Below are 72089 nucleotides of genomic sequence, written 5' to 3' on the forward strand. Positions count from 1 at the left end.
ACTGTTGACCGATTAACTCATGACAAATACATGTAGTTACCAAAAAAAAAAAAAAAGATACTTCCAGGGCAATTTTCTGTTTTTTCCCTTCTGGATTTTAAAGTTAGGTTTTCAGGATAATAGAATACAGCTTATACTTTAATCCACACAGAGTTTTATTGTCTCCTTTTTGGTCTTTTCATTTTTTTGCTTCCTAAATGCTTCCACATTTCTCAGTCCTTAAAAACGTGGATTACTTTAATCATCTATGTATCTTCTTTCTTGAATTCAAAAACATGATCAAATTATTGTTGTTCTATGAGATCTCCTTACAATGTCTCATTCATTTTAGAGGAAAATGCATTCTTATTTTCAAAACTACTCATAGATATTATGCATAGATAAACACCAAAGTTACTTTATTTTATGCTTTTATTTGAATTTCTTTTGTTTTCTCTACCTCCTAGGGCTCCTCATGGTTTCTGCTTTTAACGTAATCATGGAAGACAGTAGGTCTTTTTTATCTATTGCTTAAAATAATCTCCCCTCTGTTTCATACTTATTGATTCTTATACTTTAAAAATGCCTTTTTTGAAATCAATGCTTTGACCTTGACATATTTTTGAGTATTAAAAATATCTTTTTTACTTCAGTTTCATTTTCTTTGTCTTGGTTTTAACTAACTGGCCTAAAATTTATGAAAAGAAGAAGTAAAACTTTTGCTGTGGCATACCTTTCTTAATGATTGTTCATTATTTTACTCAAATCATGGCATACAGATTACAAGAAAATCTGGGTTTTACGCTACATGATGTTGCATGTACTCCAGGTTAGAAGAACATCTAAATTTTCAAGTTCATTACACTATATTCCTTTTTGCCATTCTCCTCGACCATTGCCTGAACTCACCTTCCCAGTTACTTGTTCCTATCCCCGTATTATGACTCCCAGTCACTGAATTCTCCTTCTGACCATGTTAATATATCTTTGGGATGCTTTCTCCTCTTATTTTACAGTCTCTTTCATTTATACATTTTAAATACTGCTCCAAATGTATATTCCACTATTGAATTTGCATTATTAACTGTATCTATTTTTTCTAAGTTTTTATGTTGTACATAAATGTAATTTCTAATAGAGTAAGTTGAATGTATTCATGTTTCATTTGCTCTTATAATGTTATATGTGTTCTCCTCTCTTTTCTCATATATAAAATTGTTATTTCTCATAAGCTTTCCTATTTCCACTAAGCAAAATTAACTATTTGATCTTCAGTATCATAAAATGGCTAAATTGTATATGTCTTGTATAATGGAAGGCATTCTAAATAATGATTAACATTTTAATATCAAATACTTGTTTTTAAGTAAAGAATAAGTAGATATCTAAATAGCCATTGATATTAAAGCCTTTGATTTGCTATTCATCCTTCTTTTAATAAAAACCCCAAGATAAGAATGTTGTTGGAATTAAGTTATTCGCTTAAAACCTGAGCTGTAATCATCTTGAGATGTTTCATTATACTTTACTAACACTAGTAAAATATCCACCAGATAGTAGTGTTTGATAAATATTTGTTAAACTTATTTCAAATAAAATTGAAATAAAATTTGAATGTCATTGGTTTCCAAATACTGGTTACCGAAAATGTAATTTTAAGATTAGAAAAAATAAAAATATGTGGTAAACAGTTTCTAACAAAATTTAAAAAGTGAAATAGACAATTAGAATAATTTGTTTAAACAAAATAAAACATTTATCTGTCATGATATTATTTTCTGTTTGTTCCTTTTGATTTTTATTACACTGTTTTTCCTTTTCTGTTCCCCAGGGGGTTATTTGAAATATCTTTTAGTAAACATTTTGATTTATCTCTTTTTTATAGGTTTTTAGTGCATGCTCTGTAATCAATAAGTGTTTTCTGTAAAGGATCAGACAGTAAATAGCTCAAGCTTTATAGAACATACATTCTCTGTTGCACCTACTAAATTGTGCAAGCATAACAACAACAACAACAACAACAAAATAGCCACAGACAATAAATAAATAAATGGGTATGGATATGTAAAATTTAAACTTTACTTACAAAAACAGATGGAGGATAGATTTTAGTCCATGGGCGGTAATTTGCTAACCACTATCTTCTAGGGAGTAGAATCTACATATGCAATTTATTACAGAATGCTAGTGTCAATATGGACCACTTCAAATAGAAAGTACATATCTTATACCTATGTTATGATATTTTAGTCCTTTTATCTTCTTCACCTGTGATACAGTTGCATTAATTATTATGCTTACATTTTGAGAATATTACTCAATTTTTGCTTCAGCATTAAAGCATAAGTGAAGTGAAGCTATTGATTGCTAAGAGATTTTTAAACAAATAACATGGAACAAGGAGGAGACTATTTTAGACAATATGTAAAAATAAAAAATAAAAAGAAAGATCTACTCTCTTTAATGATTAAGTCAAATGCCAAGAGCTTGAGGAGCTATAACAGGTAAGGTGAAAAGGAAATTCAAATAAAAGCAATAAAGTGTCCTTTTTAACTGTCTTAAAAGTTTTTTTGAGGTACTCTTCATTACCCTTCTGTTTCTCAGACTTGAAAATAACTATTCATCTATTTTTAAGTAAACTGATTTTTTTTTTCTGTCTTATCCATTCTGCTATTGGCTCCATCCAGTGTGTTTTAAAATTTTGATTATTGTGTTTTTATCAGTTCTAAATTTTCATGATTCTTTTATCTCCTATTACTTTTTTGATGTTTCTTTTAACTTTTTTCAAGAGTGTTTGTAACTACTTGTTAGAACATTTTCATGATAGAAACTTTGAGATTTTGTCAAATAATCTCAACATCTGTGTCATCTCAGTATTGCCATCTGTTGATTGCCTTTTCTTTCCTTGAGAGTTGAGAGTTTCCTTACTTGCAATGATGAGTAATTTTGGACTGTATCCTGGATATTTTAAGTACTATAAGTGTCTGGTTACTATTTAAGTCTTCCTTTTATTTCAGGCATTCAATATGTTCTGGTTCAGAACAAACATCCTGGTCCACTTTGTGGTTAATGTCAACTAAATTTTCACAGCCTTTGCAATACTATTCTGGTCTGCCCCACTTGCATGCTACTCAGACACCAATCTGAAACCTGTATGGTTTTCCACATGAGAATTCAGTTATCAAATATTTTTTCTGTTTGTATATGGTTGGTTTAATACATAGACTGCTCTGAGGTCTTCTCAGCACTTCATAAACAGATTTAAAATATCCCTGTCTCTAATTCTATCCCCTCTGAATGGGAGATAGAACTCCTTCTATAATTTTGTTGTGAGAAAAAGGTGCATTGTTTTTTTTTTTTTTTTTTTTTGAGATGGAGTCTTGCTCTGTCACCCAGGCTAGAGTGCAACGACATGATCTCGGCTCACTGCAACCTCTGCCTCCCAGGTTCAAGCAATTCTCCTGCCTCAGCCTCCCAAGTAGCTGGGATTATAGGCACCCACCACTACACCTGGCTAATTTTGTATTTTTAGTAGCGATGGGTTTCACCATGTTGGTCTGCCTGGTCTTGAACTCTTGATCTTGTGAACTGCCCACTTCGGCCTCTCAAAGTGTTGGGATTACAGGCGTTAGTCACTGTGCCCGGCCTCAATTTTTTTTTTTTTTTTTTTTTAAGGAGAGAATGGTGGACAGAACTCTGATCACCATCTCCATGCTGCAAAGTCTACTGGAAAAGACAAGAATGCGATGTATATGGTGTGAACAGTGGAGTGATCTGTTTGCCTAGTCACCATGCTGTGAATTGTGATGCTGCCATCCTATTGCAGGGCATGGATGCAAATTTAGTCTCCATTTATAATCCTTGTGGTCAAAATAGAGAACATCACTTCACTGTTATAGTACAAAGATAGAAGAAGACAGCGCTCTGCTCGCAGTCTCTGCACTTGGTAAGAAAGGAGAGCAAACAGCTGGTTTTTGTTTGTTTGTTTTAATGTTCACGCAGAGCAAGATGGTCAAAATATTTTTGTCCTCATTTGTGTGTTTTGTCTGACCTTATTGATGTTTCTTAGTAGTAGACTTCCCCAGGAACCAAACTGGAATATTTATAAAGTAACAAAAAAAAAAAATCTTAGAATGTACTACTGGATCACTTATTAAGTCCTGTAGTTCTTAGCATCTCCACCCTCCTTCCTTCATCTTTCAAAGTCATTAGTCAATTGCTTATTGAATTTTCTCCAAGATTTTTTATTCAGTAGGAGGAATACAGTGAATCTACTTACTCTATAATTTCCAGAAATAAAACTAGGAGGTTATTTTTGATGTTCAAAGAATTATTTTAGTTCAGTTGTCAAGTTGGAAGCCAGACAAGAATAGGTTGACATGACAGAGGGAAATAAAGAAAGAATATAAATATAGACATATAATTTGACAAATTTGGCAGCCAAGAGAGGCAAAAAAAAAAACAAGGTAATAGTAGAGCAACACATAATTTCATGGAAGGGCTTTTTTTTTTTTTTTCCCCAGAGAAGTAATCAGCCTATTTAAATAATGATGATAATTAGTCTGTATAGGCACCATGGGCTAAGAAGCAGACCCTAGACAGGAGGTTTGTGGTTTGATTTGCATTTACCTGATGATTAGTGATGTTGAGTGACATTGCATGTACCTGTTGGCTATGTATATGTTTTCTTTGAAGAAATGCCCAATAGACATGATCTTATTTGTATGTTAAATCTAAATAGTCAAACTTATAGAAGCAGACAGTAGAACAGTGGTTGCTAGGGGTGGACAGTGGGGGAAATGGGTAGATATTGGTGAAAGATTACACAGTTTTAGTTATTCAAGTTAAGTAAGTTCTGGAGACCTAATATATAGCTATGTAACTATTGTTAACAATAATTTGATGTATATTGCAAAAATTTTAAGAAGGTATATCTTAAGTGTCAAATAAAAAAGGAGATTAAAAAGGAAATATGTAGATAATGGATGTCCTAGATGGCAGTGATCATTTCACAATACGTACATGCATATCAAAGCATAAAGCTATTTGCCTCAAATATATATAATTTTTATTCATCAATTATACCTCATTAAAGCTATTAAAAAAAAATAAAAAGCACAGTCTTGGAAGCCAGACTGCATGAGTTCAAATCCTGGCTACCCATGTTACTTTGAGCAAGTTAAATTACCTTTAAAATTTTCAGTTTATTCATCTATAAAATGAGGGTATATTAATGCTCATACTTGATTATTAAATATGTTAATGCATGAGTGTGCCTTGTTAATCTGTTGTCTCTCACCTTCAAAATCACTTATCTATGCTGTACAGCAGCAGTTGTTTTCAATAGTAGGTATTAATTTCGGTTTGCAGATTTCTTGGCACTACTGTAATCAACCTTTTATAATCACTCCTATAATCAACTTCATAGCACACTATTAGAGATTCCAGCACCAGCTGGTTGGAGCCTGTTAGAACTAGGACACTCATCTCTATATGATCATCTCCAAGATCCCGAGGCAACGCCTCCAGTTAGGCAGTATCCTCTCTGCAGATGTCTGGATTCTGCTTTTCTGAGTCCCTTCTCCAAGATCTAAATTTTAATAGTTTCAAAAGTTCTGCTTTGTTTCCCTAAACCTTGTTTTAGAAATGCATTGTTTGGTTGCACTTTATTTCCTTTTTGATCTTTTAATTTCTTCAACATTGGTTGAAAAATTACTTATATTCAACTACTTCTGTTGAAATAGTAGGGTAGTTGATGTTCTTCGGATTGTATGTTTATTGATATGACATAGAAAGTATTCAGAACATAAACTTCTTAAACATGTTAATTATTATTGTACTCTAATTACAGCAGAAAGATTTCAGAATCATGGGGAACCTAGGTGGTTGAGTTGAGGAATATAAAGCACAGATTATTGTGGGAATGCCTACAGGGAGAGAATATATGATAACGAGTGTTTATCACTTACATTGTCAATGCAAATAAGGATCAGAGAGGAGACGCACTGTCATTTGTCCTTAACTATTTAACCAATTAGTCTCTGAATAGACTTAACTTTATTTCTAGGCAATAGGGATGGTTCACAAAAAGGCTACAGTTTTCAGGGCCCTGACATCTTGGTGCTGAGGACAACTATAATTCTGGCCTAAAAAGCTAGTGGTTAGCTTTAGATCTCTGAGCTCAGTATTAATTAAAAATAAAAACAAATACTACACATAAAAATAACCAGGTATTGTTTTTCATATGTAAAATTAGGCCCCAAAATGGATTATACTCAGTGCCACCTAAGCTGTAGCAAAATAGTCACATCATTCAATGGAGACAAAAATGTACATTTGTACAATCTTTACAGAAAGTAGTTTTGGAAGTATGCATCAGTGATTTAGAAACGAACCTTTTATACTGAGTAATTCTAGAAATTATTAGTAGTAATGTATTATGAAGAAATAATCACAGTTGTAGTCAAACTTTTGCATAAAACCTGTTGAAATGTGAAGAATATCTGTAACAGAAAAATTTTAAAAAATCTACATTCTCCCACTAGGGGAATATCAAATCATGCCTTATAAATTATGGGACACCAATGTGATGGAATACTATTGAGTTATTGAAAATGATGGTTCAATTGATGCAAAAATTCTCAACAAAATACTGGCAAACCAAATCCAGCAGTGCATCAAAAAGCTTACTCACCACAATTAAACTTCATTTCCATGATGCAAGGATGGTTCAACATATGAAAATCAATAAATCTGACTCATCACATAAGGATAACTAAAGACACATGATTATCTCAATAGATGCAAAAAGGCCTTCAAAAATTCAACATCCTTTCATGTAAAAACTCAAAAAACTAGGTATTGAAGGAAACATATGTCAAAATAATAAGTGCCATATGTTACAAATGCACAGTCAATAACATATTGAATGGTCAAAAACTGGAAGCAATTGAAAACCTGCATGAGACGAGGTTACTTTCTCTCACCACTCCTATTCAACATAGTATTGGAAGTTCTGGCCAGGGCAATCAAGCAAGAGAAATAAATATAGGGTATTCAAATAGAAAGAAAGAAAGTCAAACTATCTTTGTTTGCAGATGATGTAACCCTATATTTTGAAAACCCCATCATCTCAGCCCAAAAGCTTCTTAATCTGATAAGCAGCTTCAGCAATGCTTCAGGATCCAAAATGAAAGTGCTAAATCACTAGCATTCGTATGCACCAAGAACAGGCAAGCCAAGAGCCAAATCATGAATTAACTGCCATTCACAATTGCCACAAAAAGAATAAAATACCCAGAGATACAGCTAACCAGGAAAGTAAAGGACCTCCTCAAGAAGAATTACAAACCACTGTTCAAAGACATCAGAGATGACACAAAGAAATGGAAAAACATTCTATGCTCATGGATAGGAAGAATCAATATCATGAAAATGGCCATGCTGCCCAAAGTAATTTATAGATTCAATATTATTCCCATTAAATTGACAGGGACAGGGAGCAGAGAATTTAAAGGCAGAGAAGGGCAAGTCCCTAGTGAAGCCCAACCTTCAAGCCAAAAGCCTGAAACTGTGGCCCAAAGTGAAAACTGATATCCCTGTTTCTTGCTTCAATGTTGCCTTTTCCTAAACCACCCATGGCCCCGCCCTGTCCCATCCTATGCCTATAAAAACCCCAGACTCAGCCAAGAGACAGGAATATGTCTGGATGTCAGAGAGAGGTGTCCTGACTTCAGAGGGAGAGCTTGATGGTGTGACTTCAGAGAAGAATCCAGCTGAAAGTGGACAGACTTCAGGGAAGACTATCTATCTGCCCCATTCCCTTTTAAGTTTCCCTTCCCACTGAGAGTCACTTTCACCAACAATAAAATACCCTGCATTTACCATATTTTGTGCTGCCTAATTTTTCCTGCATGCTGGACAAGAGTTCAGGAGCCACAAGTGCAGATACAAAAGGCTGTCACACTGCCCTTTGCCCTTGCTGATGGAGGGCAGCCACTCTATGTGACATGGCAAAGGGCCCACTGGGCTGTTAACACTCAAACTGTCCATGAATGGCAGAGCTAAAAGGGCACTTTTAGCTCCTTTTAGCTCCTTGTAACACTCCTTCTGGGACTTTGGGAGTCACCGGTACCCCCACCTGGCTGCAGCTGCAGGGCCTGCATGGAATTCATTCCTGTCAGTGCTAAGGCATGCAGCCAATTCCTGCACCCACTCACCTGCGTGTTCCCTCCTGTGAAGGGTAGAACACAGCAGGTCCAAGTGAGTGGAATTTGATCCTGTCGCACCGAAGTGGCCAGCCAGTTCCAGCCCTTGTTCACTCCAGTTCCCGTACTTGTTTGCTTGTGTGCTCCCTCACACGAGAAGTTGAGAGCAGCGAGCTGAGTAAATGAGGCACCCCTGTCATGAGTCTCTAGAATGAGTCAGGGAAATATTCTGCTTCAAAACTACCATTGACCTTCTTTACAATATTAGTAAAAAGCTATTTTAAAATTCACATGAAACAAAAAAGAGCCTGAATAGCCAAGATAAAACTAAGCAAAAAGAACAAAGCTGGAGACATCAGACTAACCAACTTCAAACTATACTACAGGACTACAATAACCAAAACAGCATGGTACTGGTACAAGAACAGGCATGTAGACCAGTGGAACAGAATAGAGAGCCCAGAAATAAGACCACACACCTTACAACCATCTGGTCTTCAATGAACCTGACATAAACAAGCAATGAGGAAAGGGTTTTCTACTTAAAATATGGCACTGGGAGAACTGGCTAGGCACATACAGAAAATTCAAACTGGAATTTTGAATTTTCTTACACCATATATAAAAATTAACTCAAGATGGATTAAAGACTTAAATGTAAAAACCAAAGCTATAAAAACTCTAGAAGAAAACTTAGGCAATGTTATTTAGGACATACACATGGGTGAAGATTTCTTGACAAAGATGCCAAAAGCAATTACAACAAAAACAAAAATTGACAAATAGAATCTAATTCAACTAAAGAGTTTCTGCATATCAGAGGAAACTATCAACAGGGCAAACAAAACCTACAGAATGGGAGAAGAGTTTTAAAATCTATCCATCTGACAAAGGTCTAATATCTAGCATCTATAAGGAAATTAAACAAATTTACAATAAATAAAAAAATTAAAAAGTGAGAAAAGGACAGAAACAGACACTTCTCAAAAGAAAGCATAATGCAGTCAATAAACATTTTTAAAAAGTTCAACATCACTGATCATTAGAGAAATGCAAATCAAAACCACAATGAGATACCAACTTATACCGGTCAGAATGGATATTACTAAAAAGTCAAAAAACAGATGCTGGTGAGGTTGTGGAGACAAAGGAATACCTTTACACTATTGATAGGGTAGTAAATTAGTTCAACAATTGTGAAAGACAGTGTGGTTATTCCTCAAAGTCCAAAAGGCAGAAATACTACTAGACCCAGCAATCCCATTACTGGGTATATGCCTAAAGGAATATAAATTGTTCTATTATAAAGCTTCAAGCACAAGTGTGTTCATTGCAGTACTATTCACAATAGCAAAGACATGGGATCAACCTAAATGCCCATCAATGATACACTAAATCAAGAAAACATTGTACATATATGCCATGAAATATTATTCAGCCATCAAAAAGAATGAGATTGTGTCCTTTGCAGAGACATAGATGGAGCTGGAGACCATTTTTCTTAGCAAACTAACACAGGATCAGAAAACTAAATGCCATATGTTCTCACTTAAAAGTGGGAGCTAAATGATGAGAACGTGTGGATATGTGTGGGGGAATAACACACACTGGGGCCTGTCAGAGGGTGGTGGATGGAAGGAAGGAGAGCAACAGGAAGAAGAGCTAATGGATACTGGGCTTAATATCTGCGTGATGGGATTATCTGTGCAGCAAACCACCATGGCACATGTTTACCTGTGTAACAAATCTGCACATCCTACACATGTACCCCTGAACTTAAAATAAAAGTTGGAAATTAAAAAAAAGAATAATTATGGTTTTGCAGATCAAATAATTTTATCATAAAGACATCTGGATCTATCGATCTATCACCTATCATCTATAAAACTAATCATAGCCATGCACACACAGAGTCTAATATGTAAAAGAAAAGATAACTTGAGTAAGGTAAGTTAAAAATGGTCATCTATAGTTTTTGGGTATCTGAAATTAAGAATTCTTTTTATTTCATTGTTTTTCCTGTTTTCTAAATGTCATGTATTGAACCAATATTACTTTTGTGAGAACAAAACAATGATAAATACAAATTAAATGTATGTATATGTAACTCACTTTTCTCAGGAAAAACAGCTGAGAATTTTTACTACAAAGGTCATAATATATAAAAATATTGCAAGCTTCTTACTGGTGGTACAAAGTACTATTTGCCAGTGCTAAATTTCTCAATTTCCTCTACTATATAGCAATGATAAAATAATTTAGAAAATGATATATATCATTTAGATGAATGGGTTAACGGGAGAAAGTAGGCTATTTAGTTTATTTTTAATCTTATTTATTATATAAATTTTTATATAAAATTTATAAGTAAAACCTAGCCAAAAGTATGACTAGTTATGATTATGGCAATTATAGAAAATGAATACAAATAAGGAAATGAACAAACGTATTGCAGTAGATGACAGGATATTCATCTATTAAAAATCCTCATCTGAATTAGGTAAACTGATAACCTAAGATTGTTGATTGTTATCTTCGTTTGCAAAGGGTGAGACTTCTGTAAAATGTCCTATCTATTTCTTCTTGGTAAAGCCTATTCAATATGTTTTTTCTTATGCCTGGATGAATTCTTATCTTTCATGAACAGAATACCATGATACGTATCTGAAGACGATTTCTCTATTGCAGAGCTATCAAATACAATTTTTGCATGTCTCATTTCTTGAAGGACTTGTTTTCTATTGTGTTACTTCTTTTTTTAATTTTGCTTTTCCCCAAATACCATACCAAAATCACTTTATCTCTTTGTATTTGTTTATGATGTCTTAGAATTTTTTTAAATTAAGAAATCAAATTTGGAGTTAGTCAAGATAAATACATTCTGGAGATCTATTACACAGCATAGTGCATATAAACTACGAATAGTGTATGCATTCTTAAAATTTGCTAAAGGGTAGACCTTACGTTGGGTGTTCTTAACATACACACAGACACATTCACAACTAATTATAAAGGTGGAAGAAGAAAACTTTGGGAGGTGACGGAAACATTTATGCCCTTTGTGGTAAATACGTGGCCATGGATATATACTTATCCTTAAACTCATCAATATATATAGTAAATATACACAGAATTTAAAGGTCAATCATGCCTAAATAAAGTAGTTTAAAAAATAAAAATACATTTCAAAATAAATCAAGTTTGGTCATTGTACAACAACTCTAAGGTAACGGTTCCTAAAAAAAAAAAATGAATTTTTTAAAACTGATGAAAAAATAAATAGAATAGTATAGATATATCTGTTTTTTATTTATACTTCTATCCTGTTTTTTCTCAGAAATGATTCCAGGGTAATTAAAAAGAAACCAATAATACACAGGAAGATGATTGGGATAAAAAACTATAACAAATATTGGTACACACGTAGTTATATTTGATCTATGTGAGTTCGGACTTTTGACTAAAATTCAGAAATATACATTATTTCAAAGAAGGAAAATTATGAAGGGTTGGCACAGGACTTTTATATGTGTGGATATGAATAATTGTGATGATAAGATATAATTTAAAGGGGTGGACAAACAACATTAGGGAGGGAATATTTTCACCATATTTGTACAGCAGATTGCAAAAATGTAGGGTCAAAGTTATTTTAGTAATAAGAGACCAGACTTAGCTGGAGATCTACTGTGTGGTTCATTCAACTAAAAAGTAGATTATATTAATTTGTTTCATATTTTATTGGCAGTTTCATTTTTGTGGTGATCAAAACAATGAGGAACTGAGCAACTATTCTTTAACTAGTTTGGACAAATAAAGAGATATTGGATTCTTTAGTGAAATAATGGGGATCTTGGAAAAAAGCAATTGTATCAGAGAACATTTACTAAGGCGGGATAAAAGTATGATTTCTACTTAGATGGCAGAAGTAGATTGCACAAAGATTAATTTCTATAAACTGAAGGTGAAAGATTATTTCACATGATCTGTATTTGTAAAACAGACAAATAGGCACTCTTACAAACTTACAAAATGAGTTGTAAATCTTATGGAACATCTAATGAGACTCCAATGATTAATTCAGTGTCCTCTAATTATTACAGATTTTGAAATACATTTATAAATATGAATGAATAGTAGGAACCTAATCAGAAACAATATGATAGAGTGACAGGGATATATATACAAGCATTATTCAGAAAAAAGCTAAGAAGCACATAAAGCTTGCAATTTTTCCAAAGACAACTCAAATTGCTTTAGAAAACATTTTGATAAAAATTATATACAACAAGAATTCTCTAGTAGCCTAAGATGTGTAGGAAAATGTCTTATTTATTTCTCATTGAGGGAAATGCCCTATATATTTCTCCTCTTCCTGTAAGGACATTAAAAACATGATATATTTCCATTCGTTAGAGGAGGTCTGCTGTGTCTTCCTGTGAAAGGCATTTACTTCCCCTCCTCTGTGATAACAGTAGGAGTGTGACACTTCTTTGGCCAGTGAACAAAATCACAAGTGAAGGTATGGTGACTCTGAGCAGAAACGCTAAGAGCCATCACTATGTTTTGACAGCTCTCTTGTTCTTTTACCTCTGCTATGGACTTTACTATATATGGAGGTTTTTCCTTCAGTTTGGATCCTGAAATGAGGACAAATAGAGGAGAGTCAAATGACCAGATTTACAGCTACCATGTAATTCATCAAAGGCACAATCCCTTATTTGCATAAGCCATTGTCATTGTTGAGTTGCTGTTACCCAGTAATTTTATATTATTTTATGATTATGTGTAATATATATGTGTTGTAAAAATACTAGAAAACAAAACTATCACACACAATATTGTTCCTGTCTCCTGACTATCAAGATGTCTAGATTAAGGTATGATAGAATATACATTAAAATGAGTGTGGTCTGTTGGTAAGTGAGGGGCTAGTTATTTTGAAGTTCATTGGTGAAAGAGAAAAATAAAATCCTAAAATCTACATTAAAGATATTTCTCTGATTTTTTTAAAGGAGGAGGTGGGTTATTCTTAAATTATACTAGGTAAAATATATATATATGAGCTTATCATGAATATTTTGTGGTTATATAATTAAAAATATGTAACTTAAGAAAGGGACACAGGATAAATTCACAGAATTATTAAGCCACATTTATCTCATTTTTTTTGAGATGAAGTTATTCAATTAATTTGTCAATAAAAACAAAATCCGAACTGTAGCTGAATTTCAGCAAAGCATATGGCAAAATTTTTACATTTGTAAGTATTAAATAACCATTAATATTATTTAGCAATTTCCCAAAAGTTTAATTACCCTACAACAACTGATTAGTGAATTTTTATATTGTCATTTAGATCTTAGCCCCGTGCTCATCTTCTGAGAAAGTCCTTCCATAATCCTCCACTCTTCACTTACCTCTCCCACTCTTTGCCACATTACACTATTTACATATATATTCCTGGCCTCTTTCTCTAGACAGTGAGCTACAAAATGGTAGAGATCTTGCCCGTTGTATTTAAGTGTATTCTTGGCATCAAGGACAACAATAGAAAATAGGCTGCTCAATACGTGTTTGTCACATGGTTGTGTAGAAGGAAAAGAAGTAATAAAGTAAAGAAGAAAGCTAGGGAGAGAGGCACCATATACAGAAAGGTCCTTGGTTAGCCTCTATGATGAAAACGATCATGGTGAGGATGACAATTTTATCAGCAATGATAATTAAATCAACACTGGAAAATATCTAGGGGTTTTAAAAAGAACTAGGAATGGTTATAAGTTCTAGAGTAACACATGCCAAGTGCCACAATTAGCAATTGTGTAACAAATGGTATTTCTATGCCTTCCTGTAGTGGTTAACTAACCTTTATTGAGAACAATGTATGTACCAGGTGCAGGTAATACAGAGATAAGAATGTGTTAATTGATCTCAAGGAGCCTTAGGAAAACAGTCTCTTCCATAATTGTGGAGGAAATTAGGAAGGTTAGAACTCAGTAGCTGAATAAAAATAAATGCAAACAAATACAAATGCTATGTTAGACAAACAACTCAGAACGATGTGGCAATTATCTACACAAAAGATTAAAAGCATAAAACTTGTTACTTTCTCAAGTATTTGGTTAATCATAGAAATACATTTTATATTCTTTTTAACACTGATAATGTGTCATATAAAATATTCATTTTCTTTAAAAGTAATATTTAACAAATTTGGCAATAAAATTATTAGCCCAAAGATTTATTAATTATTCAGGATACTGCATTTGTTGCTTACTGTGCACATATGACTAATAGAGAAATTACTGTAATCACAACTAAATTGATGTCCTTGACTTAAGTATGGTATTAAAGTTGAAAAATTACTATGTTTAAATTCAACTTAAAAATCAAATATTTCACTAATGTTCTTAATCAAAATATCTTATTGTATTCATTATTACCTGACAGTCAAATAATGTGTCCAAGTTAAAAAATTTGGTATTTAATGCATGTTTAATTCTATTTATTTCAAAGTACATGAAATTCAGTATATCCAATGAATCATCACTCTAGTATAACACAAATGTATGCATTTCTCTATTTCACTTAATTAATGCTTATATAAGGCAAAGCAGTTTCAGAGGTTGTTTATCATAGTGTAGATTTTAGAACCTCAGTTCCAAATGGAATAGCAAACACACACATGCAAAAGAAAAAAGAAAGAAAAAGAAATAACATTATCACAGTTGGCATAAAAACAACCTATTTAGAATAAGCAGTTCAGTTCAAGATGTAGATGCTTTATCAGTGGCTTTAATTGGAATAAAGGAGGTTTACAACCACTCAAAGTAAACTATGATAGCTTGTGTCAGAGTGTTATAAAACATATTCCTCTTAAGAGCAGAGGGGGAGAAAGAGAATGAAAAACATGATGGACCTTGAATAACAGCTCAACAGTAATGCTGTATAATTGCTTTTCATCATTTCTATCAGCAGTGAAGCTGTAAAACATTGATCAAAGATGATGACTATCACAAAGTGCTTAAAGTGCAGCACATTGCTAAATTTCCTCAGCCTCTGAAATAATTATAGCATGAGCAAGCATAAAGATGATTTCCCCACCTCCACCTGCCTTCCTCAAATGATTTCCCCGCCAAGGTAGACGGGATTAAAGAAACCTGACATCAACGAGCTATATTAGAATGTCAATGTCAAATGATATATCACAGGCACTTGCCTCAAAAAGGATAAAAATACCATGAACATTTCACATTAATGCACACCAGAATTCAGTCACTCTCCTTACTGACAAACATGCTACTCAAATAAAGGATGCAAAGCATACCCAGTGAATGAGACAGTGCAACATGGAGAAAGAAGTGTTTACTGACGGTTTAAAAGAGATAGCTCTTGGCTGCTAAGGCTTTACAGTTAAAGAAATGATTGAGAAAAGCTTTTTATCAATTCTTGGAAGTAATAGGTAAAGGATTTCTTTCAATAATTTTGTAGCTTATGCTAAGTTAATATTTTAAGCATATGGTTTCATTAGAATTCAACTATATTAATATATTAATCATTTGATAAATTAAAAATTATTAAAATTCTACTGTTTGCTAGGAAGTGGGTAGGAACACAGGTGCTGTGCAGTTACGGAACTTGCATGTTAGGCTCCTTGCCACATCCTTTCAGCCCATCTGATTTCAGCGCAGCAGGGATGAATAATCATACACCTCTGCCAGTTTCCTACATCAAGTACTCACTCTGATGTCTCTCTGATGTGGAACACCACTCAATTAAAATTAGAGGAATTAGGAAGTGAGGGGAATTTAATGCATTGGGACTGAGTCTTAACCAATGATAGACGTGGATAGATGTTTCCTTCCCCATACGTTCTGGAAGGATAATCGTGAGATGCATTCTACATAGTTTGATTCCATGAGAGTGGGTTGAGGCCCCATTGCTCACAGCAGTAACCAGTGCATTAGTGCTCAGTCACGGGCTTTTACTTTATCTTTGTCTCATTTTCCCACTTCTTCCATTTTTTTACTCCACCCCAAAAACCTGCATGATTCTAAGTTCTTGTTTCAGTATGAGCTTTCAGGGAGGAACCGAAACCAAGATAGCTGGTACTGAAAGTAGTGACAGAAATGTGACCCTTAAAGATGGGATTATGAAATTAATTCTCTCATAGGTCAAATGGCAACAAGAACTTCATTGCTGTTAATAAATGAGGTGTTGATAACCCCCGGTGTGCTTTACTTCCACGTTTTTAAAGACACAACTGTGGAAAGTTAAATGAGAATCAGGTGGAAAGAGAACACAGATTTCTGTAATAGCTCTATCACTTGAAAGCTATGAGGGCAGGGTATTTATAAGGTGTGTGGAGGTGGCTCACCTTTTTTTAACTATCCCAGAAGTCTTAAAGTAAAAGAATGGCAGGCTCAGTTCAGCCAACTGTTATTAACTCAGGACAAGCTGGAAAGTCAAGAGGGTCTTTCTTGCAGTTTTAGTTACCTGCAACTTTAGGAAAGATAGCACTATAAAGAAGGCCTATGGTTTAATCATTGGACTTAAGCAAATGCAAACAATAATGAATGCTCAGCTTTTCGAGGTTCCCTGACATTAGAGATATGCTATTGAATGAGTGGTAACCTGACAAGTTGCATAAATCGCTTGGAAATATTGACCTTGAAAATATTGGCACTTTCGATGTTCCCGATCTTTTTGAACTTTGAGAAGAAGCATTGTCACTGTTGCTAGACACCAGCTTCTCTTTGTATGAGGACAACATAAAGAAATTATCTAAGGTGAGTGCCTTAACATGTGATATCTGTCTCTTTTAAAATAAATCACATCTTCAATATTTGACTCAAATATATAAATATAACCAACTCTTAGCAAAGTCTAAGAAGAGAAATATGGTCTCTTCTACGGGTAAGATATCTCATGAAACAAATTTCGGAACTGGACTACTAAGTTAATATGTACTAGCAGAAACAGAAAGATGTATATAAATGGATATTGGTGTTTCATGAAAACACACACAATGTAAGGTTAGAGAAGTAACTATTTACCTGGATGCATTTTCAGTGACATAAAATATATTCTGTGTGAACACCTGGAAATATGATGCTGAGAGGACTACTTGAAGCTCAGATGCAGTAGTGAGCAACAGTAAGTGACGTGAACATGTAATATCCATGTAATATATTAAACCCATTTTCTCAGGCCCAGTGCTGTGACTGCTTTTTTTTTTTTTTTTTTTGAGGTGGAGTCTCACTCTGTCACCCAGGCTGGAGCTGGAGTGCAGTGGCACAATCTCTGCTCATTGCAACCTCCGCCTCCCAGGTTCAAGCAATTCTCCTGCCTCAGCTTTCCCAAGTAGCTGGGACTACAGGTGTACACCACTATGCCTGGCTAGTTTTTTTGTATTTTAGTAGAGATGGGGTTTCACCATGTTCCCCAGGCTGGTCTCAAACTCTTGAGCTCAGGCAATCCACCCGCCTCAGCCTCCCAAAGTGCTGGGATTACAGGCGTGAGCCACTGCACCCAACCTGTTTTTTTAATACTCTACTACTGTATTTTTAATACTCTACTCCTTAGTATTAAGGAAGCAGTCACAGCATTCGGTCTGAGAAAATGGGTTTATTACAATGAAACTAGAGTTAACCTATGTTTTTTGAAAGGTCCAGAAGACACTAAAACAATATGTAATGCACTGGAGAGACAATCATCAATGTAGTTGAGAAGGTTAATATTGGCTATTCTATGTATGCTACGATTGACATTGACAGTAAATGATGCTTACATGGAGCTTAGTCTGATAGAATCCAGGCACAGGAGAGGGCAGGTGAGCATTTAGATGTTTTACCCAAAGATATCTGTGGCTCTGGCAATCAGACCATGGTGGTCCCAAGGAAGAGAGAGATTGGCAATAGAGTAAGCTCTCGCTTGGCTTATTTAGCCAGAATAAGTTGATATCAGTCAATTGCTTGCTTCCCAAGCCTTGTGTTAAAAGTCTCAGTTTGAGGTGATATCATGCCAATAAATTCATTTTCTAGGTTGGTTAGATTCACTTTCCAGCAGGTATATGTGAATATAAATGTTTTTTACTAGATTACACCTTTTTTTTTTTTTTTTTTGTAAGACATAGTTTTGCTCTTGTTGCCCAGACTGGAGTGCAATGGTGCCATCTTGGCTCACTGCAACCTCTGCCTCCTGGGTTCAAGCGATTCTCCTGTCTCAGTCTCCCGAGTAGCTGGAATTACAAGCTCACATCACCATGCCCAGCTAATTTTTTGTATTTTTAGCAGAGACGGGGTTTCACCATGTTGGATAGGCTGGTCTTTAACTCCTGACCTCAGGTGATCTACCTGCCTCAGTCTCACAAAGTGTTGCAATTACAGGCATGAGCCACCACACCTGGCCTAGATCAGAAGTTTTTTTTTAAAGAGCAAACGCTTAATTTTATTCATCATTTTATTCCCACTAGTGAAGTATAGGCCTAGTGCCTAATGCATGACTTAAAGTCAAATATTTGATGATTGTACTCATGAAAGAATATAAGAACGGTATGCATTTAACATTTTGTGGAGCTATAAATTGTCTTTTTGGTTGTAGTGCAGGTGTTTTAGAAGGATAATGGAATAAAAAATTTGAATAGTAGGTAATAATCATAAAGTGGAGAGATTTGAAATTCAAACTGAGATGTTTGTATTTAATCTGTAGGCAAGGCAAATGTTGGGAAGCAGTTTTTGTTTGTTTGTTTGTTTTTTTATTTAAGAAATATGTCAGAGGAAGATACAAGATAGATTTGAAAGATTTTTGGGGGCTGAGATAACAATATCTTTTAGGTTACTGTTTTCCAATCAGATGTCTCAGTGTAACACATTGACAACAGTGATGTGTTTCTTTTTTTTTTTTTTTTTTTCAAGTAGATTAGAACTAAAGCACTTGGAAGTGTACACTCACAATATAACCTACAGTCTACAGTAAGCAACCACCACATTTTGAGATATCCTGAGAAATGTCTTTTATAATATATATCCAAATAGAAAAAAAGTCATCCATTATTTTGGTGAAAAGTAATGCATACAAGAAGTGTGGGCATCTTTCTGAACTACATGTTTAATAATGTCTCTCCATTGATAAATAGTATTTAGTATTTTCACAATAGACACACAATTAAATTCAACTGTCTTGACATTATTTGTTTTTCTTAAATTTTCGTACATTCACTTAATTTTCAGTTCCTCAAAATCCATGAGATTTCATCAATAAACTTTTTTTGTGTATTCTCAAACCACTTTAATAGACAGAACTATTTAGAATATCTGTTTCTTCTTAAGTGAGTTCCCTGGTATGTTTAGTCTAAGATGCCCAACTTGAGAAAGTAATTTGTTCATAATACTTGCCAGCTATTATTTAATGCCTGTGGGATCAGTAGTGAATTCCAAACTGTTTTTCATAAATTAAAAAAAAAATAAATTTATTTTTAATATATTATATTTGTATGTATTTATGAGTTATATGTGAAATTTTGTTACATGCATATAATGTGTAATGATCAAATCAGAATATTTAGGGTCTTCATCACGCAAGTATGTATAATTACTATGTGTTGGGCACATTTCAAGTCCTCTCTTCTAGTTATTTTAAAAGTACCATACATTGTTGTTAACTATAGTCACCCTACTCTTCTAACAAAAATTATAATTTATTTCTTCTATGAATTATATGTTTCTACTCAGAAACCAACCTCTCTTTGTCTCCTTCTCCCACCCGTATTCCATTTCCAGTCTGTGGTATCTATCATTCCACTGCCTACCTCTGTGTGATCAGCATTTTTCACTCTCACATATGAGTGAGAACATGAAAAATGTATCTGTCTACTAACATAGTGACCTTCAGTTCCATCCATGTTGCTGCAAATGACATGATTTCATTCCTTTTTGTTGGCAATATAGTATTACATTGTGTATACATACCACGTTTTCCTTAGCCATTCATCCGCTGATGGACACTTAGGTTGATTCCATGTTTTTGCGGTTGAGAGTAGTGCTGCAATAAACACGGGAGTGCATGTATAACTTTGATATGTTGATTTATTTTCCTTTAGATAAATACCAAGTAGTGGGATTGCTGGATCATATGTTATTTATATTTTTAGTTTTTCTGACAAATCATTATAATCTATTTTGTAGAGGTTGTGCTAATTTCCAATCCCCATCAACAGTGTGTAAGAGTTTCCTTTTGTCTGCATCCTTACTTTCCGTTATTATTTCTTGCCGTTTTAGTAAGGGCCAGTCTAACTGAGGCAAAGTGATATCTCATTGTGCTTTTGATTTGTATTTCCCTGATGAGTAGTAACAAACATTTCTTCATGTCCAGTTGGTCATTTCTATGTCTTCTTTTGAGAAATATCTATTCATGCCCTTCATCCATTTTTTAAATGAGATCATTTAAATTTTTACTGTTGCATTGTTTGAGTTTCTTTTATATTCTTGATAGTACTCCCCGGTTGGATGAGCAATGTGCAAATATTTTCTCCCATTCAAGAGGTTGCCTTCTAATTCTGTTGATTGTTTACTTTTCTGTGCAGAAGCTTTTTAGTTTAATGTAGTCCCATTTGATATTTTTGTTTCTGTTGCCTATGCTTTTGAGGTCATGGTCATAAAATATTTGCCTACACAAACTTCCTAAATTTGTTTTCCTGTTTTCTTCTAGTAGTTTTAGAGTTTTAAGTTTAACCTTTAAGTCTTCAATTCATCTTGAGTTGATTTTTGTATATAGTGTTGGATAGGGGTTCAGTTTTATTCTTTTGCATATAGTTATCCAGTTTTCCAAGCACCATTTACTAAAGAGAATGTCCTTTCCCCAGTGTATGTTCTTGATGGCTCTGTGAGAAATCAGTTAGCTGTAACTGCCTTCTCCTCAGTGTATTATTTATAACTTTATCAAAGATCAGGAGGGTGCATTCCTAGCTTCTCCATTGTTTTCAATTGGTCTATATGTCTACTTTTATACCAACATTATGCTGTTTTTGTTACTTTAGTTTTGTAATATGGCTTGTAGTAAAATAGTGTGATGCCCTAGCCTTGTTTTTTTATTTTTATTTCTATTTTATTTATTTATTTATTTATTTGTTTTTGAGATGGAGTCTCACTCTGTCACCCAGGCTGAAGTGCAGTGGTGCTATCTCGGCTCACTGCAATCTCTGCCTCCTGGGTTCAAGCCATTCTTCTGCCTCAACCTCCTGAGTAGCTGGAACAACAGGTGTGTAGTACCACGACTGCCTAACCTTGTTATTTTTGCTCAAGATTGCTTTGGCTATTCTAGTGTTTTGTTTGCTTGTTTTTCTTTCCATACAAATTTAGAATTGTGTTTTTACTATTTCTGTGAAAAATGACATTGGAATTTTGATAGGGATTGCACTGAATCTGTAGATTGCATTTGGTAGTATGGTCATTTTATATTAATTCTTTCAATCCATGAGCATGGATAGCTATTTTTCTGTATTTTCTTCAAATTATTTTATCAATGTTTTGTAGTTTTTCCTGTGGAGGTCTTTCACCTCCTTGGTTAAATCCATTTCAAGGTATTTTATTTATTTTGTACCTATTGTAAATGGGTTGGACTTCTATTTTCATCTAGTTTGTTATTGGTGTATACAAATATTACTGATTTTTGCATGTTCATTTTGTATCCTGTAAATCGACCGAATTTTAAAATTAGTTTTAAGAGATTTTTAGTAAAGTCTTTTGTTTTTCTGAATATGCAATTGTATCATCATCAAAGAGAGACAATCAGATTCCCTCTTTTTCAATTTAGATGCCTTTTACTTCTTTTCTTACCTGATAGTTCTGGCTAGGACTTCAAGTACATTTTTAAAAATATAAATGGTGAAAGTGAGCTCCTTTGTCTTGTTCCAATTGTTAGAGGAAAGGCTTTCAACTTTACCCCATTCAGTATGATGTTACCTACGAGTTTGTCACATGTCCTTTATTGTTTTGAAGTTTTTTTTTTTTTTCCCATATGCTTGTTTGAGAGTTTTTATTATGAAAGGATGTTAAATTTCATCACATGTTTTTTCTGCATTGGGTTTAAAATCACATGGTTTTTGTCCTGTTGGTGTTATGTATCACGTTTATGGATTCACGTATGTTGAACCATCTTTGCAACCCTGAGATAAATCTCACTTGATCGCAGTGTATTATTATATTTTTGATGTATTGTTGGATTTGGTTTGCTAATATTTTCTTTAAGAGTTTGGAAATCTCTGTTCAGTAGGATTTTTGGCTTCTGGTTTTCTTTTTTGTTTTGTGCTTGCCTGATTTTTTCCTCACTCTAATGCTGGCCTTATAAAAGGAGTTTGGAAGTATCCTCTCTTCTTTAAATATTTTTGGAATAGTTTGAGTAAATTAGTATTAGCTGTTTATATGTTTGATAGAATTCAGCAGTGAGGCTATACTTCCTGTTCTTTTTCTTAATTTCTTCTTACTCCTCCTCCCCTTCCTCTCCCCCAGATTCCCCCTCCTCCTCCAACTCCTCCTCCCCCTCCTCCTTCCCCTCTTCCTCCCCCTCCTCCTCCTCATCTTCCTCCTCCTCCTCCTCCTCCTTTGGTGGTGGATTCTCCCCTGGCCTAGCACAGGTCTAAAGGCTCCCTCTGTGGGTACTGATCCAGAATTAATAGCTGAGGGGGCTTTGTCCTGTGCCGTGTCCACTATGGTATGGCTGGCAGTCAGTTGCAGTGCAAAGTCCCATCATAACTTCCCTTTTCCTCCCTCAAGCAGGCATTTTTTTTTGGTTCTGTGCTGTGCTGCATGCAGCTGGGCAACAGCCATGTAGAAAATGCAGAACTGTCTTTCTTAACCTTGTTCAATATGTCTTTTTTCATTATTATGTTAAAATCTGGTACTAGAAAATATCTGACCTGATTTTTTTTTTTTTTTGCTTTTGTAAAGATGGTTTCTTGGGTGGATAGTTATTTGATTGGTGTTCCTGTAGGGGGGACAATCACTGTAGTGTTCTATTTAGTCATCTTACTCTGCCTCCCCCTGCTGTATTTATTGTTGATATTTTCCCTTGATATCTCCTTTATGACTCATGGGCTACTTAGAAATGTTGATATTTTGACATTTTGCAGTTGTCTTTCATTATTGATTTGCAGTTTAGACATATTATGGTCTGAGAACCAATTTTATATGATTTCAGTTTTTAAAAATTTCTTATAGTTCTTTATGTTCATATTTATGGTCTATTCTGGTGAATGTTCCATGTGTGTTCGAAATGGTTATTCTAATGTTGCTAGAAGCAGTGTTCTATAAATGTCAGTTACATTAGTTAGGCTGATATAATTTTTCAAGTTATCTGTGTATTTTCTAATTTATTCCTACTGTTTCATTAATTACTTAAAAAAAAGTGTTTCATTACCAAAATATAAATATATACTTTTTCTAATTCTGTGAAAAATGACATTAGTATTTTAATAAGGATTGAATTAAATCTGTAGATTGTTTTGGGTAGTATGGTCATTTTAATGATATTGATTTTTCTGACCCATGAGCATGGGATGTTTGTCCATTTGTTTGTTTAATCGATGATCTCTTTCATGAGTGTTTTGTAGTTTTCCTTGTAGATCTCTTTTATCTCCTTGGTTTAATATTTCTAGATATTTTATTTTTGTATCTATTGGAAATGGAATTGCCTTCCTGATATGGTTTTCAGTTTGATTGTTATTGGTGCATATAAACATTACTAATTTTTGTATGTTGATAATTGCATCCTGAAACTACTGAATTAATTTATCAAATTTAATATTATTTCCATGGAGTGTTTAGGTTCCTCTAGATATAAAATGATATAATTGGATAACAGGAATAATTCGACTTTCTCTTTTGTAATTTGGATGCCTTTTATTTCTTTCTCTCACTTGTTAGTTCTGGCTAGGACTTACAGTAATATGTTAAATAGGAGGGTGAGACAAATCCTTGTCTTGTTCCAGTTTTTACAGGGAATACTTTCATGTTCTCATATATAAGTGGGAGCTAAATAGTGTCTATACACAAACATACATTGTAATAATAGACATTAGAGTCCTGAAAGTGTAAAGGAGTGGGAGGAGGATAGATAATGAAAAATTACTTAATAGGTAAAATGTTTTAGACTTTGGGTTTTTTTTTTTTGTACTATTATGTTTCCTTTCCCATTTTCCTATATGTATATCTTGTAGATATTTTCTTAGTGGTTACAATGAATATTATGATTGGCATCCTAAAAATATAATAGTCTCATTTGAATTAATAGCAATTTAGCTTCAATAACATACAGAAAAAATGGTCCTCTATAGTTCTGCTCCTCGTTTTGTTATTGTAATAGATCATTATACCTTTATACAGATTTGCCCAATCACCTAGATTTATAAGCATATTTTTGCATTTGTATTTTAAATCATGTAAGAAATAAAATCTGAAATGACAAATCCAAAGCAAAATAATACTAGCTTTTATATTCATCTATGCAATTACCTTTATTCAAATTACCTTTATTCAACTATCTTTATTCAAGATAGTTATTTCTTCAATTTTCTTTCCAGCATCCTTTCATTTCAACCTAAAGAACTCTCTTTAGTATTTCTTGTAGGGCAGGTGTACTAGTATTGAACTCTCTCTGTTTTATTCTTTTGTAAATGTCTCAGTTTCTTTTTATGTTTTAATGCTGTTTGACAGATATAGATTCTTGGTTGACAGATTTGTTTTTTACTTTTAGTAATAAAATATGTCATTACACCTCCTTCTGGCTTCCATGAACTCTGATGATAAATTGGTCATTAATTTTATTGAGAGTTCTCCGTATGTAACTAGTCACTTCTCTGTTGCTTCTTTCAAGATTCTCCTTCTGTCCTTCGTTTACAAAAGTTTAAAAATAAGTTGATACCATATAGTGTGGGTTTTCTTGAGTTTCTCCTGCTTGGAGTTAATTGAACTTATTGAATTTTTAGATTCTTAGATTTATTTAATTTATTAAATTTGGGATGTGTTAGTCATTGTTTTATAAATGTTCTTTTCTCTGTGTCTCTTTGCCCCTGTATGTGCCTGCATGTATATATCTCTGTGTATCTGATATGAATCTCTGTGAATGCAGCTGTGCTATCTACCATGGGCTTCTGTGGGCATCTCTGCACACCTCTCTGACTGCCTTGGCATGCCTGTGTCTGCTTATGTCTGTGTGTGTGTGTGTATGTGTCTCTCTCTCCCTCACTCTCCCCCAAACTTTTTCGAGACCTTCAAATGCAAGTAGTGATCTGCTTTGTGGTATTCTACAAGTCTCTTAGGATCTGCTCATTTTTCTTCTTTGTTCTTCTTCTTATAGTGGATAGTTTTAGTTGCCTTATCTTCATGTCTGTTTATTAACCTTCTGCAAGTTTGTATCTGCTGTTGAACCCCTCTTGTAAAATTTTCATTTCAGTTAGTGTACTTTTCAGCTCCAGAATTTATATCTGGTTCATTTTTATAATTTTGATCCTTTTTACTGATACTTACATTTTGTTCATACATCATTTTTTAAATTTACTTTATGCATGGTTTTCATTAGCTTTTAGAGCATATTTAAGGCAGTAGATTTAAAGTCTTTGTCTAAAAATTGCAACATCTTAGCTTCCTCGGGATAGTTTTGGTAGATTAATTTTTTTTCATCAAATGGGCCATATTTCCCTGATTTTTTTTTTGTATGCTATGTCTCTTTCTGTTAACAATTAGACATTTGATTAGTCTTATATAATATCTCTGTAAATAAGATTCTTTCCCCTTCCCCAAAGGTCACTGTTCTTGGTTTTTGTAGTATGCAGTTATTCATTTATTGACTTCTCAAATTAATTTTGCAAAGATTGTGTTTGTCATGCATGGTCACTAAACTCTGTTTATTTAGATAGTTTTTAGTTATTTTTTTTTATTGATAGGGTTTCCCTTGAACACCAGAAACTGGTGAAAAAGAAAATTTTCCCATCTTTGCAGGTTGGCTCTCTGCTGAGGAATTACTGCAATATTTAGTCAAAGTGTTTACAACCCTGCTTTAGCCTTTACTTCGTGCTTGAACTAAACATAGAGATCAGCTAATGGTGAAAGTTTAAGGATACCTCAAGGTTCTTTCCTGCCCACACCCTGCACTGGATATGTTAAGCTATCTAAATTCTCATGTATGAATTCCTTAATCCCCTAAATAAACCCTTTCCCCAGCTTTTCTTCCCAGGATATCTCTTAAATGTCTCAACTGAATCTTTTGTCCTGAGGAACTGAGATGTTTGTTCACATTACCATGCATTAAAGCAGTACTTACTGCTTTTCCGTCCAGAGTGAGTTAAGTTAGACAAAACAGAGCTGAGCACCTTGCATAGAGTTTTCTTCAGGTAGCTCCCCGACAATTTAGAACTAACAAGCACAGTAGTTTATGAATAAGGTTTCCCCTGCTTCCTCTTGAACTAGTTATCAGGGTCATACACTGGGGACATAGAAGACTGTCTTCAAGAATGCTTCCAAGCTATGGAAAGGTGAGGGCAAGTAAAATGTCACAAAATTTTCCTACCATTTTAAAGTTGTCTATTTTTTAAATCAGCTTGGTGGCTGTAAACCATTGACTCTTTTGCAGAGTTCTGACAAAGTTAGTTCTGGAAAGTTAAGTTCATCAAAGCTAGTTTCTTTGATATTTCTGTGAAGGGATTATAGACATTGAATCGATCTTATTGACCATTTTGCTTACATCACTCAGTCTTTTAACTTGTGTTTAAGCTTTTCACATTTAAAGTGAATATTGATGTGGTTGGATTGATATCTGTAGTTTATCTAGTTGTTTTATATTCAATTTTTTTCATTTTTATTTTCTGTTTGCCTTTTTAAGTCAAATTGAGTAAGTCATATATTTCAGTTTTAATTCTTCTGTTGCCTATTTTTACTTTTTAAAAATTTAGTGTTTTCTCTAAGGCTAATAACGTGCATTTGAAAATAATTTCAGTATGTTACTGTTATGGTTAATACTGAGTGCCAACTTGATTGGACTGAAGGATGCAAAGTATTGTTCCTGGGTGTGTCTGTGAGGGTGTTGCCAAAGGAGATTAACATTTGAGTCACTTGACTGGGAGAGGCAGACCCACCCTCAATCCAGGTGGACACTCTGTAATCATCTGCCAGCACAGCCAGAATAAAAAGCAGGCAGAGAAAAGTAGAAAGATCAGACAGGCCTAGCCTCCCAGCCTACATCTTTCTCCTGTGCCAGATGCTTCCTGCCCTCAAACATTGGACTACAGGTTCTTTGACTTTGGGACTTGGGCTGACTTCCTTGCTCCTCAGCTTGCAGACAGCTTATTGTGGAACCTTGTAATCATGTGAGTTAATACTCCTTAATAAACTCCCTTTTATATACATATCTGTCCTATTAGTTCTATCCCTCTAGAGAACTCTGACTAATACAGACATTGGTGCCAGTGGAGTGAGGTGCTGCTGAAAAAAATACCTGAAAATGTGGAAGTGACTTGAACTGGGTAACAGGCAGAGGATGGAACAGTTTGGAGTGCTCAGAAGAAGACAGGAAAATGTGGGAAAGTTTGGGACTCCATGGAGATTTGTTGAATGGCTTTGACCAAAATGCAGCTAAAGATATGGACAATGAAATACAGGCTGAGGTAGGAACTAGAACAATGGTGACTTTTGTTATGTTTTAGTAAAGAGACTGGAGGCATTTTGTCCCTGCCCTAGAGATTTGAGGAATTTTGATCTTGAGGAAGATAATTTAGGGTATCTGGTAGAAGAAATTTCTAAGCAACAAAGCATTCAAGAGGTGACTTGGGTGCTGTTAAAAGTATTCAGTTTTATAAGGGAAGCAGAATATAAAAGTTCAAAAAAATTTGCAGCCTGACAATGCAATAGAAAAGAAAATCCCATTTTCTGAGGAGAAATTCAAGCCAGCTGCAGAAATTTGCATAAGTACTGAGGAGCCCAGTGTGAATCCCCATGAAAATGTGGAAAATGTCTCCAGGGCATGTCAGAGACTTTTGTGGCAATCCCTCCCATCACAGGCCTGGAGACCTAGGAGAAAGAAAACATTTTGTGAGCTGGGCCCAGGGTCCGCATGCGGTATGCAGTCTAGGGACTTGGTGCCCTGCTTCCCAGCCACTCCAGCCATGGTTGAAAGGGGGCAGCATGGAGCTCAGGCCACGACCTTAGAGGGCGCAAGCCACAAACCTTGGCAGCTTCTACATAGTGTCGAGCCTTCGACTGCACAGAAGTAAAGAATTGGGTTTGGGAACCTCTGCCTAGATTTCAGAGGATGTATGGAAATGCCTGGATGCCCAGGCTGACATTTACTGCAGGGGAAGGGCCCTCATGGTGAAACTCTGCTAGAGTGGTGTGGAAGGAAAATGTGGCTTTGGAGCTCCCAAACAGAATCCCTACTGGAACAATGTCTACTGGAGCCCTGAGAAGAGGGTCACTGTCCTCCAGATGTCAGAATGGTAGATCCACTGACAGCTTGCACTGTGCACTTGGAAAAGCTACAGATACTCAATGCCAACTGGTGAAAGCAGCTGGGAGGGAGGATATACCCTGTTAAACCACAGGGGCAGAGTTGTCAAAAACCATGGAACCCACCTTTTGCATCAGTTTGACCTGGATGTGAGACATGGATCCAAAGGAGATCATTTTGGAGAGAGGCAGACTTAAGATTTGACTGCCACACTGGATTTCAGACTTACGTAGGGCCTGTTGCCCTTTGTTTTGGCCATTTCTCCTATTTGGAATGGCTATATTTACCCATTGGGTGTACCCCCATTGTATCTAGGAAGTAACTAATTTGACTTTGATTGTACAGACTCATAGGCAGAGGGGACTTAGGCTGAAATGAGTTAAGACTTTGGGGGGCTGTTGGGAAGACATGACTGATTTTAAAATGTGAGGACATGAGATTTGGGAAGGGCCACAGGTGGAATGATATGGTTTGACTGTGTCCCCATCCAATCTCATCTTGTATTCCCCTGTGTTGTGGGAGGGTCCTGGTGGGAGGTACTTGAATCTTTCCTGTACTGTTCTCATGATAGTGAATAAGTCCCATGAGATCTGATGGTTCTATAAGGGGGAGTTTTCCTGCACAAACTCTCTCTTTGCCACCATCCACGTAAGTTGTGACTTGCTCCTCCTTGCCTTCCACCATGATTGTGAGGCTTCCCCAGCCAGGTGGAACTGTAAGTCCATTAAACCTCTTTCTTTTGTAAATTGCCCAGTCTCGGATATGTCTTGAGCAGTGGTGTAAAAACAGACAAATACACTTACCATCAGTAAATCAAGGAGGGCTGTTGTCGTGTCAGGTCTACTTGGTGTGGATGCTAAGGTCCTTCCCACTCATCAGGGTGATCTGAGAGATGAGCCAGTGGATGCAGAGCCACTGTGGCTGAGAATTATTCTGGAGGTTAGCAAGCAGGAGATGAAAGTGGAGAAGAAAGCCATGTCCAGGGGTTGAACACCTCCAGCAAAAGAAGGCCAGGCATAAAGGTGTCTTGCCACTAGGGAACCTATTTAAGTCACTGCAATAAAGTATGTTACCAGTAGTGAATCCATACAGGTCTGTAGCAACTTGATTCTTGCCCTCTCAGAGAAAGTAATTCTGTTGAGGGGCATAAGACAGAGTGAGAGACTGAGGCAAGTTTTAGAGTAGGTGTGAAAGCTTATTAAAAAGTTTTAGAGCAAGAGCGAGAGAAAGCAAAGTACGCTTGGAAGACGACCAAGCAGGTGATGTGAGAGATCAAGGCTCCATCAGACCCTTGACTTGGGGGTTTTATATATTGGCATGGTTCTGGGGTTTGTGTTTCTTCTCCCTTGATTCATCCCTTGGAGTGGGCTGTCCGCATGGGTGGTGGCCTGCCAGCACCTGAGAGGGGCCACATGCGCAGCATGTTTATGGAAGTTGTGCACATACTCATTGAAGCATTTTTCCCCTTATCAGTCAAGCATTACTAGAGAAAGGTCATATACCAGTTAAGCTCTGCCATTTTGTCTCTTGGTGCGCATGCTTGAGCCCACTCACCCAACTTGCGGAATCTTATCGGGAAGCTGCTGATCATCAGCAGCAGTGTCAGGTGTTTTCTATCTATCCGGAGACTGCTCTTCCCTGGCACTAACTGAGGCCAATTGTTATTTAGAGAGACAGTTTAACAACCACCTGACCATCAGCTGATACTCACCTGACGTTCCTGAGAGGGGTCCCTCTCTTGCCCTGCTCATGGATACCTAGCTACTACTGTAACAAGTACACCTTTAAACAATGTTATACTACTTCATGTGTAACAAAGGACCACTTAATATTATTTTTCTAATTCTTCCTATCAATCCCTGCTGCCATCATTGTCATTCATTTAAACATTATTATTTTATAATTTAGTAGTTTTTTTGCGAGAAATTTAGGTAACACTATATTCATCTTTTTTTTATATTTGCAGTGTTTTGTACTTCTTTCTCTAGATTGGGATTTTGATCTGTATCATGCTTCTTCTCATTAAGCCTTCTTGTAGATAAAATGGCAATTAACTTTTGATTTGTATCTTTCTGAGAGTCTTTACTTCTTTTCTTTAAATCTTTTTTCTTCTTCTGAATTTATTGAAGTACAATTTAGGTACATTAAACTACATGTATTTCAAGTGTACAATTGAATAACTTTTGGCAAGCCTTTTTTTCTGGTAAAACCAATCCTATACTCTTGTCTTTTTAAACATTTTATAGTTTTCCCTTTCATCCTTTTAAAAATTTATTTGCAATTATTTTGTAAAAAAAAAAAGTGTTTATTCTATAGAATTTCTTCATGCTTTCTTCTGTTGTTTCTAGTATTGCTGTGGTATTTAAAATGTTCCTTTGTTTTCTGTGTTTCATGAAAAAAGAGTTAAATTTAAATGCTTAGTCTGATTCAGTTTTAGAATTTTTAGTGATCGGGCAAAGCTGCCTCATAGATAGATTCGTTTCTTTCATGGGTAATTACTTTTTTTTTTTTTTTTTTTGAGTTGGAATCTTGCTCTGTCACCCAAGCTAGAGTGCAGTCACTCGATCTCCGCTCACTGCAAGCTCTGCCTCCCAGGTTGATGCCATTCATTCTCCTGCCTCAGTCTCTCAAGTAGCTGGGACTACAGGCACCCACCACCATGCCCAGCTATTTTTTTTTTTTAATTTTTAATAGAGATGAGATTTCACCATGTTAGCCAGGATGGTCTCTGTCTCCTGACCTCGTGATCCTCCCGCCTTAGCCTCCCAAAGTGCTGGGATTACAGGCGTAAGCCACTGTGCCTGGCCGGGTAATTCCTTTTTACACATGAGCTTTGTCCTTCAGGTGGCATTCTTTGTTTGGTTAATCTTTATTCTAGGTATGGACTTGAGGAAAGATAGCATTTTTCTTTCAGAAGTTCAAAATTATCACTTTATTTTTTAAAATTTGTTTAGTTTTTGATAAGAAATCTGATATAAACTTTATCATTATTTTTCTTTAGGGAATATATCAAATTTCCTCTCATAGTTTTTAAGATATTTATCTTCACCTGTACTTTTCAACAATTTAAATATAATATACCTAGATTTTTGTTCTGTTTTAAGGTGTGTGTGTGTGTGTGTGTGTGTGTGTGTGTTCATTTTAAAGTTTGGTGCTTTTCAATTTCGGATCTGTGGTTCATGTCTGTCACGAATTTTGGAAAATTAAAATGCTTATTCAAATATTTATTCTGCCCTATTGTGTCTCTTAATATTGCATCACAGTTCTTAGGTACTCTGTGATATGATGCATTTATTTTTTCTTTGTTTTTCTTCTTTGCCTCTCAGTTTGTGTAATATCCATTGACCTCTCTTCAAGCTCTTTGATTTCCTTGACTGTACTATGTGATTTTTTTCCACTTCTGTTACTGTGGGTTTTTTTTTTTTTTAATTTCTAGCATCCTCATTTTATTTTCTTGACAGTTTTCCTCTTTCTGCAGAAATTACCTATTTGAGCCTTCATGTTATCTGTCTTTTCCTTTAGAACCTTTAATACATCAAGCATAGCTATATGAAATGTGCTATCTGATAATTCCAACAGCTTTGTAATATTTGAAGCTAATTCTCATGGCTGCTTCTCTCTAGACACTTTTAAAAAATATTTTTGTGCTTCATATTTGTATTGTTGGACATCCTGAATAGAACAATAATACTGAGATAAATGCTCTTTAAAATTCTCAGGTGTCTTTAATGTGTTGGTTAATGTTAATTTAGTCAGGTGTTAAGCTGATTTTAAAATTCTTATTTCTAAGGTTAACCTCAGTGTATCAGAGGCTTCAGATATTTCTAGATTTAGCTTGTACTTAATGAGGGAACAAATTTACTGGAGAGTTCTTCTGAATATCTGACCACAGTGTGTTTTCACGCTGCTGATAAAGATATACCCGAGACTGGGCAATTTACAAAAGAAAGAGGTTTATTGGACTTACAGTTCCACATGGCTAGGGAGGCCTCACAATCATGGAGGAAGGTGAAAGGCACATCTCACATGACAGCAGACAAGAAAAGAAGCTCGTACAGGGAAACTCCCATTTTTAAAACCATCAGATTTCATGAGACTCATTCACTATCATGAGAAGAGCTCAGAAAAGACCCACCTCCATAATTCAATCACATCCCACTTGGTTCCCCCCGACCCCTCCCAAATCTCATGTTCTCACATTTCAAAACCAATCATGCCTTCACAATAGGACCCCAAAATCTTAACTCATTTCAGTATTAACTCAAAAGTCCACAGTCCAACATCTTATTTGAGACAAGGCAGGTCCCTTCTGCCTATGAACCTGTAAAATCAAAAGCAAGCTAGTTACTTTGTAGATACAATGTGAGCATAAGTATTGAGTAAATACAGCTATTCCAAATGGTAGAAGTTGGCCAAAACATAGGGGCTACAAGCCCATGCAAGTTCAAAATCCAGCAGGGCAGTCAAATCTTAAAGCTCAAAAATGATCTCTGACTCCATATCTCACATTCAGGTCAAACTGATGCAAGAGGTGGGATCTCATGGTCCTGGGCAGCTCCACCCCTATGGTTTGCAGGTACAGCCTCCCTCCCAGCTGCTTTTGCTGGCTGGCTTTGAGTGTGTTGGCTTTTCCAGGCACATGGTGCAAGCTGTCAGTGTATCTACCATTCTGGGCTCTGGAGGATGGTGGCCCTCTTTTCAAAGCTCCACTAGGCGATGTCCCAGTAGGGACTCTGTGTGGAGACTTTGACCCCACATTTTCTTCCATACCATCCTAGCAGAGGATCTCCATGAGAGCCCACCCTACCACTTCAGCAAACTTCTGTCTGGGCATCCAGGAGTTTCCAAACATCCTCAGAAATCTAAGTGGAGGTTCCCAAACTTAAATTCTTGACTTTTGTACACTCACAAGCTCAACACCACGTGGAAGCTGCCAAGCCTCGAAGCTTCCACCCTCTGAAGCCAGGGTGTGAGCTGTACTTTGTCCCCTTTCGGCCAGAGCTGGAGCAACTGGGAAATGGGGCGCTAAGTTCCTAGGCTGCACACAGCAGGAGGACTCTGGGCCTGGCCAAGGAAACTACATTTTCCTCTTAGCCCTCCAGGCCTGTAATGGGAGGGGCTGCCATGAAGACCCCTGACATGCCCTGGAGACATCTTCCCCATTGTCTTGGGGATTAACATTTGGTTCCTTTTTACTTATGCACGTTTCTGCAGGGGGCTTGAATTTCTCCTTAGAAAATGGGATTTTCTTTTCTATTGCATTGTCAGGCTGCAATTTTTTTGAACTTTTATCTTCTGCTTCCATTATAAAATTGAATATCTTGACAGCACCCAAGTCAGTTCTTGAATGCTTTGCTTCTTAGAAATTTCTTTTGCCAGATACCCTAAATTATATTCCTCAAGATCAAAGTTCCACAACTCTCTAGGGCAGGGAGACAAGATGCCTCCAGTCTCTTTGCTAAAACATAACAAGAGTCACCTTTTCTCCAGTTCATAACAAGCTCCTCATTTCCATCTGAGATCACCTCAGCCTGTGCATTGTCCATATCTTTATCAGCATTTTGGTCAAAGCCACTCTACAAGTCTCTAGGCAGTTCCAAACTTTCCCACATTTTTCTGTCTTCTTCTGAGTCTTCCAAACTGTTCCATCCTCGGCTTGCTACCCATTCCTAAAGTCACTTCCACATTGTTGGGAATCTTTTTAGCAGCACCCCACTCTTGATATCAATTTACTGTATTAGTTCCTTTTCATGCTGCTGATAAAGGCATACCTGAGACTGCGCAATTTACAAAAGAAAGAGGTTTATTGGACCTTCAGTTCCATGTAGCTGGGGAGGCCTCACAATCATGGTAGCAGGTATAAGGCACGTCTCACATGGCTGCAGACAAGAGAATAGAGCTTGTGCAGGGAAACTCCTATTTTTCAAAACCATCAGATATGATCCTTATTCACAACCACGAGTGCAGTGCAGGAAAGATCTGAACCCATAATTCAATCACCTCCCACTGGATTCCTTCCATGATACATGGAAATTGTGGGAGTTACAATTCAAGATGAGATTTGGGTGGGGACGCAGCCAAACGATATCAGACTTTTACTTTGTTTAAGATCTATTTGCTTGACTTAGGGTCTTTTTGCTGTATGTTAACCCTGAGAGGAAAGTCTCTCTTTTAGCTTTCCCAGTTTTTTATACTGTTGTTTTAACTCATACATGTTAATATAATAGTGTTTGGAGCGTGAGCAATGGGAGCATTATCTAATTAAACTGATTGAGCCTCAGTTTTGATGTACTGTGAACCTGACCGAGTCTTGGGCATTGAAAAGGCTTATCCCTTTCTAAATGTAATACTATAGCTAGCATGTATGCCTAAATTGTAGGGTTTTCTTAGTGTTTTTCTTTCTATTTATACTCTTCCAGAAACAGTGGATTTACACCAATACCCTTAGGTTACAATTTTGTTTTTCAGTTTTTCCTCTTGCAGATTAAAGCTTTTGTTACAGAAGGAAAATGGGAATGATGAGACTGGGTGAGATATTAGCATGGCGGCTTGTTGCCCTACCACTACCACGGAGAAGCTTTCTCAGGGTTTTTCTTGATCTTCTTTTTAGTGCCTGCTGGAATTTTAGCAGGAAAAGCCCATAAGAGGGTATCAATCTACATATCTCCGAATCTCCTATGGGTTTTACATGTGCATTCTAGATGACACTTTACACTTAGCAATTTGATAAAAATATGTAAGTTGAATCACTTTACTGGCTTATATAGCACTTGTCAATTTCTTTCCCAGTAACCAAATGCCTCAATCTTCTTTCTCCCTTTAGTCACCTGTTTCCTTCCAGATTTTAGATCAGTTGTTTGCCCTGAAACCTCAATGCCCTAATGCAAAGTGACTAATTTGTAATTTTCCAGCTTGTTCCTGCTATCAGCATATAAGTTACACTTTCCAAGTCAAACATCTGTGGGTTAAAACTGCAAGTCTCCTCTGGAATCATTTTAAACATAAATGTTATAGCAAGCTATTAATAATAATCTAGTACATAGTAGAGTTGAAAATATTTAACATTTAGAATCCACCCAGTTGGTTCAAGTTTCAGCTCTTACATATTCATGTACCACTAGGTAGATAACTTGAACTCTGATAGGCACGAAAAGGAAATTGATACTAATCCTTACTTGGCAAATAATGCAGTAGAGCTATTGTAAGGCTTAAATGACAATGAAGAATATGAAGAATCTGTCAGAATAAAGGCACTCATTTGTTGCTTTCTTTTTTCTTGCTATGGCAACATTTTACATTTGAATTGTTTATATTCCTATTCCTTACTAAATACTGAATTCTCTGAAAGTAGATGCATTTTCTTGTTTAGATTAGAATAAATAGTACCTTGTACAGTGCTTGGAACATAACAATTCTTGCTGAAAAAATAATTTCGTGCATGCATCAAGATGAGTTGAAATCTAATCAGTACATGGTGCTTAGGAAAATGTTTACCAGATGAATTTTAAGAATGAAACATCTCCTGCAAGAAGGTTATAGCTTTAAATGGTCAAAAAAGTCATACACAGAAAGGAGGGCCATCACCACTCAGAGATAACATTTCCTACCTTGAAGTCTTTGGGAGGTGATAGGTATAGATGAAAGGTTTTTATCCTGACTTTTTTCTTACTGGCTATGTGATTTGGACACATTACTTAACATCTTTGTGTCTTTAATTTTTCCTATCTCTACCTTACAGCATTTTGAGAATTAAAAATAATGTAAGTGAAGGTTCTGGTACACAGTAATATTTATTTATTTATTTATTTTTATTTTTTTATTTTTTTGAGACGGAGTCTTGCTCTGTCGCCCAGGCTGGAGTGCAGTGGCTGGATCTCAGCTCACTGCAAGCTCCGCCTCCCAGGTTTACACCATTCTCCTGCCTCAGCCTCCCGAGTAGCTGGGACTACAGGCGCCAGCCACCTCGCCCGGCTAGCTTTTTGTATTTTTTAGTAGAGACGGGGTTTCACCGTGTTAGCCAGGATGGTCTCGAACTCCTGACCTCATGATCCACCTGTCTCGGCCTCCCAAAGTGCTGGGATTACAGGCTTGAGCCACCACGCCCGGCCACAGTAATATTTAATAATGCAAGCTAATCTTAGTTCTGACATAAGATCTCTTTCTCAGAAAATTGTATTATTTTAGTAGAAACGACTTTACATAGTTTTTTTTTTAAAGTACTATATGAACAAAAGGACCTTTCTAAATTCAGAAAGTAGAAGAGCTACATGTATTGACCCGTAGAAAATTGGTTCTATGGAGAATTTGAATTCTATTCAAATCATAATGTTTCCTCGGCTAACAGTCAAGGTGTTAGAACAATTATGTTGAAAAATTATAACTTAGCGAATTTTGAAAAACAGAAATAAATATGCTTGTTTTTATCTCTGTAAATTTTAAATAAAGATTAGTATCAAACAGAATTATATATAGCACCTCTTCCAAGAAACTCCATTAGCATAGGCACTCTCTTCTATCCAGGAGCTTGAAATCTGTATCAGAAAATCTCTCAAGATTATTTTCATCTCTCTTCTTTAATAATTAAAAAGAACGCACAGCATTTTTAGTGATTCTATGTGAATACTAATATTAGTTGGAATTGGAATAGGACCAACAATTATGCCACATGTTATTTCTATTTCTGTTGTATTATTTTACCAGATTATTTTAAAAACTTTAATTTCTTTTAAGCTCCACTTCCGTGGGCATGGTAGTTTCAATCTATAATGATGAAATTATTGGTTCAGATTTATTACATGCTTCTAATTATGAAGCCAAAAGTAATTCAGCTAGTCAGATCTATACACTGGAATTTATTAGTTAAATTTCTGTCAACTGAAGAACATGAAAAACCATCAGAATAGTCACTTTTTTTTCATTATGGAAAACAGTATGGCAATTCCTCAAGGATCTAGAACTAGATGTACCATATGACCCAGCCATCCCACTACTGGGCATATACCCAAAGGATTATAAATCATGCTGCTATAAAGACACATGCACACATATGTTTATTGCGGCACTATTCACAATAGCAAAGACTTGGAATCAACCCAAATGTCCATCTGTGACAGACTGGATTAAGAAAATGTGGCACATATACACCATGGAATACTATGCAGCCATAAAAAAGGATGAGTTTGCGTCCTTTGTAGGGACATGGATGCAGCTGGAAACCATCATTCTTAGCAAACTATCACAAGAAGACAAAACCAAACACCGCATGTTCTCACTCATAGGTGGGAACTGAACAATGAGATCACTTGGACTCGGGAAGGGGAACATCACACACCGGGGCCTATCATGGGGAGGGGGGAGAGGGGAGGGATTGCATTGGGAGTTATACCTGATATAAATGATGAATTGATGGGTGCTGACGAGTTGATGGGTGCAGCACACCAACATGGCACAAGTATACATATGTAACAAACCTGCACGCTATGCACATGTACCCTAGAACTTAAAGTATAATTAAAAAAAAAAAAATAGTAAGACACACACACACACACACACACAAAAAATGGGAGTGGGATCGGAAGAAATAATTTGACATTATTGATTCTTTATAGCATCACGCTATGAAGTAGAGTCCAGATATTGGGACTGGTCCATTCTATGCCCCAGACAGAAATATTAGTAGCATTTCTAGGAAAAAAAATATATATTTCTATTCTTTAATGAAAGATATCCATTTATCTAATAACTGACAGTTAAAATACTTATATTAAAATGTCCAATTGTTTTAATTTGATAATAAATTTCATTCTGGATATTTTATAGACAATTGTCCTCTAATCATTAAGAACTTTTTTTTTCCTAGATTTCAGTATGATATAACTTGTAAGAATTTTTTTCTGGAGTTTATATTCAAAATAATTTATTAAAACTGTTTTTCCTTAAACATTTGTCACTCTTCCTTGAATAATTTTGAGTTCTTATCCATGTTTTTTATTTGTTTAAATGGTAAAACACATACGTTTGAAAAGGGAATACAAAGAGATGCAATTTATAGAAAGGAAGAAAAATAATTAGTAAACATAACTTGCTTAAACACTTATAGATTGCAGAGTGCTTTCTCTTTACCTATTCTACATAATTCTTGAGACATTCCAGGGGTGGATAAATAACTTATCCAAGACCACATAATTAAGAAGTGGAAGAACTATGACTCATTGTAGGACTGGATTCAAATCTTATGCTTTCTTCACTATATATATCATCGATGCCTATCATAACTCTTCACATTTTTTCTGTGTCTTGTGTTGTACAATACAATTAACTTTGCATTGACAATGCAAATATATTTAACTTTTGGCTTAACTTTGGCATTCAAAGTTCTAAGTTTTTCTTTGCTCTCATATTGCTACATGCTCTTTTTTCTTCCTTTCTGGGCAAACTGGCATCCTTCACAATATTAAAATAGTTCCCATGCTATTTTTCTCTAAATCATCAAGGCAACTTAAATTAGAATTCTAACTTTCAAAATATTGGAACAGAATTTTGTTCATTAAGATCATTTTTTCATTAAACACTTATTTATGTAGAACATTAATTATTATGTTGCTTATTTTAATGCAGAATGTCTGCTATAAAAATCCTTTCATTGATAGTGTATTCTTACAATTTTCCATACATAAATATTGTCTCTTCTTTTCTTCTTCCTTCTTCACCTCACTTTTCTTTTCAGTTAAACAATGTGATGTTCATGCTTTTATGCAGTCTGTGTTCTGAATCACATTTCCTAGAATAGGCACCTAATAGGCCAATCACATAAAATGTCATATTGTTGGAGTGAGGAAATATGGAGTCCTACTCTGTGGCAAGAAATAAATTTTGTAAGGAGAAAACTGTAGTGCCTCAGTGGAAAATGATACATCTTCTACAAATAATGATGTCTAAGACCCCTTGTTCCTTTTTTTTTGTAAGTGTTTCTGACATTCAAATTTGATTAGATTCTGATTTACTTGGCAAAGAATTTAGTAGGGACAACTTGGTCCTTTTATTTAGTTTCACACATGAAGACCCTGATTTCAGTTAAAAAGCCAGCATAGAACTCAACCAGACAGCATGGCCACAACTCTAATACCCTCTTCGTTTTCTCATCTTATTTAGGACTACAGGAAAATATGTACTTTTATTTTAATAGATGGTGATGATAGCATACATTTTGTTAGGTTTAGTAAAACTCAAAATTTGCTTGATATTGTTATATGGTACATTAACAAATTTACCTTAAAAGATATCTGGCATAGTTTCAGGATGATATTTGAAAATCTAATGGCCTACTCTCATTTTACTCATGAATGCATTGTTCTGACTCTCAGAAATGATTCTTCAAAATAAACATATGTTTAACAATTGTTTTAGTAAAGGATGACAGTTAAATGTCTGAGGGAGGAAAGAAGAGATCAAAGTGGAGAAGAAGTAGAGACGAATGTACTCCATTGTTAAATAAGAGCCTCAGTTGTGAAATTTACTTGGAAATTTGGAAAGGATAGAAAGTCTAAAGAGGAGTTAATTAAAATAAATATAAGCATGAGTGACTAATTGTTATCTTTTTCTCCTTGTACTGACTTGATCTCACTTTAATCCTCATGGTCTAATTATAAAATAATGCTCAGCTTTAGCAATTACATTGCCAGAGCTAATCTATCAATGACATTTAAATATATCAAGGGATCTAGAAGGATTTCGTTTTTGTAAAATATAGATTTCTGCTTCACTTTTAAACCTTAAGCATAAATTGAACATTGACCTGACTAGTTTTCTAGTTGGGAGCTTAGTTTTCATATTCCCGCAGTGTTACCTAGGATACCAGGCCCTTGCTACATTTAGACACCTGCATAATTTTTTATGTACATTATATCAGGTCATTTGTGATGCAAATAAAGAAAATAACCTAGCCAAGTAAGATTCTAATAAAATGAAGGTTGCAAGTAATCGGTTTTATCGTTTGTGTGTTTTCACACTACTCAGAAATATAAAAACTGCCTTTCTTCATTACACATTTTAAATCAACGAATTTTGAATAAAACAATGCTTATTGATCTAGTTTCTAACTTAATCCTATTACCAAAACCCTATAACCAACATTTATGGCTTGTTGTTGACAATGATACTGATGATTATGATGCTAAAAAAGGCAAGTTAATTCTAACTTGTTACAACCAATAATAATTTTTTAATGAAGCATTTTGAATACAATCTGTGTAATTATATAATCAGGCAAATCAAATGAATTTCAAATAAAAAATTAAGTATAAAGAAATGTAAATTTTATGTCCGAATTGGTTACTGTAAAAAGCTATTTAGAGTTTTCTTTTTCATCTACCTGGACAGATTATTTTTAAGGATCTTTATTTTAGCAAATCATACCATGATTTAATTAAATAGTAAGTCTTGTGAATTCCATCTCAAGGACATATTTACACTTTCTAAACATCAAATCTAAGTTGCAGACAACTCCGTTTGTGGACTATTTCAGTAGGCTTTTAAAGGATATTAGTACTTCTATTCTCCTATAATTCATTTCCACATTGTAGCCAAAGTGATCTTTTTAAAAGGAAAATAAGTAGAATACATCACTCATCTGTTTAATCGTCTAAATATTTCTTATTGCCTTTAATGTGAAATCTCAACTCCTTATATTGCCTTACAGAATCATACTTGATCTGTTCCTGGCTATTTGTCTGAATGTATCATTTACTATATTCCATCTCATTTACTATTTATCAGTTACACTGGCTGTTGAATGGTTTCTGTAACAGCCAGCTTTCATCAGAGATTGGGTTATTTTCAGTAGTCGTATTATCTGTCTAGAATTTTTTCTCTCCCAGACATTTTGCAACTAAAACTATATTAATTATCTATTTCTTCACAAAATTAATCCCAACAGTCTGTGGCATAAAATGACACACCATGATCATCTCAGTTTCTCTGGGTCAGAAATCTGGGTGCAGCTTGGCTGGTTCTCTAACAAGACTATGGCCAAGATGACATCCAGATCAGTAATCTCATCTCAAGGGTTGACTAGGGAAGGATCTGTTTCCAGTCTCACTTGTTTGTTGGCAGGATTCAATTTCTACAGGCTGTTGGACTTAAGGATTGTTGGTTCAGGCTGCCCTCAGTTTCTTGCCACATTGGATTTTTCATCAAGGCGGTTTGCCTCATCAAAGCATACAATCCAGGAAGGCAATAAACTCTTCTAGCTGGCTGGAAATCACTGTCTTTGTAGTTCAGTCACAGAAGTGGCATACAATCACCTTTGCCATATTCTCTTGACTAGAAGAAAATAACACACTCACAGGAAGGTGTAATTACACGAGGGTATGAATACCAGCAGTTGGGGATTATTGGAGGCTATTTTAGAGGTTGGCCTCCCACATTACATACTGTCTTTTAAAATTCAGTTTAAAATTCACTTGCTTTGAAATACCTTTATATGTATCCTCTCAATCAAACGTTGCTACTCGCTTATGCTTCAATATGTTGCTCTATTTTAATCCTTGGTAGAACACTTTGCACATTTTCATTTTTTTTCCCCATGATCTCTACAAGACTTTAAAGCACACAAAACTGTGAATCTCATATGCTGTGTATGCTAGTGTTTTCTCAGTGACCATATAGTGTTTGGCACGTATTTGGCACTGAATAAATATTAGTTGGATAAATTGAATAGGTTTCATTAGGAATAAATGCTATATAGAATTGCCTTGAAGTACCTTTCTACATATCCTCTCAATCAAAAGTTGCTACTCAGTTATGCTTCAGTATATTGCTCTTTTAATCCTTGATTGAACTCTTTGCACATTTTAATATTTTTATGTTTTTCCCCTATGATCTCTACAACATTTAAAAGTACATGAAAGTATGAATCATATCTGCTGCTTATTCTGGTGTTTTCTCAGTGGCCCTACATAGGATTTATTGAGAAGAAATGCTATACAGAATTGTGAGGAGATATTTTATAACCCATTATCAACTTAGCAACATTTCAATCTGTAAGATCTTTAGAAGTAATGAATCAAAGCAGTGGTTCTCATCTGAAATTACACTTCTATGTAATTATTGAGAGATCTTATTTTTGCTTCATTCATTAATCCACTCTTCCATCTACTTATTTATTAAAATAATGAGAGATGGTCATTCTTGGCAATCTGCTAAACAATGTGGATATGATGGTTTACAGTCTGGTAGCAGTCAGGCAAATAACTATTCATATAATAGTGAAAGTAGTTGAATGACCAACTGGGGTAAATGCTACGAAGGAAAACTTTTAAATTCAAGGAGAAAATGACAATAGTGGTATTTGACCTCGTGTGGGGAGAACTTTCATGTGGACATACCATTTTATATGTTATTTGAAGAATAATTAGGCATCAACCTGTAAGGAGATAGAGGATTTGGGGCATTCAAAATAATGTCTGAAGAAGCTCTGAGATGAATGGAGCTTTGTCTCCTAAAAGAACTGAGAGAAGTGTGGCTAGATCAGAGGATGAAGAGGAGGATATTATTTTACAAGAGCAGGCTGAAAAGACACTCATGTCAGATCTTATAGAATTTTTATTGGAAATCATAAGAATATTGGTCTCTATTCTAATAATGAAGAAAGTCAACTAAAGGCTCTAATGCTATTATTATACAATTAGATGTGCATGTAGAAATGCTCACCCTGGAAAAAGTGGGGAGAATAACAGGGGAGGACTGGATTATAGGAATGCAGGGATATGATTGGATGGTATCTTTACTGTTTTACAAGAAATAGTCTCTCTTGGGGATGGTAGCAGTGTTGAGTTATATGGATTTATGAGGCACAATTGGATGGCTATCATGTTTAAGCCATTGTACTATAATGAACACAATTATTTATCTTTAAAATATTCCCTTGAGATTATTACAATCATCCTATATAAAACAGGAGATGGAGACAAAGAAAGCTTCACTAAATTGCCTAAGTCTCACAATGGTTGTGATATGCAATGCATGAGGCATGGACACAAATACATATATACACACAAATGCATGAATTATATGATGATAGTATAACTTCTTTTTATGAAAAATTTATTGCCAGCATGGTGGCTCACACCTGTCATCATAGCACATTGGGAGGCTAAGGCGTGAGGATTGCGTGAGGCCAGGTGTTTGAGACCAGAGTGGGCAACACAGTGAGACACCATCTCTACCATAATCATCTCTACCATAAACACCATCTCTACCATAAACAAACACACAAAATTAGCTGGGTGTGGTGGCACAGGCCTGTAGTCCCAGCTACTCAGGAGACTGAGGCTGAAGAATCACTAGAGCCCAGGATTCCACGGCTGCAGTGAACTATAATTCTGCCACTGTACTCTAGCCTGGGTTATGGAACGAGACCCTGTTTCTTATAAAAATAAAACAAAATAAAATAAAGAAAAAAATCTATGGAGAAGTGTATCTGTGCCTCACAACCCCATCCTTGCCAGACCCTTCATCATCTTGTGCAGAGACATGACAGTCGTGAGTAAAAAGGTTCAGGAAGAAGAATCTCAATCCGATAATATTGTACATGCTTATAAGGGACTTGCAAGTGGAGGACAGAACATACTGAATGAGACATGTCACAAGGGGAGCTTTCTGACTAGGCAAACAGCATTGCTAGGCTAAAATTTATCTAACCTAATTTTCAGATCATCCTGTTGATATCAGCTAGATACATTTTTCTTTCAGTAAGTGTATTCATTCTTTCAGAGCAACCTCTCTGTCAAACTACCAAAGGGAGCAGAGAGGGCACTGCTATGACCATCCCTGAAACAAGGAGCCTTTCTCTCTCCAACAGCAGAGTCATGATTTGAGCCAAGTTGTCTTTTCTCTGTAGCTGTGTCACAACTGTTTTATTCTGCTTTATATTCCAGAGACCATTAAGGGGGAATGTAAGTGTGAAAGATGACTGCCTTAGTATAGCATTCTAAAGTTGTTGAATAGGAGCATCTCTGGTGGGATAAGGGGTTGTAATTATCTACAACTATTTCCCTTGTAAGTTTGAGAATCAAGTAAAAGAAGCAGGTGTCAAGTAATTGGTGTAAAAATTTATTGCTTTTAGCCTTGATTAAAGATTGTGCATGAAACTAACACAGGAAGAGAAAACCAAACACTGCACGTTCTCACTCATAAGTGGGAGTTAAACAATGAGAACACATGGACACGGGGAAGGGAACATCACACACTGGAGCCTGTCAGGGGTTGGGGGTTAGGGGAGAGATAGCATTAGAAGAAATACCTAATGTAGAGGACCAGTTGATGGGTATGTAACAAACCTCCATGTTCTGCACATGTACCACAGAAATTAAAGTATAATAATAATAATAATAATAATAATAATAATAAACGATTATTCATGAGACCCATTGTAGGTCTAGTAATAAGAAAATGAGTCTCAGGTGCAGATTTACCTGCAGATAATTCACCTGGAAGGCTGATGAAAAGATGATGACTGGGAAAAGAAGCAGTTGTAACAGAGGTCTCACCAAATTCCTTGAGGAACTCTGAAGTTCAGATAACATTTCCATGATGTGCCATATTAATGCAAGGAGTCAATCTTTTGAACCTATGCTGGACCAGTCACCAGGTACAGGATTCTTCCTGAGGACAGGCTGCAGACTTGAGCAAGTTAGGTCTGTTTGGTCAAGGGCCAAATGTTGCCAGCAAGTGATAGTTTCAGCTGCTGGGAAAACAGTCCTTTTTGTAAGATAAATCCATTGGTTTTGTATAGTAAGTTCATTTATTTGGGGAATAGGTTCTCTGGGCTTCAGATTGGACTCCTTTTTGTCTGAGAAATCTTATAAAAAGATAGTTAGTAGGATGAACTACAGCCCCTGACATGTAGCTGTTCTCAGGGTTGCAACTTTTTCATATTACCTGGCTTCTCTGTTACTTACCTGAGATACTCTTCACCTTTAACCTGCTTCTCTGCTTGCCTACGTGAGTCTGGTCACCATACACTTCCTAGGCTGTAGTGGCTGCTTTTGCCCATTTATCATCTAAATTAAGTAGGTGAATAACAGGAAACATCCCAAAGGATTACCTACATTACGTAAATACCAAATGTTTTCTTTCCGGTCCTATTGAGTAACAGCAGGTCTGCTTCCCTCGGAATGTTAGGCCAGTATAATAACTCCTCTTCTCCCCTCTTGAAACATGATGTGCAAACTATCAAGTGGCAGCTGTGATTTTTACTTTTTGTTTGTTTATTTTTGTTGATTCTTGTAAAATTCTACTTCTGCTAACTGGGAGTTGTATAGCTTCTTTCTGGAAGCAGAAAGCAAAAATTCCAACTGAGACACTAAGAGTGATAGCTAACAACATCATTTTACAGTCCATGATTCCCTGACCCATTTATTCTATATATTGTATACCTAGAACTATATACTTATCATTGATGTAAATTGTATACTGCATCCAAAGGAATGACTGCCCATCCTTGTAAGCTGCCATCTCCAAGTTGAAGTCTTAGTTGAACCTTCAAGAGTATCTTTCATTTCCCTTTCAGGTTAGAGGTTGCTGCATGTGTGGTTTGTGATGGAATTCATAAATGTCATGTTGATGTGCTTACTAACACACATCATCTGCTTGGTCCAATGTGGCATAATGAGGGACCTTACATCAGTGGATCACTACATAAATCTTTAGACAATGATGCTGGTTGTAAGAAAGACAAATCTATGTTTGCAATGAGTTTGTTCTGGTGAAAATAAAGAGTACAATGGTGAAAGAAGTTCAGTGTAATCAATTTGCCACCAAGGTAGCTCACTGGTGTCTTCTAGATATGGTTTTATGATAGAGGCTCAGTATTAGATTCTATTAAATACTAAGAAGCATCAGTAGCTAGATTAGCTTTAATGAGTGTCCACAACTCCACTGCTGTCATTGTGGGCCAATTTTAACAAGCACTGGGGTTGCCGAAGACAAGCTGATTGATCTGAATTTGTCAAGTTCAAGCTCTGTTATTTAGAAGGGGCCATTCCATCTGAATGTAGTTGTAGCACATAACAAATGCATTTTCAGTTTGCATGAACATATATGCTGATCCATGTGAGAACCAAGTTCGGACTTGTTCTTCTTCTTTCATTTGTTTTAAGTTAAGCTCCACCCCCATCAGTGTGATCATCGCTTTAAATGATCACACCCTGTATTAGTCTGTTTTAACACTGCTGATAAAGACGTACCCAAGACTGGATAATTTATAAAGAAAAAGAGGTTTAATGGACTCACAGTTCCTTGTGGCTGGGGAGGCCTCACTATCATGGTGGGAGCTGAAAGGCGCATCTTACGTGGTGGCAGACAAGAGAGAAAATGAGAGTCAAGTGAAAAGGGAGACCCTTTATGAAGCCATGAGATCTTGTGAGACTTAGTACCCCAAGATCAATGTGGGGGAAACTGCCCCCATGATTCACTTATCACCCACCGGGTCCCTCCCACAACACATGGAAATTATGGGAGATACAATTCAAGATGAGATTTGGGTGGGGACACAGCGAAACCATATCACACCCATCACACCCATAGATGTGAGCTGAGACATTGTTGGGACCAAGTTAGGGACTTAGAAATCTGGAGAACTTGCTTATTCAGTTTATTTTATGTGCTCAGCACCTACCTGTAACCTACTTATTGTATAACATGTATGGCTTACAATGCATTGCTGTTCAGCCTATCCAATCTTTTGACATGGTAGGTCTGACAGACCTATACATGATGAACATTATAAATTGAAGGTCCCTTGACATCTCTTAATCAAGTGACATGTACAAGATAGTGCAAAGTAGCATGCCAGGTGCTGTTTTCATTCTGCTTCAGATGTTGTGGCTTTGCTATGGAAAATTAAAGGTTTACATTATGATGACCATACTGGTGCTTGACATACATTCTAAGTGGTGTGATTTCTGGAGGATCAGATAGCCCAAGTAGATCATAGTCTCTATCTGCTACAGATTCCTTTTCTGCACTGGGTTCCATGAAAAGCTGTCAGTCATCAATTCACCTTAGTCAAAGCAGTAATACCAGGTATGACATATGCTGTATTTAGAATATGAAAATGTCTAGCAGATTCCAGTGCTTCCTTTGTAGTTTTGAGTGGTACAAGATGCAAAATACTTTGCTTCACTTTTGAAAAAAGCTTATCAAAGGGCATTGGATCTCTGAAACCCTCACTGATATAAATAAGTCCCATAAGCTTTTGAGTGTTTACTTCCCATGCTTTGAAGCACATGGATTTTTCTTTTGCTTTTAACTCTCCTATTTTTCTTTTTCAATTTCAATAGTTTTTGGGGGTACAGGTGGGTTTTGTTTCTTGGATAAGTTCTTTAGTGATGATTTCTGAGATGTTAGTGTACCTGTCACCCAAGCACTGTACACTGCACCCAATATGTAGTTTTTTATTCCTCACTTCCCTCCCAAAATTTCTCAATCCTCTGAGTCCCCAAAGTCCACTGTGTTATTCTTATTCCTTTGTATCCTCATAGCTTAGAATATGCAACATGTGTTTCTTCATTCCTGAGTTACTTCATTTAGAATAATGGCTTCCAGCCCCATCCAAGTTGCTACAAAAGACAGTATTTTGTTCATTTTTCTGGATGAGTAGTATTACATGATGTATATATACCACATTTTCTTTATCCACTTGTTTGTTGATGGGCACATAGGTTAGTCCCATATTTTTGCTATTGCAAATTGTGCTGCTATAAACATGTGTGTACATGTGTCTTTTTCATGTAATGACTTCATTTTCTTTGGATAGATACCCAGCAGTGAGATTGCTGAATTGAACGGCAGTTCTATTTTTAGTTCTTTAAGGGAGTGCATCAATCTTGTCAAGTCCTTAAACACACTTTCCTTTTTGCTTAATTTAATTTTCATTTTATTGATAGAGTGGACCAATTTGATAATCTGTTGAATGTCTTCATTGTCTAGATTCTTTGGGGGTATTTTATGAGAGAAGAGGAAAGGGCTAACATAGTCTTGCTGTATCTCATGTAAATGTGAACTGTAAGGATTAAGAAGAATATATTGACTATCAGTGAATACATACTAAGTTCCCGAGGCCATGTTAATATGCTCTTGCAGGGATAGCCTCTTCGGAGCAGATGTCTGGATACTACTTGCTTAAGGTTGAAGTAGTCAGTTGTCATGATCTAGAATCCATCTTGTTCCTACAAGGACTGGCACAATAAATAAATGAGAATATGATGGAGACCACACTTTTCTAATTTTCTGTGTATTTAACAGTAGTACTAACCTCTCCTATCTCCCATGGTATGTGATATTGTCTTTATTTAATAACTTGGTAAGGAAATGGGTAATTTTGCAGGCCTTACTCACTATACTAGATCTTATCAAACAGGCCAATAAAGCAGTTTGAGGATTGATTTACTGACAAACATGCTTAGTTAAATTAAACATTCAGAGATTGGGGAAAATGAGGACTAGGTGGTCGTGAGCCTGTGAACTTAGTGGGCCCACCATAGATCAGAGACTGGTCATACTTGAGCCAGTTCTCTATTTAATACCTGGCCTTCACCCTGCACAGGGCAATGATGCTTCAGGTACCATAGATCAACATCAACTAGGATTCTGTGTCCAGCGATTCACCAAGTACTTATGTATTCCCATTTTCCTAGTGTGTTGTTTCCTGAGTAAATTGTTCTGAATATTTTTGGGAAGAGGCTAGGTGAATTATTACAAATTACAAACACTGTGATTTTTCGGGGTCCTTCCTTCTAGGTACTTGGACACCTTTAGTCAATTAGTTCTGAACCTAACAACTGGCCCAGGACTAGAAAGTAAGTACAGCAAGCATCATGACATTTTAGGGGGAGTTGTTCTGAGTTTTCAGATCATATGTCCTCAATATCTTGACTGTACATCTTGGTTATACAGATTGAGCCATCTATCTTGCCCTTTATCTTTTCCCTAAGGATTTTATATCCTATTAAAAATCTCTGTAGTTCAGTGTCAGCCACCACCCTGGTTTTACTAATATTGTTGCTTATTACAGTAATTATATTCACTTTGTTATTGACAGTTTAGAAACATCACAATGGCTTCTTCATTTTAGGAAATTTTCATTACTATTTTCATTACTATCTAGGAACCCAATTTTGTAACAGTTTCTGCAACTCTCATGCCTGTTTGACAGTGTCTACAGGGACACTGTTTCTTAGTTTCTCATCAGTGAATGAGCTAGCATCTGTGTAAATGGAGTGCCCTTTGGGCCTCCCTTAAAATAACTGGTGATTTCCAGCCTTAAAAAGTATATGCCCACTCCAACATCCCATTTCACCGAGCTTCCCAGTTCCTTTTCCTACTGCTTGCTATGGCAGCAGGCTATGGCTTTTATTTTTAACTTAATGAAAGACATTGCCTTCACTTAATGAAAGACATTGCCTTCTCCAGGCTTTTAATTGCTGTTCTACCAGATTAACACCGTTTCCTGTGTCCCTGACAGAATTTTAAACCTCATCGTATATGAGAAGTCTCCAAATTATAAACTCTCTCTTTTTCTCTTTTCCAGTTGTATGTTACGATATCCTTGATATAAGACTTTCTGCACCAAGTCTCTAACACTATAGCCTCCTGGCTTATGTTAGCACCTGCTCACTAGATTCTGCAGCTCTTTCAGATTAGAGTCCTTTTTCTTCCCTTAGTGGATCAAGTACCATCTCAGCTGAGTTATGTTGTCACTTAACACTGTTTATTACTCTTATGGACAACATGGGAGGACGGGTGGAGATTCTGAGGGGGCACACAGGTCATCTTGTCAGGTGGCAACTGTTAGACTGTCTTCAAAGAAATGGCATGCAAGATTTTAACATGAACCTTCCTCCAGAGGATTCTGAAAAGCCTTGTCTCGGAGGATTTAGGAGATTCTGCAGTCTCAGAGTTCAGGAGAACCTGGAGAATCAAGTTATTCCTGTGCATTGATGCACACATCCCCTCCCAACTGTAAGGGTTCCACTCCTTCCCAATGAGAACTCTGATCGTGGTGCAGTGGGATTATTGGTCTAGGAGTTAACCTTCTCTGGCACTGCAGACCTTGAGCCTAAGCTGCAGGAGATAAAAGTCTCCATTTATTGGGAGGCCGAGATGGGCGGATCATGAGGTCAGGAGATCGAGACCATTCTGGCTAACACGGTGAAACCTCGCCTCTACCATCTACACTAAAAATACAAAAAATTAGCCAGGCATGGTGGCGGGTGCCTGTAGTCCCAGCTACTTGGGAGGCTGAGGCAGGAGAATGGCGTGAACCTGGGAGGCAGAGCTTGCAGTGAGCCGAGATCGCGCCACTGCACTCCAGCCTGGGAGATAGCGAGACTCCGTCTCAAAAAAAAAAAAAAAAAAAAAAGTCTCCATTTAGGTTGTCAAAAAGGCACTATGGCTTTTAACATCATCTTAGATTGGTGATGAATTAATTCAGATTTTTGCTACCTTTCTTCGATTCATTAATCACCCTGAGACACATTCCAAGCAGTTTCTTATAAATACTACCTCCCTGGAAACTCTCAAACATCTAAGATATTGATACTTCAGTGTATTTATTTTACTAGTATATCATTCCAGTTTACCATTGGTGAAGTAGTAACAATGACGCTGATGTCTCATGCCAGAGACTATGAGTACTCCATCTACCCAAGTAATGGATTCTCATTGCCAACTGGCCAATGAATAGTTTATCTTGAAAATCCTATTTTTAGAGACCACTTCCCTTCCCTGACATCATCTGTCATTAGCCTAGTTCTGCAGAAGACGGAGTTTGAAGATTATTAGGGAATGCTTTAATGAACAATACCTTTAAGAGGTTCAAAGAAGCAGAGATGGGCAAAGGGAAAAGTTGATCTGCAGTGCTGTTATTGAAAAAAAAAAAAAAATCACTCAGCCAGTCTCATGGGTTGATCTGAAGCAGGAGTAGCTCTTCAGAGATATCCTTCATTGAACTAGGGCCTGGAGGATGGAGGAGGAAACATTGTACCTTAGCAGAAATAGTCATTAGAAGACGGCCATCCCTGGGGAAGAAGAGTAACTTTGAGCAAACAAATTCCTTTGCCAAAGAAAAGTTTTTCAGAGGATTCAGCTGTGACCCACCATTAAGCATCACATTTATCCCTGAAGGGAGTTGCTGGGTGGTGTACCACAAGATTTACTATAAGCCCCCTAGCAAAATGGTTCACTACAACTTTATACCTTGTACTTAGCTCTGTAACCTTCTGTTTTTGTCTTCTCTTCTCTCCCTCACACAGAGACCTTGTAGGAATAAAACTTGCCTTGTTAAGTTTCCACATAGAATATCAGAACACATTTGAATTCTCAAGACAAATTATTAAAAAGATGAGAAAACAAATGCATTACAATTTTTAAGTGTCTTTGTTTTAGCTCCTTAATCATATGTCACACCTTTTCCATAGAAAGGAGAAACATGGTATTAGAGTGTCCAAACATAATGGAAGTATACTAAAAGAAATGAAAGAGAGGTTTGTTTTTGTCCTTAGTGGTTCTCAAACCTAGCAGCACATTAGAATTCTTTCAAGTGTAAATATACCAGAAGCTGGGCATACCACTGACCAGTTAAATTAGAATCTCTGAGAAAGGTTCTCAGCCAACTCTAGGTTGAAAATGCTTTTAAGTAATTCTAAATGTCAGTAGGTCTTGCTTATTAGATAAGTTTACAATCAGCCACTGCTATAGCTGGTTTCCTGAGGAGACCAGAAGTTTTACATCCATCTTTATATTTCTATTCTGCCAAGATCAACAATTGTTCACTTCTGCATCATTTTGAAACCATTGGAAGAAAGTGTTTAAAAATTTTGTCTTTGGTAGGCTGTGACATGAATCAAGGATATTCTGTTCTCTGGACAAAAATATATCTCTACTATGTCTTCTATCTCAGATTATTCTCAAACAGGGATTACACAATGAGTCTAAATGATGGCAGCATCAAAATTTTGTAAATATTTCACAATCAGCAGTGTAAAACAATAATGAAATAGTGCCCTCTAAAAATATTCAGATTCCATGAAGATATTAGAGTTCAAAATATGTTATCTTTTCTAATTAAAGTCATAAAAGTCCATATGTTAAACAAGTATCTAAATAAATTTTAAAAGTTTTACTTTGTTTAATTTCAGCCAAAATCTCATTGAGATACTTGGGTACTATTGGTGGTCTTCAGTTTGTCACTTTAATAAATATAATCCTGCATTACCAATGAAGATGATTTTGTCTCCAAGCTTCAGATGTGCTTCACATTTTAAAACCTGAAGGATTTATTAGACAATTAAAAATTATTGTATACTAGCCCTCAAACAGAATGTCTTGAAAATAAAAATTTCCAACTTTTTAACGGTGCTCACACTCTTTAGGATCGCTTTATATTTCCAGTCAACGACCATAGCAGAGACTTAGTTCTCCTAGATGAAATAAGATAGAGAAGAAAAAACAATTCTTGGTTTTAGCTTTGTTAGGATGAGCACATCTATAAAATTGTCCAGAATCTACAACTCAAGGCCTTTAACTTGGTTGAAATAATAACTTATGAAGAAGGTAATTTTATCACTATGTATCCATTCAAGGAAGAAAAAATTGCCCAAATCCTTCTGCTTTTTCAGTGAATGAGACTCAAATACATTTTCTGACACGGTTGAAAAAAAATCATTCAAGTGATAGATATCATATTTAAAATATCATTTTGCCCATATAGCATATGTATTAATAATATGTCTTGCTAACATGCAGATTTAGGGCTGAGTGTGGTGGCTCATGCGTGTAATCCCAACACTTTGGGAGTCTGAGGCGGGTGGATCACTTGAGCTCAGGAGTTTGAGGCAAGCCTCAGCAACATGGTGAAACCCCATCTCTACAAAAAATACAAAAACTAGCTGTGTGTGGTGGTGTGTGCCAGTATTCCCAACTACTCGGGAGGTTGAGGTGGGAGGATCACTTGTGTCTGGAGGCCGAGGCTGCAGTGAGCTGTGTTCACACTACTGAAGTCCAGCCTGGGTGACAAAGTGAAATCTTGTCTCAAAATAACACATACACCCACACATCCACAAAGGTGCAGATTTTGATTCAGTACATCTGGGCTGTGGCCTGAGATGATCATTTCTAACAAGCTCACAGGTGATGCTAAACATGCTAGCCTGAGGACAACACTGGGAAGCTGTGACTTAAAGGAGTGAGGCCCAAACTGTCATTTGTTTGTGAGAAACGTGAACAATGCCTAAGAACTTTTTAGAAACTCACATTCTCAGGCTGCTTGCCAGATAATTTAAGGATTGGGGACCACTAATCTGTCTCTTAACAAACTCTTTACATTGTTTTGATAATCACTACCTTAGACAATTTGTTTTCTTTTTTTAAAAAAGAAACAATTGTAGTGAGGTATAATTGATATAAAATAAACTGTACTTCGAGTATCTGCAGTTTGATAGACTTTGAAACTATCAATACAATCGAGATAATGAATATGTCCATCATCCCCCTAAATTTCTTACTTTTACATGGTAATCCCTCCCACTTTTTCCAATCCTCACTCCCGCTAAAAAAAGTCTTATTTTTAGGTAATACAGATTACTACATTATATGTATGGTTTATAGAAATGGAACCATAGAGAGTATATCTTCATTTTTAGTCTGAATTATTTTACTCAGTTTATTTGTTTTGAGATTCAAAATTTCAAAATCATTAAAAATTCTCAAATTATTTGATATTTGTAATATATGTTAATATTCCATTTTAAACTTTTATCTTATTGAGCACTCTCCTATTAAACATCTGGGTTGTCTCTAGTGTTTTGGATATTACAAATAAAGTCACTATGAACATGTCTGTAAGTTTCTCTATGGACATGTGATATCTTTTCACTTGAGTAAACACCTCGGTATGGAATAGTTGAGTCATATGGAAGCTGTATACTTAGGTGTTTCAGATACTGACAGACTATTTCCCAATAGTCATATCATTTTGCATTCCAACCAACAATTGTTCCTTATCTCCTCCAACAAGGGATATAATTATTCTTTTTAATTTTAGACATTCTAATGGATACTCATATCTCATTGTGGTTTTAATTTGAATTTATCTAATGTCACATAAGTTTGAATATTATCTCATGAGCTTATGTTTTCATTCACAGATACATCTCTTTGGTGAGGTGTCTGTTTAAATCTTTTTCCCATTTACTGGATTGTTTGTTTTTTATAACTGAGTTTTGAGAGTTCTTTACAAATTCTGTATACACATCTTTGATCAGATATATGCCTGGCAAATATTTTCTCCCAGTGTGTAACCTCTCTTGCCTTTTTTTTTTGAGACAGAGTCTCACTCTGTCGCCCAGGCTGGAGTGCAGTGGCCGGATCTCAGCTCACTGCAAGCTCCGCCTCCGGGTTTATGCCATTCTCCTGCCTCAGCCTCCCGAGTAGCTGGGACTACAGGCGCCCGCCACCTCGCCCGGCTAGTTTTTTGTATTTTTTAGTAGAGACGGGGTCTCACCGTGTTAGCCAGGATGGTCTCGATCTCCTGACCTAGTGATCCGCCTGTCTCGGCCTCCCAAAGTGCTGGGATTACAGGCTTGAGCCACCGCGCCTGGCCTATCTCTTGTCTTTTAATTTTCCTAATAATATATTTTGAAGGGCAGTAGTTTTACATTTTGATGAAGTCCAACTGACCCCTTTCTTATAGATCATGATTTATAAAGAAGAAAAATTGCCGATCAAAATGTCTCAAAAATGAGTGTGCCCCTAGTACTACTTATATTTATTGTTGTACTGGACTCCCTAGAAGCAAAGAAAGAGAAACAAAATTGAATAAAGTTTATGTAGATTTAACAGAGCAAAATAAAACTTTTATGCATAGATACTGTACTTTTGTGCATAGAAAAGCCAAAAAAATATGCTGAGAACTAGGAACTTAAATCTGAATTAATCATGTTACTGAGAAAATAAATGAAGAATCAGAAATTTTTATTTTTTATTTTTTATTTTTTTTGAGACGGACTCTCGCTCTGTCGCCTAGGCTGTAGTGCAGTGGCATGATCTTGGCTCACTGCAACCTCCGCCTCCAGGTTCAAGCAATTCTTCTGGCTCAGTCTCCCAAGTAACTGAGACTACAGGTGCGTGCCACTACACCCAGCTAATTTTTGCATTTTTAGTAGAGACGGGATTTCACCATATTGGCCAGACTGGTCTCGAATTCCTGACCTTGTGATCCACCTGCCTTGCCTTCCCAAAGTACAGAGATTACAAGTGTGAGACACCACACCTGGCTGAGAAAATTTTATTTGTATATGCCCAAACTAGATAATTATAAAATAAAAATTTAAGAAATAATATTCACTATGCATAAACATAAGATATTTATAAATCCATCTTTTGAAATATAGGTGTCATGCCTACTGAAAACTGTAAATATTACTGAGGCAAATTAATATAAATATAGGCTAAAATGAAAAGATGAGCTTTGTTTTAGATTGAAAGATAGAATATTTTATTATATATGCCAGTTCTCCCCAAATCAATTTATAGTTACAGTACAGTCCCAATTAGAATCAGGTTTTCTTAAACTAACACGACTATTCTAAAATTTTATGAAAGTGAAAATTTCTAGGATATTTACACTTGATAGTATCCACATCACATAAAACTGATTAATATTTTAAAAATATATTTAAATGCTTCAAACAATAAAGAGAAAATGATTTTTCACATGCACCTAATGTTTGACCCTTTGATTCATGATATGACAGGCTTGACTACACTTTTTTCCTCCATTTTCAACAGATGGAAAATAATGTTAACATTCCCATCTGAAAATCACACTAAGAACATATATACAATGACAGTCTAATAAGATTATACTGTACTATATTTTTACTGCACCTATTCTATGTTTAGATATATTTGTATACATAAATACTTACCATTCGGTTACAATTGCCTACAGTATTCAGCAGAGGTTTGTAGTCTAGGAGCAAAAGGCTATACCATCTGGGTTTGTGTTAGTAAGCTTTAGGATGTTTGCACAGTAAAATCACCTACAATGCAATTTATCAGAACGTATATATCCCACCATTAAGCAGCACATGACTGTATTGTGACTTCCAGATGAAGATACTCTAACAGAAAGTTTCTTTTTATTTAGATATATTATGACTCATATTTATAACAGCCTTGTGATTAAACTCAGTAATTTATTTTCACAATATTTTCTTCAGTAGTATATTAATTTTTGTTTAGACAAGGATATACTAAATATTAACTTTGGTTTCTTAAGTCATTCTTAATTACTTTCTTATCTAGATTATATTATATAACTTGAGCATGAGAATACATATTAGCTCACTTCATGTAACTAAATATGTTTGTTCTATTTGTACTTTTTTTTTTTACAACAACTTTTTGTATAATCTTAAAGTAGTATGGCAGGGGAGAAAAGGTGCTCTTTAGCAAATCACGATTTAAGTCTTTGTCTAATCTGAAGTTATTTTTGTTCATATCATCACTGTGATATCTAAACAATGTCAATCATTTATGTTTGGATGTGTTTGGGTTTTATTTAGGTCCATGTGTCAGATGAATTGATATACATGTAATTAACTGGTAAATTATAAACTAGTATACATTTGTTGTTTATGTTGCTATCATCAAAGAAATCTTCCAATGAATGTTATATATTCTACAGCTACAGAAATGAGATTGAGTTGTAAGCCCAGAGGAGTTTAGGGGCTACATTATAAGTAACTATTCAAAGTAATTACTCTTATAGAGTACTAAGTAATGGCGGAGACATGGAGAATATGTCACTTCTAGGACTGTAATCTAGAGAATGCATAAGCAGCATTTGGTAAAAGAGTGGTGGAAGGAGTAAAGAATAAATCTCCTTAAGACCATATGCTTGGATTACTTAAAATATCTGTACTGACACTAATCGACCGTGATTGGAAAGAAGATTCACAATGAAATATTATAAACATACTTCTTGATGTTGAATACATGGTTTGATTGGATTAGATCATAGGAAATAGGAGTTCTGTAAATTATTAACAGGTTATTGAAAAGAGGCAACGACTAAGCCAGACACCTCCCATTAAGGCCAATACTGAAGCAGGACGAACCAGAGTAGTGATGACGTAATTAAGATCTGGCAATGATAAGCAACATTATTTACTTGATTGTTTTTAAAATTTAGGTTCATGATTGTTTTAATCTATGATTTCTCAAAATTTTAGTTACTTACTATCTCCTAGTTACAGTTTATAGACTACTATACTCTGCCACATAACACTTTTCATTTCCTTTATATTTTGCATTTGTTTATTCTGGATTATTTTTGAACTTCAACTAGACTATACAATGTTTAAGAATAGGGATTATGCCTGCTTAGTAAACACTTACAGTAGTTGACACTTTGTAGATATTCAAATATTATTTGTGTAAATGAATTAAACTGTTCTCTGCATGTCACTGTGCACATTCTCCACCCTGTTAATGATATTGATTCAAGACTTATATATAGTAGAAACATATTTTTAAAGCAACAAGATTGGTTTTCTTTGCTTCACACAAACGAATGAAAAACATAAGAACAAAACTTTCCTTAGCTATATACCCAGCAGGCATCTGACTAAAAATTAAAAGCTGTAGATATTTAATATTACTCATATACTATTTGGTGTACTATTTCAATTTTCCACTCTGCCAAGTATTAGTACAACAATGTATTATTAAAACTAACGTCGACTATAATGCCGTAGCTATTTTAGTACATTAAATGCCAAATGCCTATAGGTGACTCCATTAGAAACGATGGATAGATTTTCACTACAGCATCAGCTAAATGAAATTAGCATCCTTACTATGTTGAATTAGCATAATGTCTGTTCATTTATTATGCTAAATTTAGCAGCCACTCTTTCTTGGGTTTTTATTATTTTCAGAAAATTAAATGAAGAATTGACTCAGTGTGTAATATTTTAAAATTGTGATGTTTTATGGAACTCATTTGACTCATGCAAAAGTTGGCCTTTTGAAACTAAAGTTGTTTTCTTAAAAATCTGATTTAAAAATAAGATTGATTTCAGTTGATCCTAAAAATTGGTCAATGTGATAAACACATTTTTTGTCTTCAATTTTCAGTAAACTGATACGTAGTCAGCATTTTACATATAATTTAACTTCTTTTTGGGGATTTAGATAATATAATGCACTTTTGGCATAGTCTGATCTTCACCATGAAATACAGAGAAATCAAACTGTTTTTCACAGTCATCATTCAGTAAGTACAGTATCTATCATCTATATCACTGATTCTGACATCTTGAGAAACAGAGACTGCTCAGAAACACCAAAGAACTAATTTACTTACAGCTAAATATATATATGTAATTCTTTAAATTTTTTTTTGAAAATCTGTTGCCTCATAACTTGCTTTATAATAGTCTTTATAGCAGTTTCTACAACAAATACATTTAAACAGGTTTTGCCATCATTACCTTTCCACTGAAAGGTAAACTGAAATTCACAGTAATTTATTCAAGCGATTTACTCAGATTTTACACAGCAATTTACTAAAATAGATGAAGGGACTCTGGATAAAAACCATATCAACCTTATTCCTTACCCCCTAATAGTTCCCTGTTAAACACACTTTCAAAACCTTTAAAAACTGACTGAACTGGGTTTTGGTGGGTTGTTTAAAACATATATTGATATTTTAATGGTAATATTTTTATAATGCTTAAGATACATCATAGTGATATATAATGATATGTGTGTGTGCGTGCGTGTGTGTGTGTGTGTGTGTGTGTGTATATATATATATATATTTTTTTTTTTTTTTTGAGGCGGAGTTTTGCTCTTGTTGCCCAGTCTGGAGTGCAATGGTGCCTCCTGAGTTCAAGTGATTCTCCTGCCTCAGTCTCCCGAGTAGCTGAGATTACAGGCCTGCACCACCACGCCTGGTAAACTTTGTATTTTTAGTAGAGATAGGATTTCTCCATGTTGGTCAGGCTGATCTTGAACTTCCGACCTCAGGTGATCTTCCTGCCTTGGCCTCCCAAAGTGCTGGGATTACAGGCTTGAGCCACTGCACCTGGCCCATACTGATATTTTAATACTAATATTGTTATGATGCCTAATTTGATTTCAGAAAGCATATATGAAAAAGGAATGAAATATACATAGATCAAATTTGACCTTGTAGCAGAACAGAAACTCAAGCATGTTTGAGATTTTTAGTGATGTACTTGGCAATACTTACTCTGATACTAAGAACATATTGCTAGAACTGACTGAACTGAGAATCTAGCATACGGGTTGTAATTGCCAATCCATTATAGAAAGCCAAAATGAAAATATAGTATTGGAAAATAAGCACAGCAAATGTTTTCAAAGCGCCTGTCCCAGAACCTATGACTTCAAAACCGCATAACTGCTGGGTGAAATAAACGTGAAACTTTCCAAAAAGGGGTGATATAGGACCCTAGAAGTAACTCCAAGGCTGTTCTCAGTCAAGCCTCTCTTGCTTGCTAATGTAGCACCCTTGTACTCCAAACTACCCTAACTGGCATGCTACTGCTTAGGATCAGGTTATATATCACCTCTTCCAATAAATCTTTTTGATCCCTGTGTACAGCGTGTTTGGTTCTCCTTTGAGCTACCCGAGCAAACTGTTAAGCATGGCTTTTTCACACTATAGTGGCATTTATAGTTTATTTACTTGATACTGTAGTAGTAACAGAGATCCATAACATCATTCAGCTTCTGGTCCATGCAGTAAGCATTCAATGTTTCTTAAATAATAATAAAGCAAATAAATGGATTAACAAGAAAAACGAGTTAAGTGACAGAATGAGTTACTTTACTGACTCTATATTTGGGAAATATATATTTCAAGTTCAGAATTAAGATGTGATACAATGGCCTCCAATCTAAATGAAAAATAACTCAGAACTATTTGGAGACTCTCAAAAATAGAACCTTGACATTACAGTTACGGATGCTTCGAATTAGAAATACAAGGCAGGGGAGGGGGGCTGGCATCTAAATGAAATCCCTATGGCACAGGGTGATCACTGAGAAATTTCTATTTAAAAATGGATGAAAGATTTTAAAATATAGTTGTTTCTATTTTAAGTTACATTTACAGGATCTATTTGAGTCCTGCCATTAAAAGATCCAGATGTGGCCATAAAAATAGGTAAGTAAATTGGAGAAAGAGTGAAAACTCCTATGCATGAACCCCTACTTGGAATTCACTTGGAGTATTTAGCTACCCTTAAAGAATAAGGAACCCCCAAAGATAACTATAGAGAAAGCTGACATCTAGGCATAGAGATAAGTAAACTTCAGGAGAATTTTGTAAAGACAAATGATAGATCAATAATTAAAATCACTTCCTTAGGATTAAATTTTAGACTTCCTTAACTTTCATGGAGAAAACTGTTGGAAACAACCCAAGAATCTGAAGGTGACTGTATTTTCATGAGCTTAAATATAAGCAATACACTTAGGTATAATATACATTTTTAAATATATATCCTCATGTATATATTTATTATAAACTCAGTGCTGGATTTGTGTTTAGTTTTTTTTTTTTTTAAAAAAAAAACCCTTATCTGTCTATAGTTTTGAAATTGCAGTGGAAAAGAGGCATATTCAAACTTGTAATCTCTCTCATGCAATCAGAATTAAATGTCTAAGGATTTCTGCAAGTCAAATGAAATAATTGGTTACGTACTACTCAGAGCTAGTATACTAAAGAAACTGCCATAAGCTACGCTATCTTAAAATATAACTGAAACACTATTTCAATGAAAAATATATACTTGTGTAAATAGTTCAATCATAGGGAAAACCTGAGCTTCATATATATTGTGATGTATGTTCTATAAAATTAAAGTATATAAGTTGTCATATTTAGTGCATTCTGAAACATTTATAAGCAATGTGCTTTGACTATCAGAACTTTAATTTTCCTCTGAAGTAAATATTAAACATTAAGAAAATGGCTTTGTTATAAAAACCACATACTATTCAGTTATGCAATTTAATATTGAATTGTATTTTAGATCTTTTCTCCAAATGCAAGAATATGACACCATCACAATTATTTATGATAAGATGCACATATTAAATGGAATGGAAAATCACTCAACTAGTTCAACTGAAATTATGTGATGGAAATAAGGCCACAGGCTAGAAAAATGATACAAAACAAATGATAAATGTAACACATTTGGAAAATAGATCTTTGATCAAGAACTAAAATCAGTCATTTTACATATATTTATATATATATATATATATAAAACCTGAGTTTAGACAGTGTAGAATGTATGTACCCTACAATTTACTTTATACATTTAAAATCATTTGATGATGATTCAAGACAGAATTTAAGATTTGTAGCAAAAGTACAAGTTTAAGGCTTGGTTTTTTCCATTCTAAACTCTAATATACCAAATAACTCACATTTATTCAGCATTCATTTATTGCCATATATTATACTAGGCTCGTTACACACATAATCATAATAGGAGGCATTCTTATCCGAATTTTATAGAAAAGAACATTAGGCTCAGAGTCATTGAGTAACTTTCCCAAGATAACACATTTAATAAATTATAGCATCAAAACGCAAATTCAGGAATTTGTGGATTCAAATTTAAGGCCAGTTCCTCTCTACCAGCCTATTATCTGTTCAGTATCATATCTTAACTCCTTTTATTCCCAACTCACTTTTTACTTGAGCAATGTGACAATATACCAGTTTTATGAAAATCCCATGAACTTTCATATCTTTCTTGGTTGAGACTTTTTTCCTCTTTTGAGTTTGTCAAAGTTCTTTCTACTTTTAAATATCTGGTAAACTTCCATTTTTCTTAAAGAGTATCACTGTACTATAAACTCCCAATAAATCCCTTCCTAGCAACCACCATTTTCCCCAGCAAGGACGTTGACTCTATTTAGCCTCTGTACCTTATACCTTACCTTGTATATTTTTTGTATCTTGTACGTATACATTTCATTTTTATAGATTTACAAATATATATAAGATTTCTAATTTGTTGGCCTCTTCAGAGAACAAACCATCTTATACTTTGTCTGAATCCCCTGTGTACAGAATATTGTCTGGTATATAAGAGATGCTGAATAAGTTTGAACTCAAAAGGAATTCGTTTTTTTCTCACAACTTTATTTATAAAATAAAGAAGCCAAGTGTGCACATGGTGATGCATAGAAGACAATGAATTTTGGCCCTATATAGATTAGAATTATGAATAGAATTTGTGCAAATTGAATAGTTAGTAAAAATATATTTAATTGAAATCAGAAGGTCTAAATAAATTCTTGCTCTTCTATATACAAGTTGTGGGAACCTAGATATTTCACTTCTCTCTAACCTTTAGTTCTGTTGCCAATCAAATGTGGCTTATACAATTCTTTCTAAATCATATGGTTATTTTGTGGAATCAAATGGAAATGTGATGATGTGTATGTAAACACCTGTGAATTGGAATTTATTATTTCTGACATTCTTACTATTACAAAGAGAGAGAGGAATTGACCTAAGGAAAGGAATTTATTTAGTAACCTAAGGGAAATTATCAAAATATAGTGGAACTATCAGCCTAGTAATTTAGAAAAACTAGGTGACATAGACTATCTTATTGAAACTCCCAAAGGATAGTCTCTCAAAAATTCAGTGAAGAAATTTGTCAATGAACTGTGGTTAACCTAAGGTGTAGTTATCAGTGGCATTCTACAAGACTGGATTTAGACCTCATTTATTTAGAAATCAAGTTTGAAATTAAAATGAAGTGTAGAAATCATAACTGTCAAGGTGGTTATTCTTCCATTTCTAAAACTGTGTCCTACCAAATGTAGTAAAGTTTTTGAAAAAAAGAATATATAAACACCACAAAAATTTGGTTAGAATAATTTAGATCACTGCATACTGTGTCCTCTTGTGGCAATTAATAATAAACATATTCAAGTTAAATATTTACTCTTTAAAGATCAGCAAATTTCAGAAATGGAGTTTTATTTTAAGCTATTCTAAACCAAACTGTCATCTTACAAAACCAGTTTAGAAAAAAGAACCTATCCCAGAGACTTTTAACAGATGAATAAAGGAGAAAAAAAGAGGAGGGAATCAGGAGTTGAAGATTAAATGTAACTTGAGATTTATCCACAGGTAGATAGTCCAATTAGGAAGAATAAAATAGTGAGATCCCTGCTCAGAATTGTGCCACTGTAAATGCTTTCATTTTTAGGAGCAGTAATGAAAGTAGCAGGGGTGTTCTGTCAGTCAGTTATATTCAGCAGAGTCATATCATGGTCTAAGCAAGCCAACAGCCAGCCATACATTTTATACTTCTGTTGATTGCTGCTTTCCTAGTAGATGAACACTAGCAGTATGTTGGGATATAATGGTAGCTTAAGAGTATGTTAGTATGATTGGGTTGCTATAACAAAATACCAATGACTGGGTGGATTAAACAACAGAAATTTATTTCTCACAGTTCTGGAGGGTGGGACGTCCAAGATCAAGGTGCCAGCAAGACAGGTTTCCTCATGAGTCCTCTTCCCTTGGCTTGCAGGCAGCTACCATTTTCCTGTGTTCATATGACCTCTTCTTTATTCATGAACAAAGTGCAAGTGAGTTCTATGATGTCTATCCTTATAAGGACACTAATCCTATTGCATTAAGGCCTAACCCTTATGACCTTATTTAATCTTAATTCCTTTCTTACTCCAAGTACAGTTACACAGGGATTTAGAGCTTCAACATATGAATTTTGAGGGAAACATGCATTCAGTATTTAACAAACGGAAATGAAAATGCACATTATTTCACAGTCAGTATATAAGGACACGTACCATTAGGGCATAACTTGGTTACATTATTAGTCCTGAAGTAAGCAATGACTGTCTTCATATTAATTTAAAAACAGAATTTATAATTAGAAAATAATGAAATTTTTAGTGATCATGTATAAGCTAACCTGTGAGCAAACCTTATTCTTAGTAGACTTAAAAAATAGTTGATATTAAAACAAGACAATTTATTAAATTTCACACAAAACTTGCAGCATACAGATGTAGGCCAAGAGATAAGGGTCTTTAGGTCAAATGTGAAATTATTTTGTGTTAATTTCTGGCACCAAGTACAAAGGACTTTTGTACAGTAATTACTTTTTACTTTCATTTGCACTGGCTCTTGAACTATTAAATCTAAAATGTGATACAGCAGGGTTCTTAGTAAGTATTTATAACAAATGAAAGCTCTCTTCTAGCATTTTACATATTTTAACAGGTCTTTTTTCATGCAGAATTTTACCAGTTGAATGTTAGTGTTATTCTTGATAATTGAAAGGAATGTGTTGTAGTTTCTTTGCCTATTAATATATGTTGAACATAAGTTTAGTATGCAGGCAGATGTCAGATTCTATGCCTATGGAAACATTAGAAACTGAAAAAAAAAATAGACAAGGTAAAATGACATTGGATACTTTTGGAAAATCCATTTTGAGTAATATAATAGTGTATTTTGAGATTTTTTCATTATTTATAATCAGTTACGAGTAAAAACAATAAAAATAGATTTTGATTTAGACTTTATATCATTCTTTACAGTAATGCAAATGCAGATTTGAAGAAGACAGGGTAAAAGAAAATATCTGAAAGGAAACAATGAGAGACTGAGAATAGAAATTGTAAAAACTGAACTGTTTCTAAGCTTTGAGGAAAGTTCTAGCATAAATCTTTTTAAAAAACATTTCTTGGCCAGGCGCGGTGGCTCACGCCTGTAATCCCAGCACTTTGGGAGGCCGAGGCGGGTGGATCCTGAGGTCAGGAGATCGGGACCATCCTGGCTAACACGGTGAAACCCTGTCTCTACTGAAAATATAAGAAATTAGCCGGGCATGGTGGTGGGAACCTGCAGTCCCAGCTACCTGGGAGGCTGAGGCAGGAGAATGGGATGAACCCAGGAGGCAGAGCTTGCAGTGAGCCCGAGATAGTGCCACTGCACTCCAGCCTGGGAGACAGAGTGAGACTTTGTCTCAAAAAAAATATATTTCTCATCTTGGAAAGGTTTTCTTATTACACTTTAGAAAAACAGGAATTTATTAAAAACACATGGCAGTGTGACACAATTTTTTAAAAAAATTATGCTTGATAAGATTAACGTATAAGTTTATCTACAAATGCTCTTGGGTGTCTATTATTTTCTGGGCTCTTTCTTAGCTGCTATGGACCTAGTATTTAAAAAAAAAAAAGAACAGCAAATTAAATTCATGTCTTTATGGTCATATTCTATGAAGCAAGAAAAAATGAGAAACAGATAGCTAAATATTTAAAATGTAAAAATGAAAAAGGCTGGGCTTGGTGGTGCACATCTCTAGACCCATCTACTCGGGTGGGTGACGCAAGAGGATTGCTTGAGCCCAGGAGTTCAAAGCTGTAGCGTGAAATTTTCATTCCTGTGAATAGCCACTGTACTCCATAGTGTGAATAGCATAGTGAGACTTTTAAAAAAGGGAAAAGAAAATAATGAAGTGAAAGGTACTAAGGAGTTTCTGGAGTGATGGAAGTTACAAATTAGATAGGATAAACGTGGAAGCCCTTACTGAGAAGAAGATATTTGAGCAAAGAACTAAACATTGATGCAGATATAGACCTAAATAATTGATGCAGATATCCAGGAGAAGCCTATTATAAAAGCCTTATACATATACTTTAACTCAATTTTAGTGATGATTGCAATAAAGTCTCTTGGAAAATTTAGATGTTTAATATGGTTAAATGGTTATAACTGAAAATGGAAAATATATTTTGTTAAACTGATGTCTGCCTCCAGTGAAGTAGCATGCCAAAGATTGTGACTTCTAAAGTATGCTCTTCAACATTTTAGCCAATAATTGGAAATCAAGATATAGAAATTATACCCTTTATATTTGCAGACAAGTCAAAATGTTAACTTTAGTTAATACTGTATTTATAAATTAAACTTTGAAAGGAAATTGCACTTATAATAATAAACTTGAAAACATGAATATTAGACACTGCATTTGATGAGAAAATAATTTTATACGTGGAGAGTTGTTGAGACTTGGCTAAACAAAAATTTTATTTAGGATATTTGAAAATTTTGTTTCACCACAAGCTCAATATTCTACAGTGTTATACAGAATTAAAAATAGTTGTATGAATTTAGGTCTTAGTATTATACATGAAAAAAATTAGCTGTGGTTTATTATTTATAATGTTTATTCATAAGAAACAGTATAAAAATTTTAGGAAGTACAGTTTAAGGGAGCACAAAAATACTGAAGTTAATCCAAAAAGGAGCAATAACCTTAGAGAAAGATCTAAAACTTTAACTGTAGTCTCCAAAATACACTTAATACAGATAAGATTCTGGACTTAGAATTTCAGAAAAAGTGTTTATTTCCTCAATGATTGTCTTAGGCTGGTTGAGAGAGATATTTATGCCATTCACCTCTGTGTAACTCATTTGTCAATGAATTGTTGATTGTTGGACAAGCCCAATAGAAAAGGGTATAAGGGTTATTTCTACAAATGAGGCATTGATTTTGGAAAAGGTGTGAATGTAAGAAAAAGATGATCATTAAGAGAGGGCTTTGAGGTGGTAATTCAAAGAAAAATAAAGAATACAAGCCAATATAGGTGAAAAGTATATGAACACCTCAGAGACTATTTTTATCATTTTTAAAGTCAAGATTTTAAATGCATGGTAAAAAGAGAAATTATTACATAACTTTAAGAAATGGAATTTGGTTAAACAACAAGTACAAAACTGAAGAAAAACAAACTCCCGTGAAGACTTTAATGAAGTATGCTGCCATGTTGCGAGAGAGCCACCTGGCGTAGGAACTAGTCAGTCTCTAAGTGCTAAGACTGGTCCATCGCTGATTGACAGGAAGAAAACAAAGACCTCAGTCCTATAATCACAGAAAATTAATTATTCTAACAACTGATGGAACTTGGAAGATGAGGCTTATTCCCTAGTCTACTTTTCAGATGAAAATGCAGCCTGGCTGAATCCTTGATTGCAGCTTTATGAGACCCTCAGTGAAGACCTATGTAAACTATGCCTGTACTTCTGACCATGGAAACTGTGAAAATAAACTGTGTGTATTTTAAGCTGCCACATGTGTAGTAACTTGTTCTTCAGCAATAGAAAATAAGCACAAGTCATTTGAACAGTTTTTATAGCAAAGTGGAGTGATGGTGGTTATATAACCTAGGTAAAACCAATTGAAATTCCATTCTCTTAGCCAGAAAAAATTGATACAAAGATAGACATGTGAAAGAAGCTGAGTCAATCAGAAAAATCTCTTTAAGGCCAGAAAAAACATTTTCTGTTAAAGCTTTTTTTATGCCAGACATCATGCTATCAGGAAAGAGTGAAAAAATGGAAAACATTATTCTATTTATGCTTTCAAGTCATATTTAAATAGCCTTTACTCTATTGCACCCTAGAATTTCATAGTTGCATAAGAAACATATGACTTGCCAATGAGTCATAATAAATAAAAAAAACTAAAGATTTTGGTCTATTAACTTTTGTCAGTGGACCCTTCATAATCACTAAATTCCAGCCAACTGTAACTGTATGCCATTTCCCAAACTCATCACTTACACTTTTGTATCTTTTTTCAAAATGTTTCTACTGCAATGCATTCCGCTGCATGCACTCTCCTTAACTTCTTATATCCAGTTTCTGTCCATTCTAAAATGATATGAGTTAAAACTGCCTGTCACTGGAATGTCTTTGCTTAAAAACTTAAAATAAATCCTTGGAGTAATTTTATCTTGATCATGTAAATTAAATTATTTTGGGATTAATAAAAAGGTCTCTGTAATTTAGTATAAGATATGTATTATTTTACAACTCCTCCAACTCGCCTGTATTCTGTTTATAAGCATGGCTTAGAGTACTCGCATACCGATCGTGATCCTGGGACACTGGTATGCAACTTGTAATTTAATATGAGAACTCCAATTAAAACATTAAGTTTGACAGGTTTGACATGTAGACGACAGTCCATACACGTTATATCATATTCTAATTAGTATTTCCATACTTGTACCAATTTTTGCTTCATTCTCTTGAATGCAAAATCTTTCTGGCATAGGGATATCCTTGTATATATCTTGGTATACTTGTCATTTTAGTTGTGCCTCAGTGATTCACACATCTTTGGTTCATAAATTAAATAAAAACTAAGGAAGGAGTATGAATATCTCAGAAAAAAATGCTTCCACTTGGTGGCAACATATGGAACTTGTTATAAAGTTAACAATAACAGTGAATTAATCTGCTGAGAAACTGAAGGGAAAAATATATGATTATTCGTTTGCAAAGCACATATACACCGATATTTTAAAGTCAAACTTTAGACCACTACTTGACTGACATACATGTATATATGTGTATATATATAATTTTTCTATGATATATGCTCCATAAGGCAACAACTTTGTAGATAGTGTTTAGCCATCTATCCTCAGCATGTATTCCCTAATATGTATTAGGCCCTTGATATATAGATATATATACACATACGTATATATTTTAATACATATAAATATATATTTATGTTTTATAAATAAACATATATGTATACTTATATATGTTTTGACATATAGATGACAGTCCATACACCTCATTTCATGCTCTAATTGGTATGATATTTATATATTTATGATATCTAAATATTTATATTTTTTATAAATATAAATATACATTTTTTTGAGACAGTCTCAGTCTATCACTCAGGCTGGAGTGCAGTGGCATGTTCTCAACTAACTGCAAACTCTGCCTGCCTGGTTCAAGCAATTCTCCTGCCTCAGCCTCCTGAGTACCTGTGATTACAGACGCTCGCCACCACATCTGGCTAATTTTTGTATTTTTTAGTAGAGACAGGGTTTCACCATGTTGGCCAGGCTGGTCTCGAACTCCTGACCTTGTTATCTGAACTTCACTAGTGAATTTAACAACATCTACTTTATTTGCAAAACCCTAAGTTCATATAAAGAAAGGACAATCTTCACTCCTGTATTCTGGAATTTTTATATCTATATTTCAGTCCTTCTTCAAACATAACATGTACAGTCCTAATGTTATCATCTTTCATTCACAATAAACTGTCCCTCTATCTTTTTTATCCTATTAGAAATACTACCATTTTTCTAGCCATCAGATTCTGCAAATTCCTGATAATTTTGAAATGTCTTTTTGCTCCATCATATTCAATTAATTGTCTTTGACTTTGAGGACATCTGTTAACCACGTTTATTTTGATAACAACTCAATTGGATGTGGCAGAACTCAGTGTGCAGATGGGGAGTTAATGAATCACTTCCGCAAGAGAGGTTTAGTAATGGTTATTCAGGCCCAGATCCACTCACAACTTCCCATTTAGCTCTTTTTATAGTATTCACTCTTACATTTGACATTTTTTATCCAATAAAGTATTTAATGTTCTGTATTTCCATTTGTAAAATCTCATATTGTACTTGACTTGTTTTACTTGTGCCAATCATGTTTCCTTGGAGGTATAGTAAGGTCTTTAATGTCTCCGAGTAGGGCTTTGTCTGGCTACCCCGAAAGTGAATACCTGAAACATTACCTGTCGATTATATTCCTTCTTGATCCTTCTTCTCAGGGAAATTACTATCCTCATTTTGAACTAGCTTTATGATTACAGATAATTAGTAAGCATCTATTACGCTGACACAAGAGCAATTGCGGCTTTTGCCATTACCCTGCACCAACCTAATGCAAATTTCCATTTTAAGTTTTTCCTCTGCAGTGGATTTGTACATCAAGTACAGTCTTAGTTATTAGACTGACATGTATTATCACTAATCCCCATGAACTCCCAGACTAGGTGAGAAGAAATATAAGGAAACAGTGATTTCAAGAGAATCTGATAGAGTCACTCAAGTAGATTTGTCTCTGTCTAGTAGTTCAATGTTTGTGCTTTCTTCAGGGACAGTTTCTATTTATTGCTTTTTCCCCCACATTTATGGGCCATACTTTGTTGTTTATTTCTAGACATCATATTTTTTGAAAACTTAAGGTTATTAATATAGTAATGTGTTGACTCTAGAAATCAGATAATCCCATCTCCCCAAGGTTTGTGGATGTTCCTTACTGTAGCTGATTTTGTGACTCTTCTGAATTCCTTCTAGTACTCTATATTCTTTATTGTGTGTGGCCACTTAACATTGTGAGGAAAATATCTAGAATCATGCCAATACTTTGGATTTAGAAAACTAAGAAGAAACTGATACCATTCACTGATACTAAAAATACTAAATATGAAATGAATTTGGAGAAGGAAAGGAAAATGGATGAATGCAGATTTGAAGATAATGAGATTAAGTTGCCTGTGAAATATACAGGGACAATATTCAACAGACCCTTGGAGACACAGATTTGGCAATCAAGAGGGAATTTGGAGCTGCCAACGTAGATTTGGTAGAGCCAGATGTAAATATAAGTGATAAAAGAAACCATGTTTACATATGAAATCACTGGCAATATAAGAAAAAAGTGAGAAAAGATTATTAAAACTACCATATAAAATACCATAAACTGAATAGAAAACTCAGTGGTAATATTCCTAGTGAAATTACATCATACAGTTTGAATCAATTACAAACATTCACACTAATTCATGAAGAGCGTATTACCCTTTCTTAGGTGTGTACCTTAACTTTACAATTAGTGAAGGTTTCATGGAGTCAATCCAGGAATGTTTCCAATGGAATAAGTCTGGAGGGAGAGCTTTGGTCTACCAGCGTAGACTCTAACATTATTTAAATTGTAGAGCAATAGCTTAGCTAGGGTAAAACCACTGTTTTGTTCTAGGTCATCAATATGAATTTAATTATTAATATTGTCAGCTAGAAGAAAATTAAAGTCTTCTAAGAAAACCAGTCAGGAAAGTCTGGGAATATAATCAGGTTAAAACAAAACTGCTCTTGGAGAATCTGAAGTATAATTAAACCACCCAACATTAACCTTATTCCCAACCTCAATCTATCTTAACATTAGTGATTACAAAAAAATAAAATAAAATAAAAAATTAGATCCAAAGACATAATGGCCTGTGTTTTGAGAAGTAATTATTTCTTCCTATTTAAATGTCAAAATTTTGAGGATAAAAACAATACATTAGATTTTTAAAAATTACATTATAATTAAAGAAAGACATATTACATTAATAATACAAGATATGGTATATATGAAAGCAGAAATGCAACATTTACCTTATTTTTAAGTGAAGATTGCAATTATCAGCT

The sequence above is a fragment of the Colobus angolensis genome, unplaced genomic scaffold (genome assembly GCF_000951035.1).
Source record: "Colobus angolensis palliatus isolate OR3802 unplaced genomic scaffold, Cang.pa_1.0 Scaffold134, whole genome shotgun sequence".
NCBI classification, from domain to species: domain Eukaryota; kingdom Metazoa; phylum Chordata; class Mammalia; order Primates; family Cercopithecidae; genus Colobus; species Colobus angolensis.